Below are 60,139 nucleotides of genomic sequence, written 5' to 3' on the forward strand. Positions count from 1 at the left end.
GCTGTTATTTTCGCACTAGAGGCAATAATTATTCAAAGAAACAAGTCTCCTAAGGATGTTTACTACAACTTTACACAAATACCGCCCTGTCAGATGGAAAAAGAGAACCGAGCATCTACTAACTTTGTTTGCTACTTTTCGTGCCCAGTTTTCACATTCAAGGGTAAAGCTGTGCTCTTTCCACTGCAGCTCATGTCACTGGTCCGATGGCTCAGAACGAGCCAAGGAGTTTGAGCCTGTGACCCAACGGGAGTTGACCAAATACCAGTTTTAAAGAAGTTTTTACAATATCCAGCACCAGCACAGACATTTTATAGTAACAGAAGTCATTGACACAAACCCTATTTGTAAACCAAACACCTGTGAGAGATGTTGGGTGGGCAAGCAGAATGCGCCACAGCCCTGCCCATGGGGTGCTTGGGCAATGCCTCATTCTAACAGAGTGAGTGCTCTGCTAGTCACCTTTCTGCACGGCATTTTTAAAGAAAGCCCTGGGTAACATGCATAAAAACACTGTGATATCCTAAATATGAGCCTAATATTTAAGCCTACAAGGTTAAAGATACAAAGCAATGCCGTGCAGGGAGGACGTCCAGGACTAAAGATAGCTCTACCGGTACAAGCGGTACCGGGCCCAGGGCACCCCAGCCCTACCTCAAGGGGCTCCCGCCTGAGGGCGCAGCACCTCCCGTCCCGTCCCGTTCCGCCCCACCGCCCGCGGTTACGAGCGCCCCCTGCGGGCGAGGCGCCCCGGGGAAGGCGGCCCGAGCGGGGAGCCTCGACCCGCCCCGACAGCGGCCCCGGCTCTCCGGCAGCCACCGCCCCACAGCCCCGCCGGCTCCTAACGCCCGGAAACAGCGGCCCCGCGGCTTCCCCCGCGCAGACATGAGCGGGCTGGGGGCCGCCGCGGAGCCGCCGAGCTGGCTGCGGGGCAGCAGAGGTAAGGGTGCGGGGAGGGCACATACCGAGTGCCGCGGGGAGGGAGCACCCACCGGTGGGAGCCCGCGGCAGGTGGCGGGGGCAGGGAGCGGCCGGGAGCGGCGCTGCCCTCGCCTCACCTCACCTCCCTCAGAGCGGTGGGGGCCCGGGGGTCGGCCGGGCCGGGGCTGCGGGCTGGGTGCCATGTTGTGGCGAGCCCCGTGCCGCAGCCCCTGCGCTTCCTCCCTCTCGCAGAGGTCTTTCCTCCGGAGGAGCCGGGAGCCGCCGCACCTGTGGGGTTCCTACAGCAGCTGCCCAGCTACCAGTCGGCGCTGAGGCGGCGGAACGCGCCCGGCGCTGGCACCCAGGGACGGCGGGCGGCCCAGCAGGGCTCTTGGGGGCGCCGTGGGGCTGAGGCCCGGGGGCCGGAGCAGGATGGGGGCGAACGGGAGGCTCGTCCTGCGAGGGAGTACCCCCTGAGTATCGCGGAGAAGCGGAGACTGAGGTAAATCTTTACACATTTTTTCTGTTCTGTTTCTTACTGACAATTTCCTGAACGCAGCACAGGTGGGATGGAAGGCTGAAGGAGCACCGGGCTCGTCTGTGTCTGTTCCACACTGTGGCATGTGGGTTTGACCAGAAGTTGCCCACGTACGTATGCAACATGTGGCAAGCTCCCTGTGGCACCTCCGGTTGCAGGAGCATGGCTGGGTGCTCTTGGCTGGCAGGAGGGACTAGCTGACTTGGGGAATGGGTTCAATTGGGAAAAATGAGCCAAAACCGGGAAATACCTGTAGCAGCCAAACGCGTTTTGTACTGCGTTCCCTTTTTTCAATTCTTGCATCAGGGTTTTGTACTTTTAAGGGTCACTGTGGGTTGTCATCAGAAACCCGCTGCTGCGGGCTATGTCTACTGAGCAGTTCTTCCGAAATGCATTGCGCCCTCTGTGGTGTGGCTCAATACAGGTAGAAAGAACCCGTCCAGGACCATTGCCTCCTTTTTTGGTTTATTTTTCTTTTCCCTACTCTTTTTAAATTGCCCTTTGCTGCGAGCTGCAAACAGTTCCTGCCCCCCTAGAGGTTACCCACAGGAGAGGCAGGGAATTGCAAAGGGCATGCTTTGTCCCGCCTGTACTTCTCTGCTTGTTGTCTCATGTCTTACTGCTAGGCTGAAAGCTCATTTGGGGGGGAGAGAGGCTATGGTATGTGTTTTTACATTGTTAGGCAACGGCTGCACCTTTAAATCAGTTATTTCTTAGTTGTGGTTATGAACCAGGAGAGAGGTGAAAGTACAGCTAATGTCTAGTACTCTACAGAGAACAATAATAACTCTCAAGAGCAGTAGGATATGAGTTACACCCTGACCCTGGACTTAAATTTAACCCTACAGCCTGTACACAAGAACAGCAGATGATTTAGATCATGGTAAAGGACAGTGCTCAGTACATTGAATTTTTATTTGAAGTTGTGTATGAAGAAAAAGGGACTGCAGTCCTGTGGCTGTAGTGCATGTTAGGAGCAGAGGTGGGATATCCCAAGCTTGTTTACATGTTTTAGAGCTGAGAAATTCTGGTGGGGCTTCTTGGCACTTTTGTGGATCAGTGATCTTTGTGCATTGTGCAGCAGCTGCCAACACAAAATGCTTGATATAAATGTCCTGAAAGCTGAACACTCAGCTTCTGTGACACAGATGAATATGCAGCCCACGCCTCTGTTTAAAATGCAGACCAAACACAGGGCAGATATTTCTCCAGTGTGTCTGTCTAAAACCCTACATGCTCCAGCCTGTAGTTTCCACAAAGTGAAATCTTTTGAGAGTAGCTGTATTTGGACTTTAAAAATGAGGTTGCCTGTTGCCTGTTTGATTGTTGTACATAGGGTTTAATTTGGCTTCCTGTCAAAATGCTAATTTTACTTCAGCCAAGAAGGATATGGAAGCTTTAGCAATATACATCACCCATGGCAGTGGCATGGCAGTCAGGCACACACTTCAGTAGGGGTGTGTGCAAAGGCTTTTCTCCAAGCTGTGTTCCTGTATAGTTTTGTCTGGTTTTAAGGCTTCTTAAAAGAAAAAAAAATCGTAATACAAATTTTTATTACTTTCCCCCATCCCCCCAACATATATTGATATTTCATTCTGATTTTGGGATCTGTGAATTTTCTGCAAGAAAAGAGAATAAGGTTCTATTTTGAACAACTGTATTTATAACACTAAAAGAGGAAAGCCAAATATTTTAGAGAATTTTTTTAAGAGTCTCTTGGTGAAGATGCTCTCTCCATGTCAGAAGTTTTCAGGAAAGAATCTTCTCTTCCTTTCTCAGACATTTGTAAATATGAAATCATTAATGGAATCTTCCCTGAGATCCCACCAGAAGTTCAGGCTATGTGTTTTTCCTGTGTTGTGCTATTGTCAATTGGATTTTTTATTTTTTTCTCCAAGAGAAGCAACTGTTTTTTGCAGGAGGACTTGCTGTATTTGAATTAACTTGATGTCACAGTTACCAGGAGGAACAGATGAGGACAGCCAGTATACCCTACTCAAACTACTAGCACTGTGGTGTCCCTCCCAAGGCTGCAAGCAGGCTCCCTTGTGCCAGGCCTTGTTACATGTTGTGAAGAAGTATTTCTTGTGCTCAGCAACTATTTCTTGATCCTTAGGGTGTTGCAGCAGGCTGATACAAAATATTTATCTGGGTGGAAGCAGTGGAAAAGAGCTAGCAATAAATCATTGAAAAAAGCTCTCAATGAAGTGAAGGAGTTGACATCTTACCTGGAGCTTTGGCGACATGATATTCACAGCATAGAAGGTATTTATTGTCTGATGTCAATTTATCTTTAAAGTTGCATCTGTTATTGGTAGTTTTACATGTGTAACTATAGTTTCAGATATAACTATGTGTTTAAGAAGTTACCTTATTATTGCTGATATAAAATCCATGATGGGGTAAATGGAAATATATTGGATAAAATGATTTAAAAGTCGCATTTTTATTTGAATTGTATTGCTAAAACCCCACAGTACTTGAAACTAGCTTTAGTAATGTTTCTTCAGCTTGCTCACTGTAACTGAGAAGACAATCTTCTCATTTTGTACTTTCAATGATTTTTATCATCCTAATTATTGCACATGTTTCTTTAATTCCCAGGGAAATTTGGCACTGGCATCCAGTCCTACTTCTCCTTCCTGCGTTTTCTGGTCCTGCTGAATTTTATAATGTTTATCCTGATGTTCAGTTTTGTTACCTTTCCCAGCATCATTTCCAAATATGGAATATTCAACAGTACCTTTGCTAATATTCCTCCACAGAACACAGGTAAATATATTCTCTATGTACTGCTGCTGTTTGTGAGATTCTCCCTTTCTGTCAGCTTTTCCTCCACCTCCCAGGAGAAAGAAATGCTTTTATTAGAAGAACTTGCCATATTTCAGTTAACTTTATCTTGCAATTTTATGGCCATTACTGTTTGAGTGATGTGTTTTGCCTCTCTGTTGACAGAGCCTCACTGCACAGTTTATACACCTAGTGGTAATAAGGGACTAGTTTACTTCTATACTTACCTCAAAGATTTGCTCAGTGGCACTGTAAGTAATTAGATTTTTTTTTTCAAGTTTCTGTGTCTCATAATGTTAAAAAGCTTTACCTGGGGGAATGAAGCTTTGATAATTGTGAAAAATGACAAGGCATATATATCACTGGGATAAAATCAGCCTTTATCATCTGTAAGAAAGGGAGTTTTCACACTGACTTTTACTGCATGTCCACAAGCCTGGTTATCCACATGCTGCAGCCTGTGCCTCTCCTCCCCAGCTGCCAAGCATTACATATCCTGTAGCACACTGCCTGTTGTGCTCTTTGTGCAGGGTGTCAGTGTCTTTGTCATAGAGCTCTTTGATTGGGAGAGAGGAGGGATTTTAAGCACTGTCTGTTACAGTTTGGTAGAGGCAGTGGCAGTATTTCGAGGCTATGAAACTGTTGTAGCGTGCTGGGCATACAAATAGTAATTTTAATTCACAAAATGATTGCTTAATACCGTGCTGAATATAACTGGGCAGTTGCTGCTACTGCTACAAATTCTATTCCAACTTCATATTTTCACAGGGGTTCCTTGAAGTGACAAGTTTGTTTTATGGCTATTACACAATACATACTGCATGGTTCAGTAACCTCAGCTACAATTTGCCACTAGCATATCTGTTGGCTACATTTGCCTACCTTGCATTAAGTTTCATCTGGATAATAAAAAGGTAAAGGTGTTGGTGTAGTTTAGGTATCTATTTTCTGCTACCTGTTGCACAGTTTACATTGCATTTTTGCTTGTAGGGAGAATACTCTTTTATATTGAAATGGAGAATCTTTGAGGATGCTGTGCCACAGTAGCTTTTGTCTGTTTGGGAAACTAAGCCAGCAAAATAAGTATAAATAAATAAATTTGAAGTATTACTATTTTTCATATTTATGCATACATGTGTATAATTGAAAGCTGTTTATTTGTAATAGTTGTAGGAGGATTTTCTGTTAGTTTTTTTGGTGCTTTTGGTTTGCTTTTTTGCCATCTCAGCTTCCTGAGACAGTTCTTTGCAGTGTCAGATGATAGGAGAAGGTATGACTGTGGCTAAGTGCAGAGGGGAGTAACCTGTGTCAGTCATGGCTTCAGCTGACTCTGATTGCTGCAGAACCTCACACTGAAACCATCCCGGAGACTTGGTGTTAGAAAGCAAGTGTGGCTGTTTGCTCATGGAGGGGAGAATGTCATTTAGTCTTTGAACCAGGTTGCTTGAGGTGTGTTCTTTTGTTTCTTTTTCTGTGGATAAAATGTCTTTTCATTAATGAATTGCATTTTTCTTTAGGTCTGTTGAAGGATTTAAGCAGAACTTGGTGCATGGTGAAGATCAATTTCAGAGTTACTGTAACAAGGTCTTTGCAGGCTGGGACTTCTGCATTACAGATCCAAATGCAGCACGGCTAAAACATCGCAACTTGCAGTATGAGCTCCAAGTGAGTAACTTTGATTTCTCTATGATTATAGTTAAATGTAGCTTAGATGGCTAAAAAAGAGGTGTGTAATTTTTCAGGTGATAGAATAAGGATAAGAAGAATTGAAGTAGCTTATACTGGGGGCAGGGCAACCCACATCCTCTTCCGTGCTTTCTGCGTAGCTAGAATTGTGCAGTGGCCCTTCCTGCATCTACTGGGGACTGAATCCAACCTGTCTTCTTCATGCTCCAGTCCTGCTTCTTGTGTTTCTACATAATCCAACAGGAAAAGCTATCCAAGCTGTGGGCAAAACCCTGTACTGTTGGGAATCAGTCTCAGTATTCTGGGTTATAAGTCTACAATGTGGGAGGCAGTGGTTTGGGGAGGAATAAAATTCAGATGTTGCTCTTCATACAATCTGAGAATATTGTTGCAGAAGGTAAAGAGAGATTGAAAGGTTTTCACTAGGTGTCTTTGATAAGCATGTGCATACAAAATGCTGATACACCTAATAGATTTTCCAAATCATAAAGCTCTCTGAAAAAGAGACTAAAGTATTTTTCTGGTGAAACCAGTACCACCTTTTTGCTCTCCATACACTGGAAGCAGAGATCTGTGTAGTGAAATAACTACCTTTGAAAAGACACTTCCACTTCAAACCACAAAGGAGTAATTACAGATTTCATAAATTACAGAGTTGCTTTCTGCTCTAGTAAAATCCAGGGTCATCTTTTTCATCATATAGTTGGAGCCTCCTTCACTTACCACACTTTTGCCTCTAGAACTCGCACCTTAGGAGAACTTTCCTCTTCATGTTACTGTTTGGAAATAAGTCCTCAGAAAATACCTGGGTAATCGCTGGGTTTGCTTAGGTTAAATTGCTTTCACAGATGATACTGTGTTTTCACATCAGCTAAGGTGAAATATATCAAGTTTACATGTAAAGCTGTTCAAGACTGGTCTACTTTTTCTCTGCGCCATCCCTCAATTTTCCTTCACAAAAAGTGGGAGAAAGAAGCTTGAGTGAGGACTGGTTACTTATCTGCAGAAGTAAAGAGATGAGTGGGCTGATATACAAGCTTCAGAGATCAGTACCAAGCTGTCTGAGATCAGTCACAATAAAGAGGCAAATTGTCTTTCTGTCCTTAAGGAGATATGTTACCAGTATAGTAGAGATAAGAGGATTACAAGGCAGTTGTCTTTGGCTACAAGGCCCTTAGCCTGAGGGTCCTGTACTCAGGCTGAGTACAAAGGGGCTTCCACTCCTGCATGGACCGTTTGTGTTGATGAAGAGACACTCTCAGTTGAGTGTGCTTGGGCAGATGGTGAAGTTAACCCTCTTACAACAGGCTATGGATTTTCATATTCCCAAGGTAAAAGACAAGTATTGTATGATGCACCAGAGAACTACTTACCCTTTTTCTTTTTCATTTTAGACAGACTTGGAGGAGGAAAGGCTGAAGCGAAAAATAGCTGACAGAACAGTGAAAGAAAAGCTACGCATCTACTCTCTGAGAATATTTATAAATATAATTGTCATTGCAGTTTTATCAGGATGTTTTTACTCTATTTATAGAGCAACTGTCTTCTCTCAAGAAAACTCCAGTGTAAGTATCAGACATGACATTAGGACAGATTCATCTGGGGCTGGTGATTACAGCAAGAGGAACTATTGTGAAAGAGTCAAGTATCTTAATATAGCACCTTTCATATGAGGGATCTGAAAACTTTCTACAGTGTTGGAGTTATTTTAGTAGGAGAGAGTGAGAAAGCTCAAGAACCATGTGCATAAAAAAAACAAACAGTTTGATGCAAAGGCTTTGTTGTGTGCCTTGGAGCTAGCGCAGCTGAAAGAAATTAAAACAGTCCTCACTTTCCTTCTCATGTAACTGTTCTCACCTCACTATGATCTGCTAGTGCAACTTTGTATACCTAAGCAGTGAACTGGCTGAGGGTACTGATCCAGTTAAAACAAACTTCATTGTGATCAGTTTCTTCATTTGGTTCACTGCTCAGTTGCAAAAATGAACAGCAAGGGAAGGAGAGAATAAATATTATAATCTGTATTGTGGCTTGAATTACAGCTACAGGAAGGCTTTGAACACAGAGGATTTTGCAGAAGAAAAGGTTTTAGTGCATCAGTAGTGTAAAGAATCAGGTTAGGTGGGGTTGTTTACCCCTGGCAGGAAAAGCAGATGAGAAGAGTGCTTCAGAAACAGAGGTCCAAGAGCAGACAACAGTTTCAACCGTTTCTCAGCATTAACTGGTTTCTCTGTAGGACCCCAGGATTGAATTAGCCTGATACAAATCAGGATCACAGTTTTCTCTCCAGTCTGTTTGCGATGTGAGGGGCACTGGCTGTGTATGGGGAAAGTTGTGCTCATGGTGAACCTAATTCTTAACTTCTGTAAACTGCCAGGGTTGCAGATAGAGGAGCAGGAAATGGAGACTTAGGAAGTGCTTGTGTCAGAGGTATTGTTTGAGGCAGAGGAGAATAGCACAATACTGAACATCTTGAAAAACAGCTTCACTTACTGTGGGCTTTATGTATAAGGGTTGATGTCTTGACTTTGCCTAAATGAATAAGTAGAGGAGCTTGTTAAGATGGTAGAAAATTTAGGGGGGGTGCTTGGCACCATTGCAAATAACTTGAAAAGTGTCTGCACTTTGACATAGGTGAAAAAAATTATAGTGTTAGTGCTGGATTAGGCAACAAGGTCAGACAGAAGCCTTGGTGAGATGAGTCTCTTCAAACAGGAGCTTTGGGGAGGTGCAGAATAATCTTATCTGGAGGTAGGGGGAGTTACTAGTGAAGGGAGTAGTAGGAGTGAAGGAAACTGCAGAAATAGATAGCAGTGGTCAAGCTTGTAGTTCCATATACAGGTGGGGAGTGAAGACAGTAAAAGATGCTACCTGAATCCTGGGTAGGCGAGGCTGGTGGGTAGCTGGAGAGAGCACAATGTCAAGAAGGTGTGTGTTTCTGAGTATTATGTTTCTCTCATCTCTTCTTGTATAGGACATCAGCAATACGAACTTCCAGGCTAACCTCTTAGTGCAGTATTTGCCTTCCATAGTAATCACATTGGCCAACTTCATTGCTCCTCAGATCTTCTCATTTCTGATCACATTTGAAGGTTATTCACCGGCCTTTGAAATCAAGCTGACACTCATGAGGTAAAGATATTTTTATTGCGGCTTTGCATGTTTCAGCAACTTGGTAGATGGTAAGTACTGTAAACATTTACATGTCAAGAAGCAGAGAGGCTGGCCTCCCTGCACTGGAGGGCCCAGGCACTGGAAGCCAAGGAGGCATTGTTTGACTTTGGTTTAGTTGGAAACTTTGAATCTGCAAACCATCTCCTGTTTCGAGTACAGCCCCGTCATTCCAGCATCCAAGTTTTTCTCTCAGTCCCATTTAGCTGCATGATCTGGACATCAACAACCTGAAATAAATAGGCAGTAGAGAAATTGTGGCTGTAGAGCTGTGGATTCACACTATTTTGTGTGCAGGAGTTCCATGAATGAGCAGATGACTGTACAGCAGTGACTGAAACATGGTTTTGCTCAAGGCAGAATTTAAAAGTTTTGGGCTAAAAGGTGCTTCAGTGTGAGAGCATGAAGAACTGTTACTTGGCAGCTTAGAGCATTAAGATCTGTGTTGAAGCATGTGAAATATGCAAGCCCCTGTGCTTTTTATTTCTGATTTGGCTAAGTGCCTTTGAAGGTCTGAAGCCACGTGAGGAGGAAATGCTGCACACAGAGTTGTCACCTGGCCTCTCAAACTGTACTTGAGAGAATTGCAGCCCATTGCAGCATCAAGATCTGCAACTGAAATGACTGATCTAGAAACAGTACTGAGAAAAGAAATGAAGGGACTGTAGCCTAAAGCAGGGAAGGTGAAAAGCAATTTAACTTAACTACTAAGGAAAGAAATGTGTTTATAATCTATCTGGCTGTTCCATTAAAGCTCTGGTAGACCTTTTTGTGCTTCAAGCCTTCCTGGGACTCCTGTGCAAGCTGAGCCACATGTCAGAATGACTTTTTTAGCAGGTTTAAAGTTAGCTTTTGCCTTTTTTCCAGGTGTGTCTTCGTGCGGTTGGCCAATATTGGTGTTCTCTTGTTCTCACTGTGGAGTCAGATCTACTGTGCCACCGATGAGTGTAAGGCCTGTGGATACAATTACAAACTCTATCCTGTAAGCAGATTTATCTTGGTTTTTGATTGTCTGAACTTGTGAGCAGATATTTGTTTTCCAACAGACTTGCTTGTCTGGAGCTATTCAGAATCAGACATGGGGTTGCCATTCATGTTGTGCTTGGTGCTGATTCCTACTGCTGAGTGCAAACCAGTACAGTTCATGTGTATATCTTTTCTTTATCTAAAATTGATTAGAGTTAGTTCAGGGGGATGTATTATCATTTGGGTAAAAGACTTTCTGACTACCATAAGAATCATTTAAAGTAGCTCTGGTTTAGACATAGTTGTGTTACTGCCTTTTGCTCCAGTTAGACAAATGGTCTTTCCTCAAAAAAAAAAAAAAACCAACACAAACCCAACAACAAAACCAAACAAACACAACAAAACAAACAAAAAGCTAAACATAGAAACCCTGAAACACTTCAAATATATTAGAAATGGGAGTTAATACAGTTAGACTGTTACAGTGTTATCTGCCTGAGATGTTTGTTGCCTCAGTGACTGACAGATTCATTTTTCACTTGTTATTGAGCTCCTGATCTTGTTTTTCCTGACTTGTTTTTATAGTGCTGGGAAACTGAAGTTGGGCAAGAAATGTATAAACTGACAATATTTGATTTTATGATAATTCTTGCTGTGACCCTGTTCGTGGGCTTTCCTAGAAAGTGAGTATCTGCCTTTTGAGCATACTATTGCAAATGACATATGAAACAGTTTCCTTTTTTCTCTTTTTTTTTTGTCTGTTACTAATTCCCCATATTTCTAGCCAAGCTACCAGTTTTAAAACAAAACATAAACATATATCTGGCGGCTTGAGCAGTTGTTTGCTAATCAGATGGCTGTGTATTTTTTCATATTTGAGTCTTTTCTTTCTTCAGACATTTTTGTGTTGTCTACTGCTTAAATGCTAAATATCTGTGTTCCAAATGTGTTAGAATTCAGCTAAGCTTTATGACTTCAGGTTAGACCTAATGATGTTCTTTGGTTTTAGGTTGTTAGTTACTCATTGGTCTTGCAAGCTAGTTCAGTGGTATGGATTGCAGGAATTTAGCATTTCTGACAATGTCCTGGAAATTATTTATGGGCAAACTATCTGCTGGATTGGAACCTTTTTTTCACCACTTCTCCCTGCAATAGCAACTATAAAGTACTTCATCATCTTTTACATTAAAAAGGTAATGAAAGTGTTTGGTAAACTAAGAAAACTGACCCCATTTCTGTGGGTTTTGTAATACAGATATGCAGTTGATATAAAATAAACAAAAGCTTCTAAAACCACCAAAGGATGTGGTGTTCTGGAAATAATGTAAAGGCATTCCATTTTCTGTAGGGCTTTTTTTTGCTTTTAAAAGAAGGTAGAATTTTTAATAAAACATTTTTATATATAATAAAGCTTAATTATAAGTGTTTGTAGCATTTTCCTGCAATAATCTATTTACTAGCAACACATCTTAGAACTTGGTGAAAATTTTGCCAAGCTACTAAAGATTTGGAAGCATAATGGAAGATCCAAGCTGGGTTGGATGTTCAGGATGTGATTTCTGCACATCAGAAGCTTTTTTCTCTGACTGCACAGCTCCTCCTGTGCATCAAGTTCTTGCTGATACTTTAGCTCTTACAAGAGGGGATGTGTCCAGTGAAGATGTGGCAGAACAAAGCTGGTGGCTGGGTCATGGATCATACACCAAATGCCAGTTGACTGTGCAGGTGTATGAGGCCCTCTGGATCAAATTTTTACTCAAAATAACTTACACCAGAGTTATTTTGAATATAAGAACTCAAATTGTTATTTAATTAATATAATATTGAGTTGTTATTAATAACTCAAATAACTTCTGACTTGCACCAGAATGTACAGCATTCTTGCTGTAGCCCTCTGCAGTGCATGTACATCAATGGAAGGATGGTTATGTGGTAGCAGGTAGCATATCTGTGAATAGAAAATCCAGTTGGTGGGGAAAGTATACTTGAATGTATGTATATAGATGTACTTCTAACAGTCTCGCTCACTTTCCCTCTTCAGATCAGTTTGATACACACATGTAAACCTGCAGCCAGACCTATCAGAGCATCAAGTTCCAACTTTTTCTTCTTGCTGGTGCTGCTGATAGGGCTCATCTTGTCTTTTATTCCTTTGGCAATCAGCATAGCACAGTAAGTGACAGTTTAACTTCTATGAAGTTGATACCTGTTCTGAGGTTGTCAGTTTCCTAAAAAGAGAGACACGATTTTGGAATGATAAATTGGAATAAAATATATAGTGCATTGTAAAACTATAACTCAGTTCATATAAACAAAAATCACAGTTTTAAAGATACTTTTACCCCATTGGCAAAATGGTGCTGGGCTTGTGTTGGATTATTTTATCTTTACATTTTGGTGTAGCATCTCCTTTCTGTTCTGTTTCTTTGACAGTATCCCCTCCTCCAAGGCATGTGGGCCATTCAGGAGTTTTAACACTTCATGGGAAGTTGTTCCAGATACAGTACTTGGGTTTCCAACAGGTCTGCAGCAGGTCCTTTATGGTGTAGCATCAGAAGCCTTTGCAGTGCCTTTCTTTGTGGTCATTTGGTGAGTTTTGTGGAGACTTGATTCAGTCATGCAGCTCTATGGGTCATTGCCTTCCCTACTGAGCTGATACCGAACAATTACTGGACCAGATTTTCCATCTACATTCAAAAGCATCAAAGCCCACATGAATCCTCAGTTCTGCCCATGTGCTGATGCTCATTAGCTTTATTCCATTTCCTCTTGCATGTCCCATGTCCCACATTTGTCTTTCTCAAAAGTGTTAACTGTGAATCATTCTGCAAATTAGTATTTTAAACCTTATGATCACAAATCCTATCTGCAAATGTTGGTTTAAAAAGCCCACAACAAACCAATCTCTCAAAACAGTAACCCTGTAAGATAAAATCAGTATCAAACCATAGAATTTTTAAGGTTGGAGGTCAACTGTAGAGATCATCTAATCCAACCCTCCGGTTCAAAACAGGGTCAAGTAGGTCCTCAGGAACAGTGTCCAGATAGATTTTTGGATATCTCTGAAGACAAGGGAACTTCACAGCTTTTCTGGGCAACCTGTTCCAGTGTTTGGTCACTCCCATATAAAAGACTTTTTTTTTTCCCTACATTTACATGAATTTTTCTTTTTTTTTTGCATTTCAGTTTAACCCAATTGTTTTCAGATCTTGGAGCCTTGTTACCTGATACTTTTTACACTTGAGAAGCCATTCAGTTTATTTCAGACTGCACCCAACACTTTCTTCCATAACATATGTTTATGTGTTCTCCTGAACTGCCCATGTTATTGGGTGCACAGGAAATACCAATTCCTCTTTTTTATCTTTTTCTGTCTTTTTTTAACTTTATCATAAAGCCAATGTAAGAAGTGGAGGATGACTTGTGTTGCTACCCTACTATTTACTATTTGGAAAAGAAAATATGTGATTTATATAGGCATTTGTGCTATCATAGTTCTTGCTACTGCTCTTCATCTTTTAATGCACTGTGAATAATCTGTGCCACAGATTACATTTGGAATATGTGCTATAAGAAATGGCTGCAAGTCTGATCTGTGGCTGCTTACCATAGCTAGAAACCCCAATGGGAGCAAAGAGTTACTCCACTGAAACCTCATTAACCTTAATTTCTGAGGAACAACCCCTCCTCATACCTACACTTTGAGCAGGGCAGGAACTGGCAAGTCTAGAGAGTGCTGTCAGAGCACAACCTCTAACATGTGAAAAATGGCCATGCCTCTATGTTCCCTCACGCTCTGTCCCTGCCTGCTGGCAGCACAGATCTCTGAGCAAATGCTTTTGAGCAGAGCTGTGTCATATCTACCCCAGCTGTATATTGATTATATTTTTTTCTCCAGCAGCTTCGTATCTGAAGCAAATGCACAAACTGACAGTTCCTCCAGCCTGTAACAGTCTTTTTCTGACTAATTCTGTTTGGGTGATGCTAACACACAGTATTGGTTTGTTGTTCACAGCATCATTATGTTCTATTTTATGGCCTTGGCTGGAGCACACAAACGAGTGGTTGAGCAGCTGAGGGAGCAGCTGGTTCTGGTAAGATTTGACCTACTTTTCTGTACCCCTAAAGTTTTCTTTATTGTGTCAGTAGCTGGGCATGCAGAGGAACACCAGTTTTCATGATCTGGATACTCAGTGTTTGCACAGACAGTGAAGAATGTGTTGCAAATTATACAGGAAAAATAACCAAAGCACTGTAGTATTTCTCAGTCTAGTTGGTTTTCTTGGGTATCAGCTGCACCTGCAGCAAGGTCTGATTGTATGAGGCTACATGCATGAGAGATGCCTCTGAGAAGCAGTCTTCCTGTTCTTATTTATTGACTTGTTTAAATACACCTATCTGCACGGTGGGTTTTTTTCTGCCAAAGAAGAATGTGAATCTTGTGTTTCCTGTCCCCTCCTCCATCTCACACAATGCCCACCTCCATTTCCTTCTCCACTTTCGCAAACAGGCATCCAACTCCCTACCCTTCTGTTGTACTTTAAGCTCAGCCAGTAACTCAGAAGCATACAGCCACTCCCTCACTTCTCTTTCGTTTTCCCTCCCTGCTCCCGCCAGGGTGGGGAGGAGAATTGAAAGAATGTAAACCCCATGGATTGAGATAAGAACATCCAATAACTAGTGTATAATATAAAACTACTACTACTACCACCAATAATAATAATGTTAAGGGAAGTAACAAGGAGAGAGAATATAAAATGAAAAAGGGAAGGATAAAAACCTCAACACATGTGATGCACAATACAATTGCTTACCACGTGCTTACCGATACTCAGCAGGACCCGAGCAGCAATCTGCCCTTCCAGGAGACTCCTCCTAGTTTATATGCTGGGCATGGCGTGCTGTGGTATGGAATGTTTGGCTAGTTTGGGTCAGGTGTCCGGTCTTTGCTCCCTCCTGGCTTCTTGTACCCCTCATTACTGGCAGAGCATGAGACTGAAAAGTCCTTGATCACCATAAGCATTGCTTAGCAACAACTGAAACATTGGCATGTTATCAGCGTTGTTCTCAGACTAAAGCCGAAACACAGCCCTGCACCAGCTACTAGGGAGAAAAACAACTGTTACAGCTGAACACAGGACACCTTCCTTCCAGCCTGATGCTTCTACTGCATCGTGTCTGATCTAATTCCTGAGGGCAGGTCCAGTACCTCTTGCAGCAGGTACTCAGAGTAGAGCAAGTCACCATTAACTAGTTCTTCAGAGAACAGTGCCAGTGCAGACTTGCTGCTTTGTGGCCATCAGAAGCTGCTGCCATGTTTGACAATGTTCATACACTGTGGTCTGTCAAACTCTGCACTAGTCAGAACCTAGCCTCACTAGTAAGTCTTCTCACTTTGTTAGGAAACAGCCCTTTTCCTGGTGTGTGCTTCTTTCAGATACAGCATTTAACAACACATCCTTAGAAAAACACTTTTTGACCAGTAAGGAATATAGGAGCAAAAGCGTTGCTGCTTTTTCGAGGGTTCCCAAATCAGTTAGGAATTCTAAAAATCCTTGTATGCTTTTTATTTTTGTTTGCTTGTTGTTCTTAAGCTTCTTGGAAGTACAGGTTTAAGTTTCCAGGTGTGTGAGCTGCTTTTACTAGGGTCAACACAGAACTGTTAATGTGGGATAAATGAAGCTAAGACTATAATAAACTTAAAATCGTTCAGGCAGTTGAGAGTGTGCTTGGAGTCAATAATGAGAGCGCAATGCAGGGAGTTCATTTATTTATTTCTAATAAAGAAATGAGCTGTTCATAGATGACTTCTTTTAATCTAGAGCTTATCTTCTATTGTCTTTCAAGGCGAGTCGTGACAAGCTGTTCTTAATCAGGAAGATAACAGAAGCTCAGAGGCATCCTTGAAAACCACACAAAGCCAGAAGAACTTGACTTCTCCAAACTCACAGAACCATTAGATAAGAGTAGAAGCACCTGCAGTACCTGAAAACTGGGCAGCTGACTGCACCCTGGCATTGTGGTCTATCTAATGGACACCTGTGGTCTTAGTTTTGATTGTTCTAGTGGGCCTTAAAGTTTCCAAGACTGAAAATGTAGCTAGTATATACTGTGCTAGACCTCGCAAAAAATTGTATGGTAGAACACTATTGCTGCTACAATGTCAGGGGTGTTGGGGTTTAATAAGTCGCTATTTTTTCAGGGGTTTTGGGTAAAATGTGATTAGAACTGAAACTCTGTTTAAGAATTTTCTACTGTTTCTACAAATTAGGCCTTAAGAAGAGGGAGGAGGAAGAAGGTGTGGTTTTACATGATTCTAACTCACTTCTCTTGAAACCAAAGCAAAAGAGAGACTTATGTCACTACTTCAGAATACTGCATGGAAGAACATATGGTGTGTGTTTGAAGTCGTATTTCTAAATATTTTCAGAGGAGAGACTTTGGTATTTATTTTGCTCTGAAATAGCAAGTGCAGTTGAACACTGGATAATTTCACACAAGGGGTCAGAGAAAACAGCTGATAAAAGGACTCTGAATAAACACTGGGAATTGGAAGAGATCACCATGCAGGCCAGCAAGTGGGGAGAGCCATTGCCTGGTACCAGCCTCACTGCTGTGGAGTGCCTTTTTTGTTGTTTCAGTGTGTTAAGGTGTTGTTACTTGTATTTTATTCTTGTACAAACGTCCTGACTACTGTTCTCTTTGTTCTAAAATGTGAATAATGAGAGATAAGTTATAGTTTGGAAATACAGCCTTCAGAAACTTATGTGTCATTACCCTTCAAATTCACATTTCTTCTCACTAAAATGAACTACAGGAGCTGTGTGGTTTTGGGAGAGCAGTGTTTCCAAGTAGACCACTACCTTTCCTTTATTTATAGATTGTGGACTTTCTGTGCAGGGTTGTGTTCAAGATTTGAAATTTGCAGTAGTACACTGTTAGTTAATACGTGAGAGACTGTTCTTTTTATAACATGTGTTGGAATGTTTTCTGTCCTCATTTTCAAGAAATTACATTGTAAAACAGTAATTTATTGGACGTTAATGCCTATTGTTCAGATTGGTTTGCTCTGGCTACGGCTGCAGCCTCGGACCGTCCGCCTCGGCCGGCACCTCCACGCCGCTAGGGGCGCCGGACCCACAGCGGCCTCTCAGGAGGAGTCCTGCCCCCGTTGCCATGGCAGCCAGGGACGCCATCACTGACTGACAGCTCCGCTGGCCAAGGCGCCAGCGCCGGCGAGCAAATGGGAATCGTGATAGGCTGGATGGTGGCGGCAGGCGGCCCGCGCGATGACGTTGTGACGCTGCGACGCGTCGGAGGTCAGGGCGATGGCTGTGGCCGCTGCCGGGGCGGCTCCGGTTGTACGGCGCTCGCTGGGCCGGTGCCGGCCCCTGTGCTGCGGGGCGGGTATGGGCTCCGCTCGGCTCGGCTCGGCTCCAGCGGCTGACCGACCACCCCCCGACATGTCGGGGTGCTGTCTCAGGCTGCCCGGCCCCGCGGGTAGCAGCGCCCGCCTCGGACGGGGACAGGGCCCGGCAGAGCTCGCGTCACCGTTGTCTCTCCGGCAGGTCCCCGGGGCAGATGGGCCCTGCCCGCAGGCGGGGGGTCCCTCCGGCTGTGCAGCACGAGGGTGAGCCTGGAGGGTATCAACAGGTCCGTCATAGACCGCATCATCCGGGTGGACCACGCCGGGGAGTACGGGGCAAACCGCATTTACGCGGGGCAGATGGCCGTCCTGGGGAGATCGAGCGTGGGACCCATTATCAAGGTCAGTGGACCTAAGAGCGATCGCTGTGCTTGTGTTTGATTTGCATTTGGTTAAAAATGGACGGATGAAGTTGAAAAGTGGCATTTTTTTGTGGTAAGATAGCTATGCATCTTCTAAACGTTTTCAGGCATGCAGCTTATGAAGAGTGGTGAGATTACTTGATAAAGGAGTTGCAATACTTACAGCTACTTTAGTGTTGTCACAAAGACTTACTTTGTAAGTGTAGTGATTTAAGCCTATCTAGCAACCCAGAACCACACAGCTGCTTGCTCACTCCCCTTCTTTCCTCCCCCTGCTCCCGGAGGGATGGGGAGAAGAATGTAAAGAACGTAACTCCCACGTGTTGGGATAAGAGCAGTCCAGTAACTAAGATATAACTCAAACCACTGCTGCTACCACCAATAACAATAATGATGAGGGAAATAACAAAGGAAGAGAATGCAACCACTCACCACCTGCTGACCAATACCCAGCCCGACCCAAGCAGAGATCTAGGTCTTCTGGGTAACTCCCCCCAGTTTATATACTGGGCATGACCTGCTGTGGTATGGAATACCTCTTTGGTTAGTTTGGGTCAGGTGTCCTGTCTCTGCTTCCTCCCAGCTTCCCCTCCTCCATGGCAGAGCATGAGACTCACAAAGTCCTTGGTCAGACTAAACATTTGAGCAGCAACTAAAAACGTCGATGTTATCAGTGCTGTTCCCAGGCTGAAAGTCAAAACCACAGCACTGCACCAACTGCTAAGAAAGAGAAAAATGACTACTACTGCTGAACCCAGGACAATTTTATGTTGTCTTTTTGTAACTATCCTCATCTGGCCGCCTTGACCATTAACTCTTTGTAACGTGATTAGCGCTACCTCTGCAATCAAAGTGTGAGTGGCCCGCGCCATTTTGTTTTTCTTTCTGTTTATTAGTTATTAGTTTTATTGGAAATGCTTAGCTTTCCTGGTTTTACACTTCACTGTGATCTGGTTCTTTTCCAGCAAATGTGGAATCAAGAAAAAGACCACCTGAAAAAGTTTAATGAGCTAATGGTTGCATACAGAGTTCGACCCACTGTCTTACTGCCTTTTTGGAATGTAGCAGGTTTTGTTTTAGGTGAGTTTGTGTTGCTGTTGTTGTTTTGTGAAGTCTTCAAATGTGTAAATAGTTTACATTGCTTGAGGTTTCAGTGTTCTCATATGTTCGGTACCACAATCACAGGGGCTGGAAGTGCTTTGCTTGGGAAGAAAGGAGCAATGGCTTGCACAGTGGCAGTGGAAGAGAGTATATCAGATCATTACAATAACCAGATCCGAACACTTGTGGAAGAAGATCCAGAAAAGTACAAAGAACTTTTACAGGTATTTAAGTATGACGTAAAAAGTAATTTAGCAAACTCATTAAGTTATCTCTTGTGACTTTTGTCTTTAAAAATTACATGGTCATAGAGTTTACAGTAGATCTCTTTTTGTTCTATAGCTTAGAATACTGATGGCAATAGAAACTTTTAAAGGGATGTTTTATCTTTCAGAAGCATTAAATTTATTAAGCACCAAAATTAAAATGTATGTTGAAGTAGCTTCAGCATTGTTTCAATAATTCAGCATTTCCCTTTTATTGGAGGAACTATGCTTTAATTTTGCTTAATTTTAGTTGAACAGAAGGGTTTAGAGGGGAAACAAAGGGAGAAAATAAGGTTGTGTAGTAACATTTTGCTTATAATGGTTGTGATTATACGGTTAGAATGGAATATTTCAGTTGGAAAGGTCATATAGTGATCATCCAGTCCAATCGCCTGACCAAATCAGGGCTGACCAGAAGCTAAAGCATGTTATTAAAGGCATTGTACAAATGCGTCTTAAACACTGACAGACTTGGAACACTGACTACCTCTAGGAAGCCAGTTCCAATGTTTGACCACTCTCTTGGTAAAGAAATGCTTCCTACTGCCCAGTCTGAAACTCCCCTTTGAACTGTTCCCATGTGTCCTGTCACTCGATCCCAGGGAGAAGACCTCAGCACCTCCCTCACTTCCCCTCTTCAGGCAGCTGTGAAGAGCAGTGAGGTCACCCCTCAGCCTCCTTTTCTCTAAACTAGACCACCCCAGTCTGTAGCTGCTCCTCACAGGACATTTCTTGCAGCCCTTTCACCAGCTTTGTTGTTCAGCTCTGAATGCAGTCAAGCACCTTCACACCCTTCTTAACCTGTGAGGTCCAGAACCACACACAGTACTCCAGGTGAGGCCACACCAACACTGAGCACAGCAGGTTAATCCCCTCTTTTGAGCAGCTGGTCATGCTGTGTTTGATGCAGCCCAGGGTGTGGTTTGCTCTCTTGGCTGCCAGGGCACTCTGTTGTCTCACATTGAGCCAGCTGTTGACCAGCACCCCATTCACATTCTAGCCTTGAATACTGTTCAGAGCATGTAAGGTGCTAATATTTGTAAGCTCTGCAAGAAAATTATTTCCCAAGTATTTTAGGTATCAAATTAGGCCTCATTCTTTTAGGATGTCTGTGGGAGACTGACCTGTTTCCACATGCAGCATGTTGAGCTCTTTTGCGCTGTTCGCAGCAGTTTGATTTGGGGTCCACAAATTCATTTCCAACTTTGCTAACTATGTGTATATTCAGTTGTGTATAGCTTAACATGTAGCCAAATCTGGTTACTCCAAACTGTCTTCTTCTTATAGAAATAGTACCCAGAATCTGCTGACATGTGCAGTCTTGTGCATGTTTCCCTTCAAATACTGCCACTGAAAACAGGCTATAAACTGAGAGGCACAAACTAAACAGAAAAAGCGAAGCAGCAGAGGGTTATTCACAGTGACAGTATAAGGGGGACCAGTGATGAAACCAAAAGCAATACACATCTGTTGAGTAGGGACAGTGCTTGGGTGTCTGTGAATGCTGAGCACTTTAAGCAGTCACAGTGATGCAGGCACCTAGAGAGACAGTTCTTTAAACCTTTTTGCCCCAGTTGGAAAATTAAAACAGGAAAAATAGTGTTATTTAGAGTATGATAGAATGGACAGAAGCCTTGTTGGCTTACAGGGAAACACAGATTTCCTGGCAAGGCAGGGACCTTAATTTCATTTTCTTAATTGTCAGAAGAATTTGTATGTGTGAAACTACTGTAACAAGTTACTACAAGTATAGATTTTCTTGAGACAGTGAAAAAGATAGTGATATATTAAACCAGCAGCTTGGTTTGTAAAGACATTGTTTTTGAGAATATTAAAAGATCTTTAGGTTTGGGGAATGCTGTAAATCCCTTCTTGCTCTACTGGAGATACAGGTCTTTGAGAAGTTTTTGAGATACCTGAGCCTCAGATGCCTGGAATGGTCAACAGCATATAGTTTTGTATTCTGGCTGCCTTGACTTATCTGTGAAGTAGATTTACTAATTAACTACTATTTTTAAAGATAATAAAGCAATTTCGGGATGAAGAACGGGAGCACCATGACATTGGGATTGAGCACGATGCAGAAGCAGTAAGTACAATGTTAACTAACTGGCACTGTTAGCAAGGATGCAGGTGTAATATTCTCGTTTTCCTCACCTACCGACTGTGGTGTAGTTTGTTACTTAAGAAATAGAAAATAAGGCACTTGATACTCTTTCCCAAAGATAAAAAAGCACTGCATGTTACAGCTTTCTAGAGCAGAACTGAACCTGTTGGAACTCATGTCAAGTGCTCAAGTGATTGTGTTTTCTTGAGAGGTGTCCTCTGCACAGTTTTTAATTTAATGTTTAGGTTAAATACTTTTAAGGATAAGGCTAATAAGTGCTATCCATACAGCTGGGAACTTGAGGCATCATCTTGGTAGATGAACACGACCGTGTTAGGAAGTGTGAAGTGCTGAACTAAATTCTGTGCTTCCTTGAATACTGTATGAGGAATGTGTGACTTCTCCCCGCTTCTTCTTTTGACTTATATTTGTGGAGAAATGGAAACATTTTGCAAAGTTGATGGTTTTTAATTTGGTTTTCTCTAGGGTAGATTAGACAACAAACGCACGTGGCTTTTGGTAGGGTTTTTTTGGTGTTTTTGCTTTGGTTTTGGGTTTGTTTTTTCAAATGATGCTTACTGTTCCTTACCACAATGGGGTTCAAACAGAACACTTCATCAGATGTATTTAATCTTTTATTCTTTGTTTTACAGGCACCAGCTTATTCAGTTTTGAAGACAGCTATACAACTTGGATGCAAAGCTGCAATTTTTTTATCAGAAAGAATTTAGTTATATTTTCTATTATGGCAATAAACTGTGACACAAAAGTGTATGCAAACTGTGGAGGACTAATAGTTATTTTATACAGCCTTTTAAGGTTTTCTTCACTGAGCATCTGATTCAGCCATCCTTTGTCACGTCAAGTACCTGTGCAAAAGGTATCAATGCTAAAGTCGGTTGAGGTAAATGTAAATGAAGATGGCAGAATTGGGTCTGTATGAACTAAACCTCCTTATTCAGATACTGTTCACAAGGTGGCAGCAAAATATGTATGTACATACATGACTTGTATCTATAATATGTGTGTATATATACACACACATCAAAATGATAAATAGGTTCTCTGTTGCCTCTAAATTTATATGTACTTGAAATAAACTGGAGCTAATTCAGCTAATTTTAAAGAGATTAATACTGACTAATTAGGATATTTTTGAGTTGTGTTTTCAGGGTAAGTGAGGTACTAGTATTTCTTTTCAGTCTGTCTTGAATAAAGGTTGGCATTATAAGATTTTAATTTGAAGACGTGTTTTATTGTTTTGAGTCTTTTTTCAGGCTTAATTATATAGATTTTTTTTTTCTTCCTTTGGGGTTGTTGTGGGATTTTGCTGTTCATGGGTGGTTTTGTTTGTGTTTTTGTTTGGTCTCTTTTCCCTGTGTGTGTAAGGAGTTGATCCCTGATATAAAGCTGGTGGAGAAAGCCACTTGGAGCACATGTGGATTTGCACTTAATACTCTCTTAGAGTTTTCAAATTTATCCTGCTTTGTTTCTAGTCTTCAGTGGCTCTTGAATAGAGATGCTCTTGCTTCCTTGATGTTCACACAATTTCTCCATGCTTTCTGCTGGCATCCTGGCATGGAGCAATAGAAGTAAACAAAGTTGTGCATGGTTGTTCTGTTAAATGCTGATTGGAGATGTTAAAAGTACAGTGATGGAATGAGAATGTCTTGAACTTCTACAGATGAAAGGGATTTCATGCAGGATTGCATCTCTTGTTCCTCTGTGTCTTAAGAACATCCTGACCATTCTTTTCCTGTTGCATCATTATGGAAATAGTGTAACTTGCCAAATGCATATGGATGATATAGAAGATGCTGATAGGTTGATACAGACATTTAAAGTCCCTGTGAGAGACTTACATTTTTATAGCTGAGAAGCATTATCTCCTGACTGTGTGGTAAGGGAGGGAAGCCCTGTGAATAAAATTGTGGGTCACATAGAAAGCACATATCCATACATTTGCCCTTATATCTGTGCTTCTAAAACTTTTAGGAGATGCAGCTTATTCAGTTGCCGTAAGCAAGTGTTTGTTTTTTTTCCAGTTTTACGGATTTTCCAATTTCTACATGTTTGTTGGTTTTGTTTAGTTTGTTTTCTTAATAAGAATAGCTAAGCTTGACAGATCAGGGAGCAGAATTGCTTGCATCTTGTTTTCTCGTTAAAAGCTATGATCTGTGATGTATTAAAGTCAGTATTTCCTGGTCCAAGCAATGGGTATAACAAATTGAACCAGTCAGCTATGGATGTGGGATGTAATGGATATAAATTTATTTGAAGAGGAAAGAATTGGAAATCAAGAAATGAAATAGTAGCAAGTGTTGCCCATTACTGTCATGAGGAATGGGGCTACCATTGCCAGTCTTGACTTTCACCCTCTATGGCAAAACTAGTTATATTTGGGCCATTTAAGTAATTTGATAATAAGTTTTGCTGTGTGTTGGTTCCAGCTCTGTTGTGCTGGCCAAATGTTATGGACTCACTTTGTAGCTGCTTTGAGATCATAGGAGGAAAAGAAGTGCAGAGTTGCCACCAGGACTCCCAAGACCCGTGGGAGCATCTCAAGACCAAGCATCTGGGAGCTTGGTGAAGCTTCAGACAGCATTTAATCCAGGTACATCTGAGTCTACCTTTTTCACTAGCCCTGGTAGCATTTGTAGGTACTGACTGGTGTGTAATTTGACATGAAAGACTTTCTAAGATGGATTATTTACCCTTTTTTTGTGAAGGAGCTTAGACTAAATCTTAGTGTAGACGCTCCTGTTCTGTGTGATTTATTATGACTGACTTTGTACCTTCTTTAATTTCTGTCACACTGTTGCAAATGTGGCCTGGTTATACTCAAACTACTGATACTATTTACATTGTCCAAACAAAGTAGATTTGGGATGTGGAAAATTGAGGTAATACAGAGAAGAGAGGAATTAGAACAAAAGATTGGTTAATTAAAGTGGTGTTGAAAGAACATGCGGTGCAGTCATGTAAGTCATGGACTTTCATAATTGAGTCAAAAGAAGAAAAGATTGCTTGATGAATCGTCCATTGTGAAGTCTTTAATAACAGGGGCAGCGTGGGACAGCATCTTTTGTAAGTCCTTTATGAGAGCTGGGGAGGGAGGGGCACAATAAGTTTTGACTCAAAGCTGGAAGTTGCACACCCACACATACAATGGTCTTGTGATACAAACTGGAAACCGAGCCAAACAGTTCCCTGGTCTCTTAGCCATTACATCAGGGCTGAATACTGGACAAAACATCCGTGGGGCTTTCCTAGAGACATGGTACTCAGCTGAAGGCTGTTTTCCAAGGCAGTAGTTACAGAGACTGAGGCTCTCTGAAGATGTCTGTGGTGGTGTTCAACAGCTGTGAGATTTGCTGCTGACATAGAGAAGCCTTCATGTGATCCTTCGTCCAAGACATGGGTGGCCTGTGAGACCATTGCACACTGCTCACTTGGGGCAGCAACATTTAAGAGACAAATCCCATTTTTAATGCATTTAGTTTGGCAAAGGCTGAGAGCATGGAATACCAGGAAGTCACAGTGTGAGTTCACTGTGTTTGGCCATATCTGCAGTCACTGTGAGAGTGCTCACAGCGAGTTCTTTGTCCTCAACAGCTGAAAACATCCTGCACATTTGAGTAGGCCATCAGACAGTAATACTGACTGTAGCTGTGAGCATAAAATATGAGTCAGGAGAACAACTGCTTTATGCTCCCAAGCAGGATTTGTTCCTTCTTTTCACTGGAGCAGCATATTTGTGCCCATCCATTAAAGTGTGGATGAGCTGTTCTTCTGTCACTTCCAATGGCATTTCCCTACTCACTGGCATTATTCTTTTATTTTGGTGTTTTACATAGAAAACTGAGTTGCTTTTCATTTTCCTCATGCAAAAGGCACTTTTTTCTTTTTTGTTTGAAAAATTGCTTCAGGTTTTGAAAGACTACAAAAGGTGGTAGAAGGTTGCAAAAGGACTAGAGATGCTTAAGTGCTGTAAAGAACTTCTATTGTACAGATGCTGCAAGGCTGTACTTTCTTTTTCATGTTATTTTGAGGCAGAACTAAAGCTGACTGATGTCAGCCATCCTGGCAGGGGTTAATGGCAGGCAGAGGCCGAAGTATATAGCTTATACAAGTCTGTTATCAGAGCGATTCTCGATGAACTCTGGTCATGTTGACAGAGGAAAAGGAACTTGGATCTGACAGAGGGGCTATGAAATGCTGCATTTTCAAAACAGGGAGTGGGGAAGATGACAGGGTCTTCAGTGTGCCTTTAGGCTGTGGGACTTCCTTCTGAACTATAAGATAAGCATGTAATTTGGGTTTTGTAATATGCAGCAGGGTGAAATCCTTCCCCTCAAAGTAATGAGGGCTTCTAATTCCTGTGATAATGAAGGGCTTAATACTTATTGCTTCTTTTCTCCAGAAAGAGGAGCAGTGGGTATCCATCTGTGTGTTCACAGGGCTGTAGGACTGTTACCTGCTCCTTGATCAGCATCTCATCTCTTACTGTTTTCTCCTGCAATCAGTGCTGGGGATGATCTGGTCCCTATTCTCCAAAGCTGCTCTGAGTCAGAGATTAAGGTAATGACAGTGTTTGGAGGTGAGTGACATGGCCAGATGGTTCAGTCCTTATGTTGAGCACTGGGGCTTTTTCTGATGCTCTGACAGCTCTGAAGCAGGATCTCTGCACTATCTGCAGTAGATCAGGAGGAGGAAAAGCCAGCAAATGAAAGCACAGAGACAACAGTTAGCTCTGTCTCACAAAACAAGAAGGCTGATTATGAAAATTGAAACTTCTCTGAAGATCCGTGGCCTGTCAGTAAGAACTCTAGAAAGCTAACCAGAATGGCAAGGTGCATGTGATGCCATGGTGGTGTAGGTCTGATTGTGCCAGTACATGTTTTGGCCTCTTGCTGCTGCAGCTGGGCTAGACGAATTCCCCATGGCTGTCATTAGTGTGATGATGCTGACATAAGCTGAATAGTTTTTTTACAAAGGCATGTGCTGAGAGGATAAGGGGTAATAGCTTTAAACTGACAAGAGGGGAGATTTAGATTCAATATTAGGAGGAAGTTCTTCACTGTGAGGGTGGTGAGGCCCTAGCACAGGTTGCCCACAGAAGCTGTGGCTGCCTCATCCCTGGCAGTGTTCAAGGCCAGGGGGTTTGAACTAGATGATCTTTAAGGTCCCTTCCAATGCAAACCATTCGATGACATGCCACAGGCTATGTAAAATGGTATTCATAAGATTGGTAGAGAGCTATATCAATGTCTGAGCTGATATATATTAAAGATGAAAATAGATCTAATGGGCTTAATCTTTAACTGGAGTAAATCTGTGTGGCTCTCTGAGCCTAATGAGCTAGCATAATGAGCTAGGTTGCTATAAATCAACTGAGGATATTCCATACAATATCTATGCTGGGCGTGATGTGGATTGTATATGTCTTTTTTTTAATCTTAGCATTTTTTAGCATTTAATCTGCACAGTCCCTTATGTCTGCTTTGTTTCTTGACTTTAGGGAAGATAACATTTCAAATGGTGCGTCAGTCATTTTTTTGTCACTAGCATCAAAGTTGTGTTATGTCATGTGCATCAAATTCTGCACATCTTTCCAGCTTGGGAAGCTTAAAGGGATAAGTAAAAAATACTGGCCAGTTTAAAGGAGGAATGTGTGTGATAAAGGAGGAAATTGTTTCAAGGAACCACTTGTCTCTTTGTTAATTCAGTTCCCCAGAGTGGCCGAGATGAAAAATCTGGGTAGACTTAGGAGAATGGCAGCAGTTGAACTCCCAGAGTGGCAGCATGTGTGTTGAAGAAAGCTTGCTGACACTCCTGTTTAGAGCCATGGGGCTGAACTAAGGGTGAGCAAATGAATTAACAGTTAATTGGAACAGGTTCAGTGGGTAACAGATCTGTAAAACAACTTGATTGTCCTAGAAGGAAAATCCCATTTGTTGTCGTTAGGTGCTTTCAATAAATGCAGCTTCCTGTTCACTCCAGGTTTTTGAGAAATACCACCTTATACTGCAGTTTTACAGAGCAGAACCCAAACTGAAGCAGACCAGGGGATCATACCTCTGTGTCCAGAAATAGAGTTTATGGCAGCAGCATCATTTCATTGTGTTAAGATGCAGATGAATACAGCTATGCTGATATTAATAAAATATTATTTTTTTTTTGTGCCAAATAACTTTGTTTCACAAATTAAAGACATGACACTACATTTTAATTGTGCTTGTTCTTAACTGGAAGTAACCTGTGTTCTGATGAAAAATCAGGAATCACACATTCCTTGGAAGGGAGCTCTGGAGGTCATCTTGTCCAACTGCCCACTGGAGGCAGGACTGCAGCCAGCACAAAAAGCAGGTCAGTTGTGATTTTTACCCAGCCTGGTGATGAAAACCTCCAAGGACAGCCATTCCACAGTCCTTATGGACAGCCTGTTCTGGGTACTGCATTACCTCACCTGTGATGTTTTTGGTTGGTTTGTTTTTCCTGATATCCATCCTGAACCTTCCAACATTCTTGCTGCTGCTTGTGATGTCATGTGGTACCATGGAGAAGATTTTGGCTCCACCATTTTGGTAAATACTCTTTAAGTAGTTTTAGGCAACTGTTGAATCACTTAAGTTCTCAGCATCCCAGCATGTGTGTCCTCTACTGAGCCTTGTGCTGAAGAGCAACCTGGGAGGCGGTGAGTAAGGCAGTGGAATACAGGGCATAGATTGGGGTGCACATCTCTCCTCCTCTGCATGGCTGTGCTGTTCCTGCTGCGTTTCCACTGCAGTCACGGCTTTCACAGCAACAGGTACCCCCTGGAGGGACTGTGTCCCCAGGAAGGAGGGACCAGAGCTGCAGCTCTCCTTACAGTGTCTAGTTCCTGAACTGGCCCAGAGGAGAGAGATGTATCTAGTGACTGCCTTGGCAGCCTTATCATTTGTTCTAGATTCCAGGCTTCATATGAATGCCTGAAGCAGTCTTCTTTCCCTGCAGGTATTTTCTACCCAACTGTTTGCATGTCAGTGATTTGGTTTTTAATTTTACCTGTGCCTAGAACAGATGGATTTATTGACTTGATGGTACAGATGGACATCTGTAGACCAAGGTATTAACAAAAGCAAGTCATAAACACACAGTAGGAGTTTTTGCTGTTTAAAATATCTTTTCAGGACTGCAGAATAAAAAGATAATTTGTGGCACTAGGAGGTGCTTTTCTGTTTTCTTTGTGGCCACTGGCCAGCCACCTGCCAGGGACTGCTCTGGTTAGAGCAGAGGCACCAGTGAGTGATGGAGATTTGGTTTTTGTGGTGTGTTTTGAAAGCAAGCTCTGCCAGCTGCATTTTAGCAAGCTGTCATGAACTTCTCCCAAGTTTGTGGTTTGAGGGCAGCTGTATAGGCAGAGGCTGCTGTGTATGCAAATCGATAAAACATTTAGTGGAGTGAAAAGCATTTGCTTATAGGAGCAGACAGATGTGTGATGCCAAGGCAGATAATTCAAGGTGTTGATTTTTGTTGCTGTCTCTGGATTGAAGTAAATTTCCTCTTTAAACTGTAGCCTATGTCTAGCTTAAAGTTGTCTCTCATCTTGCTGATAGTTTCCTGCCTCCTTTGTGGGCAGAGACATGCTCTAGAGATGGCACCCACCTTCTGGGGAAGGAGAACACATACAGCTTGTTTTCCCAGGACTAGTGCTGAAATACTGGAACACAGTGGGGCCTCTGCTCTCCAAATTTCATCCCAAGTCTCCCTATGCCGATGGCTGTGGATCCCAAGGCAGGTACAGCAAACTCCTGCTTTCCTCTCAGGAGCAACTCTATTGTGTTTTAACAAATGTCTCTACTAGCCCATGGCATTCCCATGGGAAGGGGCTTTGCTTTAGGGCTGGATTAAGAGAAGGCTACTGGGTGCAAGTCTGCTAGGGTGGTAAATTTTTGCTTAACTCTAAGCGCAACAGGGATAATTGGATGCTCAAGGCTAAACTTGTTCTGAGGCTTTAGTGACTTGCCTGTGGCCACCTAGCAGGTCTGTGGCAGAAGTACATTGGGAATACAATTTGAGAGGAGTTGAACCTCCCAGGTGTCTGTACTAACAATACAACACTCCTGGTATCTGGTGACAAGGCACAGACTTTGCTGCTTTTAAGTGTTTTTATGCAGCAAAAGAACAGCATCAGGACTTAAAATCACTGGTGGGATTGTTCTAACTTCTAATGGCTCAGTTCCAGCCCTGACCTGAAAAGCTAGTGACTGATGAGGAGCTGTCTCCCACATCTCGTCAGCCTTCATTACTCTGCCTTTGGCAGGAAAAATACAGTTTAGTTGAAGACTTCAAAGGTGACTGAAATGTTGTGATTTAGAATAAAGAAAAAACAAAAAATTGACCACTTTTGAATTCCTCCCACCCAAATATCCAGCAATACTGGCTAATGAGAAATAATTATCTCTCAATTTTAAGTGATACAAGCACTATTGTTTACACAAAATAAGAGAATCTAGCAAGACATCAGGCATATGTTTAGAGGGATAATGCATGAGAAATCAGTTCTCTCTTCCCAGGCAGCTGAGCCTTACAAAGGAAGATGACAGTTACATGTGTTTATAGACAGACTCTAGAGCTGGCTGTATTTGCTTATCATTTGTCACAAATGTGGAGGGTTGCCTCACAAAGCACTAGTACAGCATGAGCTGGAACATTTGCTGCTCTCCAACAGATGTGGCACAAATCCCAGCACTCACTGGATGTTTCAGGTTAGTGACCAGCAGGAGGATTTATCCTGGTAAGCTGGTATGAGTAACCTTGAGTCTTCCCATGGATTGTTGCCTAATCCGTGGGAAAATTCCAAATGGAGCAGGCAGAGTATGGCCTGGATTTTGGCTTGCATCACTGGCAATTCATAGCTGCTGAAATAGCCATCTGGACCTACCTGATACATTGGTTCAGATGTCACAAAAGTGTTGGGATGAAAATGCTTACTGAAGCTTGCTGAAGCTCCTGCTTTGAAGTGACCTGTCGAGTGACCTGATAGTTCAATATCTCTTTGCAGCTGACTCGTTGTTCTTCACAGACTTGGAATTCAAACAGACAAAGCCCTCATCACTCGCAGTGGTGAAAGCACGGTGTCTTGGTTTTAGTGACTTTCCCGTTAACAAGAAAATCCGTGGTTGTATTTTTCCCTCTTTTTATCTTCCCTGTACATACCAAAATACATGTGATACTGATACAACTGTTGGTTTTAGAGGGTGGGTTACAATACACCCTCTACGTGTAATCTTGTACTGGGTACTTATTCCAGGCTGAGCTTCAGAGAGGTAAGAATAATCAGCAGAACTCTCATACGCTTGTCTTTCTGATTTGCCTGAATCAAAACAAAACACCCGAAAACAACCAACCAGTGAAAAAACCCCAACCAAACAAAACACACCCTCAAAACCTCCAAATCCCAAACATTTCACTTACAGTCTCACTGTCACAGCCAAGATAAACTAATAGAACAGATTACATACATGAGTTGCATGTGTTAGGTATGAAAATGTTGCATAAAGCCAAGAAGAGAAGTTTACAGAGATTTCCTAGAGAATATTCCTCTGCACTGTTAAACCAATGATAAATTTTGCTGCATCTGGCAACTATTATGCCACAGTCTGCTCTTACTCAGTGTTCACCCTGTTCATTTTAGGCAACTCATTCCTTGGTTCTCCCACATAACAAGATACTAATCTCATTCTCATGCAAACACTTAACAATCTGAAATTGCTACAACGCACCACTGTAGACTTGATTCAGTAGCTGGTTTTGTTTGCTGTTAAGGATGAAGAATCCAAAGTGGATCAAAGTCCATCTGGTCAGTGGACCTCTGCTTCTTCCACTTTGTTTAGACTTTGATGCTATGAAGTTTCAAAAGTCATGCCCACCACACATCTGTATTTGCCTTAAATCAAGTAAGTTCTTTAATGGATTTAAGGTGTTTCATTTTTCTTTGCTTTGCTGAGCATAAATTGGGTCTGATTTTTCTGCAGGGTTTGCTTTTCTTGGCTTCTAACATAACTTTATAGGGTGTTCCTGACTGGAATCATTAGGACACCGGGCAAGTCCAGCTGTGCCCCCTATCCAGCAGTGCTCTGCTTCAGGGGGTTATGAAGAGATTCAAAATCTTGAGCTGAAGGTAATGAATTACAAGGGCAAGTGTTATCATGATAATTGATTTTGATCATTCATGGGTGGGTGAAAGTACTTATGCAAATGCACATCAGTGCATGCCTCATTAATACAATGTGTCTCTGTTGAGCTGAGAAATGGGCAATGTGGCTTTTATTCAATGTTCACAGAGGTAAGAACTCGGTCACCAGCAGTTAGACACGTTCAGGTGTGGAGTCCACCGCATCTATGTAGGTGACAAGAGGACAGGCAGTGGCTGTAACATGGCTGTCATTGGAGCCATTTACATTTAGGAGAGCTGGCAAGACCATTTACCAGCCACATCTTCAAACCTGCTGGGTGCTTCCTGCTGGCCCTCCAAGGATGGAGGGAGCACACAGGCATATTGATGCCTTTCCTGGACTCTAAGTCTTCCAGCCCTTCTTGGTGAGGTGGTGGCAGATGGTGTGTTCACACTGCTGAGCAGGAGCTGGGTTTCCCTGGAGCAGAGGAGAGGTAGTTTCATGCTGCAATGACCTGCAATGTGCCTGGAGGCCAGGGGAGGACAACTTGGCTGCCATGGAGTTTCCACACACCAGGCCTCCATGTTCTGCTCAGGTGTGGTTTGACCTGGATGGCTTGCTTTTGCTGACAGATGAAGATGGGCACTAAAGCTAAGTTATGTTTGTTTCTACTCTTCTTTGGTCAATGGACAGGGTGTAAATGGACTTGATAAGTGGCTGTTTAGGAGATACCTGTGGTGTATACAAATAACTGCTTTCAGTCCTACGTTAATATTTAGTCATCTAGTCAAGGAGTTACATTAGTGCTGTTGCACATATGTATGTGCAGCATAAACTACAGATGGCTGAGGACACTGGAGGCAAATGATGTACCAAGAAACCTACTGGTTCAAATTTGCTCTTTCAAAGTATTTGGTGAGCAGCTTCAAGTAAGATAAATGTCCAAAAGTCCATGAATTATTCATTAAAACAAGGGAAATAAATCCAATAAAGCATTTTATCATCATGAATAATTCATTGTACTCTACTATGTATAGGAGTGAGATTTAAAATATATTTCCTTGGCTTATAATTCATTAACCTGACAAAAAGATGATCTAGAAGAGAGGGTATCTTATTTATTCCAGAGCCAAAGGCTGTTGCTGAAATTGGGAGAACTGAGACCTCTTGGTGAGTTCAGATGCAACCCTTGGTATTTTATACTTCTTAAATGACTAAAACTCTTCCTGCAGAGATGAGTTGTTGAAGCTCCTGCCTATCAGATCCCAGAAAAGCTGTAACCACAGCAGAGCAAAAGGTATGGAAATTTCAAACGTGCAACTTTCAATATCAAAGTGCTCTCAGAGAGAGCTTGAAATTTGTTCAGCCTGAGGCATCTCTCCCAAAGCCTTTGACATCTGTCACGCTCTGGTGGCAGACAGAGCAGAGGAAGAACACATTCATATGAGGACCATGTCATGCCATTTAAAGAGCTACAATCCAAGCAAAAGTCTTGGGTTTGGGTAGGTAACAGTTATTTTTTGTTTTCCAGTTTAAGCTTTTAATTCTTTGGCCATCATGGATGTCCCTTTTTTCTGCTACTTCGAGGACCAGCAAATTATTGCAAGGGTATGTGATGACATGTCTGCTCTGCAGTGCTACATCTGTGGTCCCTAATGTGTGATGCAGCAAGGTGTCTGTTTCACTTCAACACTTTGTGTGGTCTTTTACTGCTCTGTGCTTTTATGTCCTTCTTTCATTATGAGCATATTCTTTTCCATTAAGAGAGAACCCAGGCATAAAGATCCCAGAAGGGTGACTGTGCTGCTAGGGAAGGTGGTGGTGTTGGCCACTGTATCATGAGCCTGATGACAGTGAGAAGCTGTCAGCAGGGAGCCAAAGGAGCCGCGTGTCAGTGGAGAACAGGCAGCAACTACTGCCAAGGAGGAAGTCTCAGCATCCTAATTGCTCCTCTGGACAATGCCCTCGTGTCCCATTTGGAAAACCTCCTGCTTGTTTCTCTGAGCACTGTGAGAGTCTCCAGTGAGGGATGCACTCACTTCCAATAGTAGGACCTCATCCAGGTCATGGATGTGCCCTTTCCCACCACTGCTGAGACTGGGGAAAAACAACCTTTTGCATTCACCATTCTCCTCCCCCATTTGCAGGCATCACTTCAGAGATGACAAAGGGGGCAGGAGACAGAGCACATTCCTGGAGGGGAAGTAAGAAATAAAATGCAGCTGTGAACCCGCTTGCTATAAAGTCAGTTTGGGCTTGTCCTCAGTCTCCCTTAGGTGAGCCTCTGCGGTTCCTGTTGTTTCAGTGAGTTTGCTCTGCATTTGTACTGATGTGAGATGAGAAGAACAACTCATATTTTACAGTTCCAGGGAGCAAATATGATGTCTTCTGTATCATAAAATAAAAAAATAGATTTAAATTGAATTATGTAAGACATGAAAGATGAGCCAGCCTCTGTTCAAGTGGTTGGCACTGTAATAATAAGGCAACCTATAACACTAGATGTAAAAATAGCTGTCATTTGATGAGCTCATCTGACTGGCCTTAAACAAAGGCAGGTAAATGCTACACTTGCTGTCTTGCTAATGAAGTAATTGTGCTGCTTTGCATTGATCTGTGTAATGTTTAATCTTAGTTAAAAGGGCACGGCCTGAGAAATCAGTGTGGAGGTATGCTGGGAAAAGATCAGGTTTAGCCTTCCTTGTGGGATTTCAGGCTCCAGTGCTGTAATGCTGGTCCCCTCAGAGGGCAGCCAAGCCAGTAAAGAATTCCCCTTAAAGCAGGAAGACTACATGGGTGAGGCTGAATTTTAGGCATGACTTAAGCAACTGCATGTGTGGACACCTATACCAGGCACTGTGCTGCAAGATGTTCATTTCAGCTAATGATGAGCAGTGCCTGCAGCACCCCCCCAGCATCTTTCTACCCAAATCAGGTGGGGCAGAGCAGTGCAGAGGACACTGTCCCATGTGGACTGGTGTCACTGGGGTGGCCCTTTCTGATAGCGATGCTGCTAGCTGAGGATTGCTGCTTAGGCTATCTCTGAGCCCAAGTACCTGTGCTACTGTTCCATTGGGAATGCAGGGGTGAGAAACAGTGCTAGCTCGGGCCCTTTCATCAGTTTCAGGTTGCCTTCCCTTTTCACATGCCACTTTCCTTTTAAGCCATTAGCTTTTTTCCTCTCTGTCTCTGATGGGATGAGGTAAGGGTCTATGACAAGGCTTCCTAAGCTACCACTGCCTCCAGTCCTTCAGCATGGATGCTGTAAGACAGAGCATCAGCTTTTTCACCCTAACTGCCGAGTGCTGATAAGCTGGTTTCCCTGGACTGATCCTCCCTCCCTCAGGCTTCCTCCCAAGCTGTTTTTTCCCTGGGTGGCTGATCCAGCCCAGGCTCATCAGGAGGAGCATCAGCTGAGCCAGGATCATCTCATTATTTGAGACTGTAAGCTGATAACAGAGCTTGCTCACTGTTGTGAGGTTGCCTTTGATTCTGTGTGCTATATCTCATTGCTTCATGCCAAAGCTCTATCTTTGCAGCTCGCTGCTGCAGGTTATTTGTGAGGCACAAATCTCCTTCTCTACCTGCATAGCAAGCTTAGGGGTACAGAAGCCCAACACTGGAAGACACAGAGGCCAGGCAGGCTCAGAGTTGGACCCGGTAACAAGAGTCACTAATGGTAGGGCAGCTGCTGCCCCAAGTCATCAGTGACACAGACACAGCACTGCTGAAACCAGTGGAAAGCTGTGGTATGAGCATAACATAACTCCCTCGCACTGGTTTATGAAAACCAGAAGCTTTTTGATTGTTGTTGTTGTGGTTAAGGTGATACATGTCACAGGGGAGCTGTTTTCACTGTGTGATGTGAGACTCCCTGCCAGGATAAATTCACAAATGCTGGTAGATGAGGTTTAGATGTGTAGTGGTGAAGGTAAGGAAAGTTTTAATCTGCTTTGTGAGACCCTGTATTTTTGAAGTTAAAGAACAAGTGATCATCTGAGCAGCTCTGGAGGTTTTGGCTCTATTGCTCTCAGGTGGAATGAGATGGCCAGGCAGTGCTGATGTCCTGCTGCAGCCTGAGGACTGTAACAGGATCTTTCCTGTCTGAAATTGCACATGTTAATGCTCTGGACTTCTGCTGCTTCCCAATGGCCAATTTCAACCAGATTGATTGCGAAGTTATTTGGAGGGGCAGTGCTGGACAAGCAGCATAGTTTCCTTGGGAAGCAAAGGGAAAAGTATGTTCCAGTAACATGAGCAATAAATAGGAAGTTGGAACCTCTGTTAAATTCTCTTTCCTAATTCCTCTGTTCATCAGCAAACAGGTATTAAAGATCCAGACCAATTTAAAATGATCCAATCTTGCTACATTGATTTAAAAATCAATCAAATGGCACAATAACCTCAAACTCGTGTCATGAAACATTACAATCCCCATTTAGATTACTGTGCTTTAATCAGCAAATTAGGGCTCAGCTGTGTGATCAGTTTTTATTAGTTTAGCAAGTTACGGTGCAAATACATGTGTGACTTAGCAATAATTAAGCTAAACCATTTCAGTCAGTGATTAGGTTTACATTTGGACACACACATGCCCAGGTTTGATTAGTATGAAACTGTTTTTTGTTAAACTAGTTTAACACAAGCACATGTAAGGTTGGGCTCTACCTGGTGTTTTTTAAACCCGTGGGTTACCTGGCTTCATCTTGGGGGTCCTCAGACACACAGGATCTGCTACGCCTGGGGTGGTGAGGAAAGGGAAGGGCTGAGCAGGGTCCTGCACTTGTCTTGACCTGGAGAGTTTTCATGTTTCCATTTTCAATGTAAGAAACATCTCCAATAGAAATACTGACTGATATTTCATTCACAGTTACTGCTGATTCCCTTCCCTATGGTGCTATATACTTGCATTCCCCTTGCCAAAAAATATTTCCTCTCCATGATGCTGTAGTTGGCTTCCTTCACAATAGCAGCAGCTTCAGCTTGCTGGAGGACATGTGACAGCAGCCTCTCATGACCACAGCTTGTCAGACAGCACTCAGCATGCTGACTGACACTAATATAGATAGGCTGGGGGTTTTGTTCCTGTCTCATTACTTAGCTGCAAACATATAGGCATGGCTTCCTGAATGCTGGTGTGATGGGTAAGTATAAATGCTCTGCTCACACAGGCTTCTAAGCAAAAAATGTCCTTGAGGGTTTTCGAACAACATGGGACAAGCTGGAGATGTGCCATCCGATGCTTATACTGTTCACCAGTGTAGAAGCAATGTATTTCTGTCTATAATGAAAACAGGCTTGGGTCAGAGATTGTTGTATGAATTACTCAGGAAGCCATCCTTCTACAGCAAGGAAATCCTGTATTGGGTATTACGTTGTTTATAGCAACAAGGTCTGCTTGCAGACCTTCTGATTAAGAAGTGCTATATCCTGTGATAGCTAGTAAGCAAACAGACTGGCAGAGGTGGTGAGAACATCCCACTTATTAAACAGAAAATGCTTTAAGATAGAATGTGCAGTAACACTTCTACCCCGAACTCTTCCATGTGCATGCACGTGCTCTGGGGCTCTGGCTCTCCTCAGCCCTGGGTTGCTGAATCTCCTCAGCTGTTTGTGGTAGCAAGGCACCCTCTCCTGGTTTCCCTTCCCTAAGTGGGAGTCGGTCACCCTGCTGCAGTGACTGGTAGAGATTCATTAGCCCACAGTGCAAAATGGATCCATGTCTGCCTGTGTTGGTTTGTATTGTCACTAATAGTGTCCCTGAAAACCTGGGAGTCGGAGGAATGTCAGATGAAGGATGTTTATTTTGATCATGGCATCTCCCTTGCATGACCACCCAGTGGGCTGGGGGAGGAGAGCTGCTGGCAGCCTTGCTTTCAGAGGATATACTTAGAAGAGTAATGACTGGGGCATAAAGTGTCTGATCTTCCAGACTTGCATTTTTTTTTGCATTCAATTATTGTACTTTTTAGCTCTAGACTGTTTAAAAGTGTGCTATAATAAGCATAATAACTTCCAATTGCTGTAGAAGAGCAGCAGCAGATCACTGGTGCATGTATTTCCTTCTTAAACAGACTGTGCAGCTTTGGTTCACCAGGGTGGATACAGACCAGGCATAGCTGGTGGGAAGTCTGAGGCTTGAGTCTCAGGTACATTGTGAAAGCATCAGACAAATGCCAGCACTTGTCTGTGCCTTCTGTCTTCCTGCCACTTTCCTCTACCTACTCAGCTGGTGAGCTCATTGGTTCAGACTGCTTTTCCTACCTCTCAGGCAGCATCTGGTGTACTGTAGCATTAACAGATCGGATACACAGATGTACGAAATACTACTAACTGTGGAGAAACTTTGATGGATGCTATATACCAAACACTTCCCTTCGCCTCTGCAAATCTCCAGAGAGATCATGCAGATTGTATATACTGGGATATCTATTTTTAGCTCAGACTTTTGTCCCAAAATCAGGGCTCTTCACCTGGTGTGCAGAGAGCCAGTCAATACCCAGAGTTGAGATACTCGTTTATTCTGACTGTGCAGAGATGGGTGCAAGGCAGTCACCCCACAGAGCCAGCAAACCTTCAGTCTGCCAGCTATCCACCTTTATGCATTTCAAAACAGTGGAAATCAGTGTTTTCCTTATACATAACTGTCTGTCTACAATCACTGGCTCTTACATTCTCTTGTCTCTTTTTAAGGACACAGCATATATTATTTCATTACATGTGTTCTGTAAGTAGACATCTCTGTGGGCAAGGGTCTTTTATCTCAGGGGTGTGGTTTTTGGTGTTATAATGAACCAAGCTCCCTTAGGAACACAGTTATCTGCTGTTCTGCTGAGCTTTTCAAAGGCTTTCTGCCTTTCTTGATCTTTCTGAAGTTAGTTGTTACTCTTCTAATCCAGATGGTTCATTTATCTTCTACCTCTCCTCAAGGTCTGCAAGCTTGTAAGGAAACATTGCTTCTCCTTGCTCCATGCATTTCTAAAGTTGAGATTTTCAAGCTTTCACACACATAGTCCTCTACAGAATCACAGAATGGTTCATTGCCAAATAACAAGGCTTCTTGTGGATAAATATAACATTATTCCTTATTTAGTGAACAGGATATCCTGGGTATGGGATATTCTGAAGCAAGTGTTTAGATAACAGCTATTAAACAATGGACAAGCTAAACAATGGTAATAAAAATTGATGTTGTGAATTCTCTCTGGTCCTCATTTTGAGGTCATGGTTATTATTGTACAACCTATTGCTTTTCTGGAGTACACAACTGCTATTAAAAACCTCATGAACTCTTTTTGTTCATTTTTATATGCCAGCAAGAAGACCACTGCTTAAGTGAAAAACGAGGAGCATCAGCATTATAATTTGCCACCAGTTTATAGATATTTTAATCCAAACAGATGAGCTGCTACTTCTTTGGGAGACACAGAAACTGGAAAGCAAATCTGATGGCCACCACAGTAGTAAATGTATTACACATGGTCCAGCTCCTGGGCATATAGGAGAGGTGAGTCCCATCATTGTGACTCATTCTCGAGTTCAATATATTCTTGTTACTAGAAGTGACAAGAGGAGTAAAGTACTCCAGATAAGATAAAATGATTTGTTTCTTTTCTGCTGTGATAGGTTGTAAAATGCAAACTATAAGGTGTGATAATGTGGGTGAACCGTATCCATGGCAAAGTAAATATAGCCCCTGCAGCATAACTGAAGTAGGACTGGAAAGATGGATAATGAGGAATTATGCTTGTTGCTACTTGGTAACTGAAAGCAGTTTTCTGTTTATGATCACTTCAGTTCTACAGCAGCCATCAAATGCCCTTAGCTTGTGCAAGCAGACACACGGTGTAGCTCATCAATTGGCTCTTTCCAAGGAAGGTCCAGAGCACTCTGTGAAGTCTCCCATCTCTGACACATTCAGCATTTTGCCCAGAGACCCAGTCTGTGCTCAGGGAGTCGGGAAGTAGACGAAGTCCTGCAAAAATAAGCTGTTGGCCATCTTTCATCAACCCCAAATTCAAGAGCTCTCATCTTGCCACTGGCTGGGGAGGTGAGAAAGGGCTACCTCACAATTTCAACAGCAGTAGTAAAAATGTGGATTTACTCTGGTCCTGACTTTGAGGTCACAGTTATTAGCGTACACCACTTCTGCAGCCTGAGTGAGCCTGCACAAGAACTGTCTGGTGCATGTACAAACATGTGCTGCACTGGTGTTTGCAGTGGCCGGTCTGGTGTGGCTGGTCACTCACTTGGGCCTTGCACTTTTCCCACTGGCTTTGGGTCACATCTGCATTTTCTCCAGCCTGTGGGCCCCATGGCTGGCTGGGAGGCTGCAGCCATTCTCCTTTATGCAGGTCCTACCGTGATAATTGCCACGCTGCTAAGCTTTCTGTCACCCCATGAGCAGCAGCTGCCTCCCAGGCACAAAGGGCCAAGCCAGCTCCTGCAGATGTAGCTGTCTGTCTCCTGAGTGTGGATGAGCAGCTAATCGAATCAACCTTGCATGAAAAGACAGCCCAGGCTGCCTTGAAAAATCAGTATGCTTGTAGCAGGATCTGAAAGGATGTGGAACATGATGGGCTCAAGGGTGCAAAAAAGCACAGGCTAGTGAGAATTGAGCACGTGGGGCAGTGGGTTCATAGCATTCAGTGGTAGTTTTCAACAAAACATCTTTAGGATCAGTCTCATACAAGCACACTATGTTTTTAAATGGTTTTGGGGGTGCAGAACAAAGTGTTTGATGTGATGGGTCACAGGCAACAGGCAGCATGATGATGTTTTTGTCCCCTTATCTGGCTCTGTGAAGAAATACAGGAAAATACAAATCAAGGAGTGAGGAAGAAAAATACTCTTCACTTCCTGGTTGTTTTCAAAGATATGGTTGTTGTGGAATGACATTTCTGAGTAGCAAGGTTGTGACTTCAGTTGTCCCACAGCTGTTAGAAAACATGTTTGGTTATGGAGCATAGAATATTGTGCAGATGATGTAAAATTGCTGACAGTTTCTTACCTTTACATCTACTTTGTTTTTAATTTAAAAAATAAGAAAGTCCTGATTCTAACTCCCAGGCTCAGTGTTTGGAGTAGTTAGGACACCTTTTTGTAGCTCTCAAGTGTGCTTCTGACTCACCCTAGTTTGGTTGCCTGTGAATTAGTTCAGGCTGATTGACCTTGGTTACCCAGGTTGACTGTGAGTGCAGCATCTTGGCTATAAAACAGAAGCTGCTTTCTGTGAAGTAGGGTTTCTATGTACTTGAAATCATGTTTTGTTTCACATAAAGTCGTATTACATAACCAAACACTTGCACAGCCTTTCTCTTTGCACTCAGGTGCTCTGCCCTGCTCCTTGTTACAGCATTTTCAGCTTGCTGGAGTTAGTATCTTGTATTCAAGCCCTGCTCTGTCACCTTCATGGGGCCACCCATGACACTATGCAGATGCAGCAAGTTGCAGCAATGCTATAATAACTTGATCACCTGGAATTAAACCACAACAGAATGCTTACACAGATGCTCCTTAAACGTCACCAAACAGCTTTGAAACTAAGTAGCCACGTATTAAATAGAAGCTGAGGATGATTATTCTGAACCCAGGACACCCATCACCATCTGAGAAAGAGCTAATATAATTCCAGTAAAATAAATGCTTAACAATGATCTCAAGTACCTGTGCAGAAAACAGGTGGGATGAATTCTAGAAAGAAAATGTGCAATCCACAATGCAGCCCTATGATCAATAAATACAGTGATAGACAAATACTATATAAAGAAGTCTTGGATCTGTGTGGCACAATTTTCCTTTTCTCTAAATTTAAAATGCTGCCTTCTCATCTTCAGGTAATTGGGATCTCCAAAGACTTGCAGCAGTACGAGCTTGATGTGCTAATTTCTTAGGTTTAATCATCACCATCATAGAGGACTCTTCAAGCTGAAGCTGGCTGGGACACAAAGCCACATCCAGAAATACAGCTTAGCTACAGTGAGCATGTACCACCCATGAGAGAGACATCACATGAAATAATGAGGAAATGCAGGTTCCAGTGATCTTCAGATCTGCAATGCCCTGAAAAAGTAGTTTGGGTGAAGAAGCCTTAGTGCCAGGCAAGCCCCAGTGATTTCTATGTGGTTTAAGGTGACTGCTCAGCTCTCCAGCAGTGCTTTGGAGGCTTTGCATATCTGTGGTGATGTTTTTGTGCCTGTTTTCTGACTTGAATGTTTGGCTCTGCTGTTTGTAGGCTTGGGCCAATGCCTGAGGGAGCGCTGTATGACTGTTTCTGATAGATGCTCCCTTTTTCCCTCTTTGTGCTAAGGTTGATGCTGTGGGCAGCAGTGTTGTGACAGTCACAGTTAACAGCAGGCCTGATGCCACACTGTGTCTCATACAACAGATGAGGCCACAGAAGTTCCTGTGCAACAAATGAGTAACTTCTCCCAGGGTTATTTCTTCCCTCTTAGCTTGTCAGCGATTGAATAACATGGGCACAAGGGAAGAAACCAGGCTTTTGAATGATGTGACTGCAAGCAGCTCTTAGTACAGCGACAAAACATACGCACCCTGGTGAATTAATGGTGATGGCTTTGCTGTGCCTTTGGCACCGAGACCCTCAGGCAGCGCTGTGAGCCCGAGAAGCTCCTCTGCAACAGGTCACAGACCTTTAAGTGAAAACCATTCGGGGTAAGATGTGCAACATGGAGGTTGCCACACAGCAGCACTGCCCGCGCAGCAGCACCCCCCGACGACACAGCCGCCCCCGTACCGGGGGATACAAAACCCCCGCAGTGTCCTGTGTGGTGATGGGGCCACAGGAACACGTGCTCACGGCCCACACCGGGGCAGCACATCCAGGCCGTGCGGGACCCGCTGAGCTGCCCTGAGGCTCTGCGGGTTCGGCTGCGCTCCCTCAGCGCGGCGGCGCGAAGGAGCGGGAGGCGCCGCTCCCCGCCCCGCGGGCGGCCCCGTCCCGGCCGGCCCCCGGTCGGACAACGCCCCCGGCCCTCACGCCGCGGCCGGGCCCGCCGCCCGTGGCATTTCCTCTGAGCTCACTCGGCGGCTGACGCGGCGCCGCTTCCCTCGGAAGAGGAAGGCTCGCGGCGGAGCAGGCAGGCAGGGGGGCAGGGGGTGACCGCCGTGCCGGCGGCGCAGCAGGGGGGAAGCAGCGGCGCGGCCCGCGCTGGGGGCTGCCGGGGCGGAGGAGGGGGGCGGCGGCGGCGGGGCCGGGCGCTCCCCGCCCGAGGGGCCGGGCGGCGGCCCCCCCCGTGGCCCGAGCCCCCGCCGCGCCGGGCCCGTCTATACCGTCAACCTGCGGGTGCTCTGGCCGCTGGCGACCGCTCTCTGCACCGCGCTGCTCTGCCTCTACCAGGCCCTGCGGGGCGGCGCGGCCGGGGAGGGCGCGGCGGAGGCGGGCTCCGTCCCGCTGCTCAAGGGCTCGGCGCTGCTGCTGCTGGGCTGCCTGCTGGCTCGCTGCTGCGGCGGGGCGGGTGGCGGCCCGAGGCCCGGCGGGTTCCGCTTGGCAGTGTCGACGGGGGCGCAGCGCGACGTCCTAGAGCGGTTCTACGTGCGGCAGCTGCGGGTGTCCCCCCACGTGCTGGGGCACAGCAAGGCGCACGTCGGGCGCGTCGTGGCCGAGCTGGTGCGAGCCGCCAAGGCGCAGGGGCTGCAGCCCGGCCCGCTCGCCCTCAGCCTGCGCGGGGACTTCGTGCGCATCGGCAGCGCCTACGAGCAGCACAAGGTGCGCAGCCCCGACTGCTTCGACATCCTCGTGCCCCTGCGGCTGCCGCCGCACCTGGAGCCGCAGCCGCGCTGTGCTGAGGGGCTGGGGCCGCACGGCGCCTTCGTCTGCGGCTTGCGGGCGAGGGGCGGCTGGCCGCGCCGCTACCGGCCCTTCGCCGAGGGCTTCTGCGTGGAGCTGCAGGGCCGCTGCCACCTCTCCTCGGCGCTGGTGCTGCGCTGGTTCCAGGGCCACCTACAGCGTTGTCTGGGAGCCGTCCGGTACCGGCTGCAGGAGCGCTGCCGCATCAGCCTCTCGGCCTGCCAAGGCCGCCCGCCCGTGCTGCACATCGTGCCCTGCTCCGACTATGTCTGCTGCCACATCTCCATGGCCGTGCGCCTTATCCCCGCCATCCCCATCGGCGATGCGCTCTACCTCACGGCCCTGCCGCCCGAGGGCCCGCTGCCCACCCCGGCCCCCGAGGCCCTGTGGGGCCTCAACGCCTCGCGGCAGGAGCAGCGGCTGCTGAGCTGGCTGAAGGAGCAAGCCCCGGCCTCCTCCTGCCACCTCAAGTGCCTGCAGATCCTCAAGGGCCTGCGGGACCTCCGCGGGCAGGGCCTGGAGGAGCCCTTCAGCTCTCAGTGGAGCCGGGTGCTCTCCTCCTATGTGCTGAAGACGGCTCTGTTCTCCCTGCTCATGCAGGGGCCCCTGGAGGCCTGGGATGAGCGGTTCCTGGTGGAGCGGCTGGAGGACCTGGTGCTGTACCTCAGGGACTGCCTGCGCAAGCAGGTGCTGATGCATTTCTTCCTGGGCAACACCAGCCTCCCCGAGGCCATGGCATTGCCCCGGTTCCTCAAGGAAGCCGCCCCTGTGAACTTGCTGGCTGCCTTCGATGGGCTCATGCTGGACCTGACAGCTTTCCAGCTGATCAACACCTGGATCCAGGCCCCGCACATCATCAGGATGTACAGCAGCCCCCGGTACTTGCGACCAATGCCCACCCCGTGCCGGCATGTCACCGAGGCCAAGCATGAGCCACCATCGGAGTGAGCTGGTGTTGTCCATGGACCCTGCCAGGCAGCGCATGCTCGCAGCCCGCTGGTCCATTGAGAGCCCATGTCTGCCTGAGGAAGGTGGGACCCGTTTCAATGTGGTTCTGTGGTTTTGTCCCTGCCCTGAGAAGACTGGGAAACCAGAGGCCAAGACTTACGGAATTTGTGATTCTTGTTTCTTAATCTCATTGCTTGTTCATGGGGAAATTGTGAAGTTTCTGGGGAAATGCGTTAGTAGAGAAGCGTTATGTTCAGTCAGCCTTTTGCGAACCTGACTATAACAGGCTCAAACTGACATTTCTGGAAATCCATTTTCACTTGTTGTCTTAGTGGCATATTTGACCTTTTTATGATATTTGCTTTTTATGATACAAAATCCATTTGGGATTTAAAACTTGTAAGTGCAAACAGCCCCCCTAATGTACCAAGATGCTCTTAAAATGCGATGAGCAATGGAGCATGGTTGTGGATCGCAGTTTGAAATGCTCAATGACATGCTTTAAATTTCCTGTGTAATTGAGTACATTGTGCTGAAGAGAAATACAGTGCATGTGTTAATGTAAAATTGGGGGTTTTTCCTCCAGACTGTCTCTGATAACAGTATGAAGAATCTAGTTGCACATTTCTGTGTGAAGGTTATACTGAAGGATTGAAATATAGATAAAAGGAAACAAATAGCACTTTATTTTCACAAAGGCCTTCTCTTTAGGATAATTGGCTGCACTTAATATTGCATTAGGAGGCATTAGTATTTTGTTAAGGGAATGATGTTTGACATCCCCAGGAAAACCTTCTTTTGAGGGAATGCCAAAGAGGTTGGTTTGTTTGTGGGTTCTTATTGAGTTGTATTATTTTTTCTGTCTTCAAGTATTATATTCTTAGTATTTGCTTTACCTCAAGGACCAAAAACAAAACTAAGAAATTGCGTATTATGTTTTGAAACAAATCTTAAACGAGCCCAAATCTCATGCTGTAAGCTGACTGCTGCACCTTCCTGCTCTCTGACAGGAGTTCGGTGGGATTTTTGGATGACTGCCTAGGCAGTTGTCTGATCGTGGCAGTGTTTTGACCAAACAACCCAATGGGAATTTCTAGTGCTGTGCTATAGCAAATCATTACTTTGTTGTGGGGAGGAGAAAGTGAAGCATTTCAGGGTACTTCAAATTATTTAGCACTGATTCATGGTACAGTGGCAGTTTTAGGCTATGGATTCCAGTGTTCCCTAAATATAGACATCAGCCATGTAATTTCCACTTCTTGCCCAATTATGTCCCAGTCTCTGGAATAACCTGCCGAGTTGTAACACAGCCAGTTCTGCAAGTGTCCTTAACTCCTGGTGTAGGTACCTGGTGCATGGGAACCTGATGTGTCTCATTGTGTCAGCAAATTCAGCATTTCAATCCTCGCATTACTGGGCTGCCTGCTCAAGTATTTGATGTATTAAGACTCAAAATGTATTGCTGAATTGCTGGCGCTCAGGAGGCTGAGGCCTCATTACCCACTGTACTGTATCCTAGGGGAGTAGTTGGAAACAAGTTATAAATGACCAAGTGTGCCTTCTGGTTAAGCTTTAGGGTAACTTGAAGTTACTAATACACTCCTCTCCCTGCTGTACATAACGATACCAATGTGCTTTATCCAGAGTTCTGTGCATCAGAGCACAAAGCAAACATTTTCAAAATCCAAGAAGCTTTATAAAAATCTATTTTTCTAAATGGAAACACTCCCTAGGCAGATGTTTACCTACTTCTCTCTGTTTTTTTTAACTGCTCTTGCAGTCTTATTTTCAGGTAATTATAGCCTAGGTCACACCCATAAACTGGGTTATTTTTATATAGGAAGCACTGTGCTTCTTTCTACAGATAGTGTATTTATAGGTAGTATTGATCAAATGTTCTTTGCACATGGTATTTAAGTTAGCTACCTTGGTGTTTTGGGGTTGGGTTTTTTTGGTAGTAGACCATGATACATACTATTTTTGCAGAAATGTGTTACTTGGTGTTTGAAATAAGATGCAATTCTGTGATCAGTGCCATTGAAACTCTTGCCCAAAGAAGAACTAGCCAGGTTATAGTGGCTGCCTGAACTCATGACATAAAACCCCTTTAACTATTAATTTTGGCATCTCAACCACTTTAGTTAGCTGTCTGTTTACGTCACTGCATCCCTGTCTCTGAAAAGTGATCTTTGCTCTGCAAAGGGATGCACGTTTGGTGTGTATTTAGTATTGCTGCAGTACACAGAAATCTGTAATAGACTTGGTAAAATGTAATGCCAGGAAGACACAGTCACATCAGGAAATGCATGACGAGGAGAGATGATGGAGGATATAAATAGTTCAGAAAATGAAAGTTGGGCTGCGGGGCAAGTGAGAGTGATGGTAAACTCTCAGTGAAGACATACGGCAAAGAAGCCAAAGGACATGGGAATAAAATTGGAGGAGAGGTATTGAAAGCAAGGTGTACTTGGAGCGTAGGGAAAGGAGGGTTAAGTGGGTTTTGCTTTGACAGTGTTTCCAAAGTGGTTGAATCCATATGGGCTGAACAGTGAGGCAAACCCTCAGCTCATTAGCCATGTAGGCAGATCTTCAGTGTTAAGTTTTTACTCAGCAAGGCATTTTTTGAGTTTGTGATGGCTGGTGATGGGAGAAAATGTATGCTCTCTTGAGGAGAGGGGGCTTCCTGCCAGTAAGGCAGTGTGCATGCAGTTGGTGGGAGGTCTGAGGAAGTCTCTCAGACTAACTTGTGGCTCTGTTGTACAGCTGAGTGTATTTTCTGTCTCTGCTATAAAGCATGCATTCATGAATACGATTGACAAAAGGAGCTGATAAAAGTTGGGTTCTGTTATGGTATCATCTTACTCCACAACAAATGTGATAATACCGACAGCAGGCTGGAGCTATTGCAGGGCCTTATCTGCAAGGAGATGTACAGAGAACTTGACCTTCATGAGTAATTCGGTGAGCCTTTTGCCCTCTCCCTTTCCTCTCAACCCATGGATACTGTACACAGAACGTTATGAATACCTATTTGTTAAGGTCGTAACTATTATAATGTATCATAGATTCAGCATGGTTGCCTCTGTGTGTGTTAAACTGAAACACAAACACAGAAGTAAGTGCATGTTATTTAGAGCTAATGTGAGTTCTTGGTTCTCTTCATCTAATTTCAGCCTAATTTTGCAAAGACTGTGCAAATGAAGTTGTTTTCATTGAACATTGATTGGGAAGAGGAGTCACATCTGCAAAAGAATAAGTTTATTTCTGGAACCAAAATGCATATTTGTGACTTTATTTTGTATTGAAAACTATTGTGTATTTCTGAAAGACATAATTATTTTTTACCTGACTAGGTATCTTGGAAACATTCCTCTTTTGATTTTGAATCTCTGCAGAGTAATGTAAATCTTAAGTGTCTGTTTGCAATGGACATTCTTGGTACAACTGTGTTTTGCTGGTTAATAGTCAGACCAAAGATTAAACCAAAGTGTTCAGCTGCTATTGTTTTTTAAAGAAAAAAAAAAAGAAGAAAAAAGTGTTTCTAGGCTCAAAGTGTCAGCCCATTTTAATGAAACGTTTATAAATTCATTTCCTATTTAACATCAAAATACTTTTGCACTTTTATTGTTTCCATAAAACGTGGGTGGTCTTGTTTTGATCTTTCACTGTAGTAATAAACAGCTGTTCTAAAGCACCTGTGCCTCAAGATTTAAATTCCTTGTTATCTTCTCCTCAGTAAAAGCTACCTGCAGCCACAAAACTGTGATCAGCAGGATTATGTGCTCTTTAGGAGGAGGATCCTGGAGTGGCAAACCCATGGGAAAGCAGGAAGTCCACGCCTTGGGAGTTGTGCACAGGGACGTGGGAGAAGAGCCAGGAGAGAGGCTAGAGCAGGGCTGGCACCATCAGTGGTGTTGCCAACCATTGAAATGGAGCACGCTGTTGTTTGTGGCTGTCTTGCTCAGAGGTTAAGAAGGATCCATTCTGCGTTTCTGTGGCTCCAGTTTCAGGGTGCTGCATAAAATCTGCTTTTTCTGGTGCTTACTGAAGAGCTAGACATTTCACAGCATGTGTGTGAGCTTTTCAGCATGGCATGTACAGACACATCTCCTTTCCAAACTGTATAGGTTGCGCTTTACTAACTATGGAAAATGTCCCGGAGAAGCCAGCAGGAGTTCTGTGGATGGGCCAGCAAGTTACCTGTACTTTATTAGTCTTTGGTAGAATGCCAGAGCTCCACATTCGTGGCTTGTGCTGATGTCCCCTATTGAAGAATGAAATTACAGCACACCCACTTGCTTTTCAATCATTAAATCAAAGCCAGGCTGAAAACTACTACCACCAGATCTTTGTGTGCCTGGCTCTCACATGCTATTCGCTCCTGCAAGAGGGGCAGCAGCCGATGGTGTAGCGCTGAGGCAGCCCCACTGGCTAACAGACTTCTTGCTGGCAAAGGCTGGATGAATGTCATTCCTTTAGTGTCAACATTCAGCCACCCAAGTCAGTACAGAGGAAGTGTATTTAGATCTTTAGTTCTTTAATAAGATAATCTCTTGTAATGGCTTCCTTTAAGAGCAATAATCATCCTTTGGTCTCCATTCATTCCTTGCTCTTAAATAATTTCTCTGTTTGAAGCCTAAGTTTCTATTCAGCCAAAAAATCATTAAAGAAACACAGGACTTTCTTTTCACGATAAATCTGTTAACAAAAAATTAACTGGCCTAAGGACTTGCATGCTCGGTGTTTAAAGAAAACCCTGTTTGCATCCAACTCACTGCATAAATTGTTTAAAATCTTTCCATCCCTGTGCAAATAACTCCCTTGTAATGCAGCCAAGGTCGGGAGTGAATTGCTGATGAAGTTCTGCAAATGCAAGTTAAAGCTGCCTGCAGGGGAAGGGACTCTTTATTTGTGCATATTTTCATAAGGCTCCAAAGGAGTTCAGACATGAGAAATTTGTTTTCCTAGGCTGGCTTATTTCCTGTGTCACCTCTTCAGATGTTTGCCTGGTGAGTCTTCCCTGAGGTAAGTGACATTCCGACGGGTGGTAATTAGTTTGAGTAGCTGTCAGAAAAGCAGCCAGCCCCATTTTCATTGGACCAATGGCACTGGGAAGCTGACAGTCGATGTGGGGAAGGACCTGCATCCCTTTAAGTACATGGATTCACCTTCAGCGCTTGCTGATGCTTCAGAGCACAGCACTTGGCTTACTCAAGGGGTCTGATAACACAACTCTCCAATAAGCAGGACATGGAGGGCTGACCATAGACAGATCTGTCTGTACATTGTGGGTTTCTTAAACTCATGGTATCCCTAATTAAGAGACTACCTGTGCTCTGGTGTGTGTGCCTGCAATGTCCTATTTTAAATATGTAACCAAGAATTGGCATATGTGCAACTGCTTTATAAGAGATTCAAAGCACTGTAATACTTGATCAGCAACACAGCTATAGATAACGTATGTTGTGTATTTGTGCCACAGGCTGTTAGGACTCAAATAGCGATTTACAGGCAAAACTCTAAAAGGTTACAAATGTGTATGCATCAAATGTCATCATGTACCAGTTTTCTGTGTTAAGGAAGCCTTATTTTTTTCCTCTGAAAGAATAGCAATGCTGATGCAGAGAACCAGAATATTTCTGTATACTCAAGTTACAGGATGCATTTCTTGAAACCCCTACCCCTGGGAATTTCCCCCTTTCCCTAAAACTAGGACCAAAGCTGCATGGAGGATACTCGGTTCTCTGGGCTGGACTGCATGTAATAAGGGTTTGCTAGTGTTTTCATGATACTTGTGATCCTCTGTTGGCTTCTATCCCTTCTGAAAGTCCATACAATAATCTGGGAAGGGGGAGAAAAGTGGGGAGGTAAGGAATCAAGAAAACAGGAGTGATGGGGATTATGCTGTGAGGGTTACTAGGTATCAGAGAAGAAAAATTATCGTTATGATAGACTCCCAGTGGAGAAAATGGAAGAGGTTCTTTGCAGAGTCCCACTGCAGATAGAAACCTGCTAGCTGTAGAAACAGGAAGAATGGTAGCAAAATCCAACAAGATAGCCTACTTCACTGCTGTTTCAGTCCCCACCTTTCCAGTTTCAAGTAGGGGAGAAGAGAAACATGGAGCTGAGTTCGCTAGCAAATCAGTGTGCTTACTAGCCATGCTTCAGGGGAGGGCAAGGGAGAGTGCAGCTCTTCCAGTGCTTTATTCTGTGCAAAATTAAAATGTTGAAATCCTCCCATTGAGGAGGGAGCGCTGGGGAATGGTTCACCAGTCTGTCTCCTGTGCTATTCCAAATCACAATCTGGGATCACTGGTTTTAAAGACAAGTCCTAGTTGAAATTCAGGTGTTGAAGGCCAGGTTGGACAGAGCCTTGGGTGACATGGTTTAGTGTGAGGTGTCCCTGCCCATGACAGGGGAGTTGGAACTAGATGATCTTAAGGTCCTTTCCAACCCTAACTATTCTATGATCCTATACTGGAAACTGCAGCTTCCCAGTTCCTGCTGGCATGGCACAGGGAGCTGCTTCACTGCCTGTGCAAGTGAAGCACTGGAGCAGCAGCTACAGAGGAAATGAGTCATTCCTCTGTTTCTGTTGCAGGAGACTTCTCTGGCATGTTACAGACCTTTACTTCATTTTTGACATGTAGTGCAGGCTTGGCTTCTGCAGGGAGGTGTTGTTTAGGGTCTTCCTCAAGCTGGTATTTGATGCACTTCTCAGCTCCAGGGCTGCCTGCTGGTGGAGGGGCTGCTGCCAGAGGAGGCTGTATGGGGGTATTAGTGTGTCTTCTGAGCATCTCATTTTGTCCCACACCCTTGGAGGCTTGTTTCAGTGTGTTTCAAAAAGGAGAAACTTGCTAGTCATAAGGATTGTGAATCACTGCACTTCTCCAAAACTGTACTTCTGTACAGAGTCTCTAAGGGTTTTCCCAGAGCTGCTTGAGCTGTGCAGCCATTCAGACCCTACCAAAACTAATGGCATCTCCTGAAAATGAAAAAAGGGGGTGGGAAGGAGAACAGCATCAGTAAACTCCAACAAACCAATAAATCAATAAATCAATTTCTCCCTTTTTATTTCAGTGTGGTGTTTTCCAGAGCGCTGCCAGGATGGCTGGTTTAAGAGGCATGGTGCATATGAGGCATTACCCTGCAAGAAAGCATTTAGTCCTCTGTCTCTGCACTGTTGCCCTGGCAGGTAGGTGACTAAATCAAGTGGGCTGGCACTCAGCTGTAATTTCTGCTGGCAAACTGCTTGTTTTCAAATCTCACAGGAGTCCAGCTTGTTCAGGAATGAAGCAAGTCTTGGCCAAAGCTTTGTATATACCTAAGGATGAGTTTCTTCTGTCAGTCTGCTTATCTCTTGGCTCCTTGTGTCTACCCTGTAGACTTTCTGATGTCCTGCACTTGGCTGAGGGCATCAATTCCAGCAGAGCAGTGGCAACACAGCTTTACCATGACATTTATCCCTCACATTTTACAGGTGCTCCTTAAAATGTTCCCACTTTCAGTATAAAGACACAGTGGATACCAGAGGGAGGAAGGCTGGTAGTCGACACTGATTTCTGTGGTTTAACCCTTGGAAATGCTACTGCTGCTCCAAAAAACTGTACAAATCTTGTGTGCAGAGCTTGTGAGAGCAGCTGTGTTTAAATTTGCCTCTTGAAATCATTCTCATTACCCAAAACGTGTACAGGGGCACATAATGAGCTTTTAACTTTCAAATTATTCCTCAAGGAAGAATGATTATGGTCTTCCAAAGTGATCCCTGTGTTGAGTGGCAATTAAGAACTAATTATAATGAGATGCTGTAGGATGAAATTAGTATCAAAGTTGGAGAGATGAGAGAAACATCCATGTAGGTAAGGTGGAGAGGAGATGGTGGGAGAAAGGGAAAAGTAGGGAGCACAGCAGCTGGGCTGCAAGGAGGGCTAAGTGCATCATCTTGGAGAAAACAGCAACTAACTGGGTGGTCATCAGAAGAGTCAGCCCTCAGTGGAAAACATGGCAGCTTTTCTGAGGGCTGATCCTGGGATTTGCATGAATTCCTTCAGCCAAAGCTCTCAGGGCTTGTAGCTTTTGTGGAAGATGTGGTCTGGGCACTGCTCTCTGCCTTCAGAAATGTTGGCTGGTGAAAGTGCTGTTCACCCATCTCTGGCAGCTGGAGGGGTACAATGCTATCTGAAAAAGGCTGTTTTGGTGGTGAAATTAATCTCTTTGGCTGATAAAGACCTTCATAATGAGACTCTCATATCAAAGGGCTTTGGCAGCGCAACAGTTTGAGTATCTATTTGCTCCACTGCCATTGGAGTATCTGCATGTGAAGTGCACAGGTATTTTACTTGAATAGAAAGAAATTCGTGCTCTCAGAGGTGAGCAAACACAGCTGCCCTGGAAACTCGTGTGTAGCGGAGCAGAAGGGTAATTTTGGGTGGATAATGTGCTACTCTGATTGAACTCAGGAGCCTGCACATACTGGTATACATTGTCCTGCCTGCTCTGGCACATCTTTGCTCCTCAAGAGCAGCTAGGGCTTGTTTTCAGCAGATTCTCCCCTCTGTGATGGGTCCAGGCTTGCAGAGGAGCAGGCCTGTGCAATGGAGGGAGATAGATAACTCCCTTCTCCCTCCTGTGTAGTATTTTCATAACCTTTCAATGGCATCCCAGTGGGATGGGGACGAGATGGCGATCGTGTGCTGGCCACAGCCGCTCCGTTTCTTCCAGTGGGGGAGGAAGTCAGGATGAGATCAGATCTACTTTTTTCCCTTTTCTGCTTGGAAAATTATTTGTGTTGCTAACGAAGTCCCCAGTTCAATGCCGTAAAAGGGATGCTGCAGGGAGGAGGAGAAGTAAGCTTCCTCCCTAGGGAAAGGGCTAATGCAGTCCTTAACTCGTAAACTGCTCTTCTGAGGTCAGTGGGCATGCAGTTTGTCACCCGTGATGGCAGGTGATGTGGGTTGAGCTATTGGCACAGTGGGATGAGGCAGCAGATAGGGCTGGACCCACACTAGGACATTGCTCAGGAGCAGCCATCTTCCCTGATAGCATTACTTGATCACCTACAAGTTACTGGGCACAATGTGAGGGAGGAACATAACGTCCTGCTACCTGTATAATACAGGAAGCAAACCTGGGACCAAGCGTGTTACTGTCTAACCTGCAAGTTTCTTTGGTCAAATGCCCAGGGGAGCACCCAGTGGCAAGGAGGACTTCTACCACCTGGATTTGAGCAGACTTTTGCATACAAGATTGGTTCAATCTGTGATGAAGACAGGTTTGCTTTCAAGTGCGGCTCTGAATCTGAATGCAGAGAACACAGTGTTAGCTGCTGTGTGCAGAGGTTTTGGTTTCCATTAATGTCCACAGAAGACATTCCTCGTGAGAAGGAAATTTTAATTCAGAAAGGACTCTGTTCATTTATATTGATTACATTTAGCTGGATTTGTAGCCTCTCTCTTCAGCAGAGCTGTGTCCTAGTGAAAACACCACAGGGTAAATGCGTAAGAATGGGCAGGAGGGAAAAAGAATCAAACAACAGAAACAGATGGGTAAAACCAAGGTTCCTACAAGGTAGAAAGACTCAGTAATTCCCTTTATTTCTCAGCTACAGCACTGCAGTGTTTTAGAATGCAAATCACCCTCTTAGCTCACCAATTTAGTTCTACTATGTGATACAGTATTTTGCACATCTGCTTAGTGAGATGGGAAAACCAGATGTAATGGTCTCTGCTGCTGTGAGGGAATGACTGGAAATGGAGCCTTTTGTAATAAAAATAGTCCTGCCCTTTTGAACCTGTTGAATTCTGAAGCTGAGATGGGCATTGTGTTTTTTGTAAATGATGATTTGGTCTTTGCAGCTGAATGATCCTAAACTTATTCCCATAGTTGTTCCTTTGCAGCTCAGAAGTAGGGCTGATTTCTGTTGATGTTGGTATTTTTCTCCAAAAGCTTTAAGTGATCTCTATTTTGCCTGGTTTGGTCATTTGATTCATAAATTAAAAGCTTTTCTCTTGCCAGCCATATTTAAATGCTTTTGTGATAACTTTTGCTGCATTTTACAGCTGCACAGCCCCAGGGCTCAGTTATAAAGCTTTGCTGATTTAGTTGCTTGACCACATCTGTTTCTGTGTTAACTCACATCTTAGGCCATTGCCGGAAAGGAGAAAACTGTAAAAGCCAGTTCCTCCCTGGCCTCTTTCTAGGTTTGATAGAGTTTTTAATGTTCATATGAATAGGAAATGAATATTTTAAACTGTGACTTGTTAGATTAGTGTGAATCAAATGGGAAGAGTCATAGCACAGTTACTCAAACAGCTTCCAGGGATCATAGTGTTCTTCTAAGAAAGTAATCTGTGAGTTTGCAACTCAACCGAACAGCACAGCATTTATCCTGCAATCTTATCCTTGAGTCTCAGAGAGATGACCTTGGGTGGGAGACTGAGTTTGCCTGGTTCTTTAAAATCCCACACTCTGACCTTTGTAAGAAATATCCTCTCACTTTTCTAAGGTGGGCACGGGCAGTATATTATCTTTATCTCTGAAGTTGTGTCACTTTGGAGACCTGGGTCCCCCATTTGCTCAGTCCCCCCTTGCCAGGGTCACACTGCATCCCCAGGGCTGGGGAACCCACGTCTGCAGCTCCCATCCAGCTCCTCTTGGTGGGAATGGCTCTCATTCTGCTGGATTTGTCTTCCTGAGAAATGGGGATACTTCCCTGCTGCAGAAAGGCTGATGTTTCTCAGTCATTAAATTAAAACAAATACCAAGTAGAAATTTTCTTTAAAAATAGAGCTCCCTTCCTTAGGAATTTGCTTCAGTGGGGCCTGTGAGATACTCTCTCTGTAATGATTTATATTACAAAAATAGCTCTGTCCTATGTCTGCAAACAGTTAGAAATGCAAGCCTGGAAAAGAAATCTAACAGCTTAACTCCTCAGCACTACAGCTTGAATAAACCAGTCATAAACAAAATGAATTACAAAAGCAACTGAAAACCTGAACTTCTCTATAAATATAATGTTCTCTCCTCGGAAGTCTGAAAATACTCTGGGCTTTTTAGCATGACCCAAAGTGTACCGTATCCAAGGTTTTTTGGCCTCAATGCGAGGAGTGAGTTCCAAAGCAGAGGAGTCCTGGCAGCGCTGTCCCTTCTCCAGGGAACTCTCCCACTGCACTGAGTCGAGGGGACCTGTGAGCGAGCGAGTCACAGGCCGCAGAGGTCCTGTCTTTATTGCAAAATCAGGTCGTTGGAAGAACATGACCTCAAACTCATATTTACACACAGGACCCGGCAGTCACCATTTTCCTTCAACACCATCAGCTGATGACACTTGGCTTGCATGCAGTGACTGTGTGAAGCCACTGAGGGCTCTGCTATTACAGGACTTGATAGGAGAAGAGGCAACAGCCTCAATCTGCACCAGGGGAGGTTTAGATTGGATATTAGGGAAAATTTCTTCCCTGAAAGGGTGGTGAGGCCTTGGAACAGGCTGCCCAGGTCAGTGGTGGAGTCACCATTCCCTGCAAGTGTTCAAAAACCATCTAGATGAGACCTTTAGAGTAACATGGTTTAGTGGTGGACTTCACAGGGGTGGTGGGGTAAAGGTTGGACTTGATGATCTTAAAGCTCTTTTCCAACCTAGTTGATTCTATGGTTCTATGGCTAGTGCTGAGATGTGGTCAGCATGCTGGAAGGGAGCATGGCTGAACCGGGCAGTGATGGCTCCTGCTGGGACAGGTTTCTTTAGAGTGGAAACTTGGATTTGAGTGCTTGATACAGTAGTATGCGGTGCCTGCTTCCTCAGAGGCTGCGTGACCTTTGGCTGTGGTTTTTATCTCTGTTTACTATGGAAATAGCTCTAGTAGATTATGCTGTGTCATTCAGTTCCCTGCCAGGATGTATGGTAAAGACAAAACAGAAAGCGTGTGAGTGCAAGCAGTAATCTTTATGGCATAAGCAAGGCCATTAGGAATTATGTGAGGCACTGAGGACCTGAGGATTTTAGATCAAATTTAACCACTTTATCTGGAGACTTAAGAAAAGAGAAAAATATGCTTTTACAGATATTGCCAATTAGGGAGCTGCCAGGTGGCCAGTTAATAATCCAGATGTGCTACAGAAGATGCAGCATCAGCAGAGGCTGCTTCTGAAGTGGAGCAGAGGAGTGCTTTCCAGGGCATAGTGCCAGCAGTTTCCTCCCGGCTGCAGCATGAGGCGGGGACGGGAGATGTGACGAGAGGGATATCCTGTGGTAGGTAATGCCAAACCAGGCAGGGATAAGAGCTTAGGAAAACTGCAGAGAAGGAGGAGGGAAATGCAATGATATTTAAAGACTGTTGGCTACTGAAAATGCAGGAGCCTGGGAAATTGTATCTTGGCTTCAGCTCAGGAACATTCACAGATGTCCGTGTTGATGGACTAATTAGAGACAGCTGAGACCAAAGGCTGGATGAGTCTTGGAAATGGGTTGTAGAACCTTCCCTGTTTGTCAGTAGCTGGAATCTGTTTCTGTCACACTGATGTCAGCCCAGTTCCTGCTGGAAACTGCATCATCGCTGGCATGAGACCTGCTGCTATGCCACTCACGTGCTTCAGGGAGCTAGAGCCTGAGCAGAGGCACTGCAGCTGAGGCTTCTTGCTGACCTCTGGAGCACATCAGGAACGATCTGGGAGAAGGGGATAACCTTTCCCTACTTCAAACAAAGCTATCTGGGTATGCTGCTACATGGGAATCTGGGAGAAGAGATCGAAGGGATCAGTCAACACATGAGCTGGGGCAGCAGCCAGCAGGGTTTAGCTTGCACCTTGGCCATCAGTGAGGGGTGGAATTCAGCTCAGGTCACTTCAGGTGTTTTCTGCACACATAACAAACACAGAGACCCTTATACCGAGTCAGTCCTTGAGCTACAATAAATACAGGTTCCTATGGCAAAGTCAAAGCTAATCCTTGCTGCCAAAAGCCTGCAATATGAGGAGCCAGCAAGATAGAGCTGTCCTACCCCATAGTAAACCATCCCCTTCACCCACATTGTGTGTCGGGTCTCTTCTGGGCTGCAGCAGGGGGTAAAGGCAGGTGAATAGAGTTTGCCACGTTCTGCTTTGACAGCTGGGACGGATCTGCAGCTCAGAGTCTGGCTTGCACTCCGAGCTAAGAGTATTTGCTCCATTTCCTAACTCCACTGTTCAGGATCTCTGTGCCAGTGCTTTCCAGCCCTTCACTTCTCCTGGGTGCAGGTCCTGATCCCACTTGCCCAGAACTTCTTGAATAAAGCCACATGGACTTTCCTCTTCAGGGTAAAAACCAAGGCAGAAAAAGGCCTGAAAACCACAGCGGGAAACTGTGTTTCCATGAAACCCTCAAGGAGACAAACGTGTTGATAGATATGACTGGAAGAGTGAATTGAAGATAACTTTGTTGGAGGGACGACGCTGTGGGGGAGCAAAGCTCATCTTGTAGTGATGATTGAAGCTGGACCTTTATGGGCCGCCAACAGCAGTGGGGAAGCACCAGCTACAATAGTTTGCCATTTAGAAAAACATCTGGAGATAAGAAGCTTATTTCTAGGCAGAGTGGTAGCCAGCTATTCCAGCAGGCTCAAGTGATGATAAGGATTTGGCACATGGACAGCAGAGTAAGACATCTCATCTTATCTTGCCCTGCCACTTTTCTCCCCATTTTCGCCCTTGCAGCAGAAAGTCCCATCAGTTGCTTTAGGAAGATTCTAATGAAAATACTTTGAAATAGACATCAGATTTCTTTCCTTTCTTTCTCCACTTTTTTGGAATGATGCTCTTCTCCCTTAAGGTATGAAGCAGCTGTAAGTCTTTGACTAGGGTTTGGAAGACACATGCAGACATGGCATCTTGAATACCAGCAGCCCTTGTTCTGGTTTGTCTGAGAAGCTGCTGAACTGATTTGCTGTGCTGGAGGTAGATTTTGCTCCTTGCTGGGCTGGTTGTAATGATTCAAGCACATGCTCTGGATGTAGCTGATGTTATTCCCAATGTGTATTAATACCAGCAGGAATAGGAATCTATCATAAAATCACATTTTGCAAAAGCAGTGTTAATGTCCTTGTTTTCTGTGTAGAAATTCTGCATTTGCAAGCCTTGCCATCTGCATTGCAGCCATTACATATGGGAAGTATGGTATGTATCTTATTGGACACAGAGTGTGCACAGCAAAGGACATCCAAAGGTTATGTTGTCATCATGTCAAATGGGTTTGTTTATTCTGAGTGCTCTAGAAGCAGAGCTTAATCAGAGCATCAGCCATATGCAGATTTGAAATTAGATTTTACAATAACCACCTGTCTGCTGTTTTGAATCCATCATATTCTTTGGGTTAGAGCTGTGTTTGCTGCGTGAATAGATGTGCTGGGAGAATGGAATCTAAAAGCCTTCATGCAGCAGTGTAAAAGGCGCTTAAATGCATGTATATGTATGAGTGTGCAAGGGAAGCACATCTATCTTATGGCTTTGTGTTACAGTCAGCTACTAAAGCATATGGGTTAAAAAGGGCATTTTTCTATGTATTAGTGAACCCCCCATATAACTTCTTTTGCTCTTCTTTTTGGGTTCACAACGCTTATATGTGTCATCCAAAACCAAAAAGGCAGTGGCAATTGATGCATCATTTGATCTTTCTCTGTCCTAAAAGCTTTAAAGGAGTAAGTACAAACATGCACATAATGTTTATACAGTGAGGCACGCCATCAGCTTTGTGACTCACAGCATTCTGCCTTCAAGGAGTCAAAAAATCTGTCTGAAAAGTTTAAGCCTTGCAATGAGGGGGGAAAAAAGCCCCCAAAATGTGTTCACTTATTGCAAACTGCATCAAGGCGGTGGTGAGTCAAGATAAAAAGAGCAACAATATTCAAAGTAAAGGCTGACATTTTAAACACTGGCACTTGGAATGAAGGGGAATTAAGAAGAATTGCAAAGCAAAAATTGACAATTTGTACCACAGTTTAATCATATCCCCAGAACTGTCTGAAACAGCTACAGGCTTGGGTTTTTTCCTTGCTTATCTCCACTGCGGTCATTATTCTTCTAAAGCAGTAGCTGTTCTCCCTGGGGAAAAAGAGAATTTATTTATTCAATTCAGAGTTTGGCCCTTCCCACGGAAGTCAACGGGAGTTCTTCACTGAATTCAGTGAGAACTTAAATGGGCCATTAAATGAGATCAGTAATGCAAAAGCTTTCCAAAGTTGTCCTGTCCCAGAATCTTTCTCCTTACCACTAGGAGCAGTAGGGATCCATGGTTTTAGGCTGGCCAACATGTGAAGCTGTGCATGGCCCCTTCTCCAGAGCAGATGTTTTTTACTATTTACCCCAGCACACTGAAGTATAAGGGTTGTTGTGAGTCGGGGATGTGCCTGTAGCATGTAACTGCTGACCATCCAGCTGGCCTGAGCTGCAAGCTGCTGCCTTTTGCCTCTCTCCAGGGTTTAGTGTAAATCCACATGCCAGGAAGGTGCCAGCAGTGTAGCCTGGGTTTCCTCCAAAGCTGATGGCAGAAGCCTTTGCTCCCAGAAGCACGTTGGGAAGCTTCTAATCTGTATGGTACCAATGTGGTGCTTGAGGGGAGCAGCCCTAAATCTCCACCTTTCCTGTGTTTTCCCTTTCCTGGAGTTTGACCTCAAAAGAGTGCTTTCCTCCCACGTGAGTTCTCCAGGTCCAATCACCCACGTGGTGGGATTTACCCATTGCTGGACCACATCCCCTCCCACCCTCACTTTGCCTAGGACCAACCCAAGCAATGTGATGCTCGGAGCGGTCTGTGGGCTACAAGCTCACTCCTCACTCCAGCTCCTCATCTTTGCTTGGGAGAACACCAGTATAGACATGTTTTAACTTTGTTCATTCAACCTCATAAAACGGCTCCATCCT

At 44.2% G+C, this 60,139-nt stretch overlaps 3 protein-coding genes across 3 annotated transcripts; all 3 read left to right on the forward strand.

Moving 5' to 3' along the window:
• Positions 1-807: 807 nt before the first annotated feature.
• On the forward strand, positions 808-17,105 carry TMC7 (transmembrane channel like 7). The gene is made up of 16 exons (XM_034065740.1): positions 808-940; positions 1,174-1,423; positions 3,576-3,724; positions 4,064-4,231; positions 4,415-4,500; positions 5,018-5,163; positions 5,767-5,914; positions 7,330-7,500; positions 8,910-9,067; positions 9,974-10,088; positions 10,658-10,755; positions 11,082-11,265; positions 12,114-12,244; positions 12,506-12,661; positions 14,088-14,166; positions 15,920-17,105. Exons 1-16 carry the CDS (start codon positions 886-888, stop codon positions 15,977-15,979), a joined length of 2,154 nt encoding a protein of 717 aa, XP_033921631.1. The 5' UTR covers positions 808-885; the 3' UTR covers positions 15,980-17,105.
• Positions 17,106-17,379: 274 nt separating this feature from the next.
• Positions 17,380-22,573, forward strand: COQ7 (coenzyme Q7, hydroxylase). The gene is made up of 6 exons (XM_005143421.4): positions 17,380-17,479; positions 17,641-17,840; positions 18,826-18,940; positions 19,046-19,185; positions 21,248-21,316; positions 21,988-22,573. Exons 1-6 carry the CDS (start codon positions 17,401-17,403, stop codon positions 22,063-22,065), a joined length of 681 nt encoding a protein of 226 aa, XP_005143478.2. The 5' UTR covers positions 17,380-17,400; the 3' UTR covers positions 22,066-22,573.
• A 5,319-nt stretch (positions 22,574-27,892) lies between these two features.
• ITPRIPL2 (ITPRIP like 2) lies at positions 27,893-47,942 on the forward strand. Its single transcript, XM_005143422.3, has 2 exons — positions 27,893-27,921; positions 42,637-47,942. Exons 1-2 carry the CDS (start codon positions 27,893-27,895, stop codon positions 44,249-44,251), a joined length of 1,644 nt encoding a protein of 547 aa, XP_005143479.2. The 3' UTR covers positions 44,252-47,942.
• Positions 47,943-60,139: the final 12,197 nt, after the last annotated feature.

This window comes from Melopsittacus undulatus, chromosome 8, assembly GCF_012275295.1.
Source record: "Melopsittacus undulatus isolate bMelUnd1 chromosome 8, bMelUnd1.mat.Z, whole genome shotgun sequence".
Lineage (NCBI taxonomy): Eukaryota > Metazoa > Chordata > Aves > Psittaciformes > Psittaculidae > Melopsittacus > Melopsittacus undulatus.

Coding starts and splice junctions, on each gene's coding strand:
- COQ7 (XM_005143421.4), top strand. CDS start 17,401: ATGGCTGTGGCCGCTGCCGGGGCGGCTCCGGTTGTACGGCGCTCGCTG. Junction 18,941..19,045: donor TGTAGCAGGTTTTGTTTTAG/GTGAGTTTGTGT, acceptor CCACAATCACAG/GGGCTGGAAGTGCTTTGCTT. Junction 21,317..21,987: donor TTGAGCACGATGCAGAAGCA/GTAAGTACAATG, acceptor TTTGTTTTACAG/GCACCAGCTTATTCAGTTTT.
- TMC7 (XM_034065740.1), top strand. CDS start 886: ATGAGCGGGCTGGGGGCCGCCGCGGAGCCGCCGAGCTGGCTGCGGGGC. Junction 4,232..4,414: donor TATTCCTCCACAGAACACAG/GTAAATATATTC, acceptor CTCTGTTGACAG/AGCCTCACTGCACAGTTTAT. Junction 12,662..14,087: donor CCTTTCTTTGTGGTCATTTG/GTGAGTTTTGTG, acceptor TGTTGTTCACAG/CATCATTATGTTCTATTTTA.
- ITPRIPL2 (XM_005143422.3), top strand. CDS start 27,893: ATGGAGAAGATTTTGGCTCCACCATTTTG. Junction 27,922..42,636: donor ATTTTGGCTCCACCATTTTG/GTAAATACTCTT, acceptor CCGGCGGCGCAG/CAGGGGGGAAGCAGCGGCGC.